This window comes from Rattus norvegicus, chromosome 11 (genome assembly GCF_036323735.1).
Source record: "Rattus norvegicus strain BN/NHsdMcwi chromosome 11, GRCr8, whole genome shotgun sequence".
NCBI lineage: Eukaryota > Metazoa > Chordata > Mammalia > Rodentia > Muridae > Rattus > Rattus norvegicus.
The window spans coordinates 83,676,370-83,747,372 of record NC_086029.1 but is presented as its reverse complement, the minus strand read 5'-3'; the positions used below and the strand labels follow the sequence as shown (position 1 = coordinate 83,747,372).

General features: G+C 48.6%; 1 protein-coding gene and 2 long non-coding RNA genes across 15 annotated transcripts; 2 read left to right on the top strand and 1 right to left on the bottom strand.

Annotated features, from left to right (window-relative positions):
- The first annotated feature begins 3,506 nt into the window (after nucleotides 1-3,506).
- On the top strand, nucleotides 3,507-7,564 carry LOC120095681 (uncharacterized). The gene is made up of 3 exons (XR_005491410.2): nucleotides 3,507-3,592; nucleotides 5,966-6,068; nucleotides 7,000-7,564. It is a non-coding gene; the product is annotated as an uncharacterized LOC120095681 (long non-coding RNA).
- Nucleotides 7,565-22,118: 14,554 nt separating this feature from the next.
- On the bottom strand, nucleotides 22,119-62,182 carry Tmem44 (transmembrane protein 44). 13 transcript variants are annotated; one of them, XM_039088942.2, is made up of 11 exons: nucleotides 60,837-61,822; nucleotides 58,237-58,363; nucleotides 56,461-56,554; nucleotides 55,405-55,571; nucleotides 55,147-55,233; nucleotides 52,144-52,314; nucleotides 50,681-50,830; nucleotides 48,043-48,147; nucleotides 40,349-40,523; nucleotides 29,162-29,194; nucleotides 22,119-26,467 (listed from the first exon to the last, which is right to left on the bottom strand). In XM_039088942.2, the coding sequence occupies exons 1-11, from the start codon at nucleotides 61,061-61,063 to the stop codon at nucleotides 26,457-26,459; spliced, it is 1,347 nt and encodes a 448-aa protein (XP_038944870.1). In that variant the 5' UTR covers nucleotides 61,064-61,822; the 3' UTR covers nucleotides 22,119-26,456. The 13 variants fall into 13 exon arrangements, with proteins under 13 accessions (XP_038944870.1, XP_038944874.1, XP_038944873.1 ...); XM_039088946.2 differs by having other exon boundaries at nucleotides 29,162-29,191; nucleotides 40,369-40,523; nucleotides 60,837-61,817; XM_039088945.2 differs by having other exon boundaries at nucleotides 40,369-40,523; nucleotides 60,837-61,812.
- On the top strand, nucleotides 52,309-56,288 carry LOC102548792 (uncharacterized). The gene is made up of 3 exons (XR_358335.3): nucleotides 52,309-52,659; nucleotides 55,578-55,751; nucleotides 56,052-56,288. It is a non-coding gene; the product is annotated as an uncharacterized LOC102548792 (long non-coding RNA).
- Nucleotides 62,183-71,003: the final 8,821 nt, after the last annotated feature.

Genomic DNA, 71,003 nt, shown 5'->3' with positions numbered 1-71,003 from the left:
TTGTGGATTTCTGACGGTTTTGAAAAACATCTATCTATATAAGGTAACTGAACTGTTGTCTTTGTATCTTAAAAGTATCTTGAAAGTTCTCTCACAAAGTCACAGCCATGAATTTGCTATTTGGCCCTTAACTCACAGGTGCAATCAACTCAGAAGTTCGTAATGACACCATTAGGACTGGCTCTAAACCTTGTACTTTTAAACTCTTTTAACAAATAATTTCTATATCAAAACAAAGATATGAGTTTAGCTTAGTTACCAAATGAGATTGTGACTGTACAACTCAATCTAGCTAATTCCTCCCTTATGTTAAATTACAACCATTTCTAAATTCCTCATACAAACAACTTTACAATAACCACTTTCAGCCCCCCAGGAGATTGGGGCGACGACTCCTCCATAGCTTCTTCAAGCTATACATGGGCGTTGAGATATCCTTGGGGGTAGGGGGGAGGAAGAGTGAAGCAAATGCTATAGCGGGATTTGTCCTGACTGGACCCAGCTGAAAGTCCTTGAGACCAGGAATCCAAGTAGGCACACTCTGCAAAATACAGCTCTCAAGACAAAAATTTAGAATCGAGGTATCTTTTTGTTTGATTCTCCTGAATCTAATTTTTCAGGTGGTCTACCTCTATCAAATCTGATCAGTATGACTCTGTGATGTTTCCAGAGCCTAATCACACTTTTTGAAAACAAAAGACAAAATCTTTCTCCCAAAATACTGTGTTCCTTAGTCTGTAACCAGAAAAGCTTGTATCTTGCACTCTTTCCCAGAGTAATAATATAACCATAAAACTCAAAGTCACACCCATTATGAAGATTAAACAATTTGTTAAAAAAGGAAGTAAGCTAAACAATGAACCTGATAGGCTTTTGTACTGTATGATATCAGGAAATGAACCCAAAATTCCCATGGAGCCCACGTTTAGAGAATCCAAGCTTCCTGTTGTGGTAAATATCAAAAGTAACCACAAACCCTCGCTAGCCGGCATCAACGAGCCATATGGCCTTTAGCCGGGTTATTTGTAAAACAAACTAAACACCTTCTATCAACTCTAATACCAATAAGCAACGTATCAAACCAGGTCTTTAGCCCAAAATATATCCATTTGTTAAGCTCTCTACCCGGAGCCACAGATTTTTCTTTAACCTTAATAACTTCTATAATATATGTCTGCATTCACTCTGCCTGGTGTTACAGACATTTATCACAACTCTCTACTTGGAGTTAGTGACTAATTTTTCCCTAAGTTCTGAACCGTGGGTGAAAATCACCACCTGATTCAGGTAATCTCTTTACTCTCTCCTTTAAAAAAAACTTAAATGACCTTCTAATACCTGTAATTAAGAAGTAGCTTGTCTAACTAGGATTTCAACCCAAAATTCTCGTGGAGCCCACATTAGAAGGAATATGAGTATCCTGAAAGACTTTCTTAACAACTTTCTTTAAAAAGCAGCTTTTAATCTATAACTCTGATCTGCCATTACTTATCACACAGCAGGGGACCTACAGCCAGCACAGTTTGCTTTTGTGTTTGTTTAAAGTTCCCGAGCTAGAGACATCATGTGACTCAACATGGCACTGTCCTCCTTTTAGAAAATAAAACTTTCTCTCAACTCTTAGGATTACTAGTGGATGCTTGCCCATCACATTGGTTCGCCATCTGTTGTTGTAAAAATATAAAAAATAAAAAAAAACATCGGCTACAGCATTTGCTACATTCTTCCTCCCCGCTACCCCCAAGGATATCTCTTTTCTTTCTTTCTTTTTTTTTTCCCCCCGGAGCTGGGGACCGAACCCAGGGCCTTGTGCTTGCTAGGCAAGCGCTCTACCACTGAGCTAAATACCCAATCCCAAAGATTTATCTATTTATTATATTTTAGTACACAGCAGAAGAGGGCATCAGATCTCATTACAGATGGTTGTGAGCTACCATATGGTTGCTGGGATTTGAACTCAGGACCTCTGGAAGAGCAGTCAGTGCTTTTTTTTTTTTTTTTTTTTTTTTTTTGGTTCTTTTTTTTTTGGAGCTGGGGACCGAACCCAGGGCCTTGCGCTTCCTAGGCAAGCGCTCTACCACTGAGCTAAATCCCCAACCCCTGTCAGTGCTTTTTTTAAACACTGAGCCATCTCTCCATCCCCCCAAGGATATCTCAACGCCCATGTATAGCTTGAAGAAGTTATGGAGGAGTCATTGCCCCAATCTCCTGGGGGGCTGAAAGTGGTTATTGTAAAGTTGTTTGTATGAGGAATTTAGAAATGGTTGTAATTTAACATAAGGGAGGAATTAGCTAGATTGAGTTGTACAGTCACAATCTCATTTGGTAACTAAGCTAAACTCATATCTTTGTTTTGATATAGAAATTATTTGTTAAAAGAGTTTAAAAGTACAAGGTTTAGAGCCAGTCCTAATGGTGTCATTACGAACTTCTGAGTTGATTGCACCTGTGAGTTAAGGGCCAAATAGCAAATTCATGGCTGTGACTTTGTGAGAGAACTTTCAAGATACTTTTAAGATACAAAGACAGGGGTTGGGGATTTAGCTCAGTGGTAGAGCGCTTGCCTAGGAAGCGCAAGGCCCTGGGTTTGGTCCCCAGCTCCGAAAAAAAGAACCAAAAAAAAAAAAAAAAAAAAAAAAAAAAAGATACAAAGACAACAGTTCAGTTACCTTATATAGATAGATGTTTTTCAAAACCGTCAGAAATCCACAAAATTTGAGATTTAAAGTTATTTATCTTTTGTTGAGACATATCTGCTCCTAACAGTTCCCCTTTGGCGGATTTAATGAGGAAGTTGGGCATCTCTAACTCTGGGTGAGGCAATACTTTGTGGCTAGGCAGCCCCTGGGCAGAAACTGCCTGTTTCATCTGCAGACAAATGCTGTCCAGAAAAGGACAAATTATGCAGAATAGTTGGGTGATAAACCCTGCCAAGACAGGGTGATCGGCCCTTCAAAATCTGCATTTCAAGAGTCTGTCAGTTGATTTTGGGCCAGAAGGCTGAAGACTTGCACTCACATGTTGCTAACAGGAGACTGTGCTGGTAAAGATTTGTCTCTACAACCTCTCAGTTCTAGAAGCCATGTTAGGCTTTCTATGTGTAGAGATATTTGGTCATTCTCAGATTTCTGATGGAGTTCAAGACTGGATATAGTCTCATAGCCTATCAGGCTGCTTAACTCTGAAAGTACATATTTTATTGGATAGTTATCAGATAGTATACAAGCTAGCCAAGATATAATATAAATATTTAACCCTTTGTTAAGCTGTAATGGATAGCTAAATGTTCTGTTTAACTGATAGAGTGTTGGACTAGGTGTTAGGCATATTTTATGCTTTTAATTACAAAATGATAATAGTTGTGCTCAGCTTATATTTGAGAGAAGAGGTTTGTTTTTTTTTAAATTGGACAAAAAAGGGTGAAATGTGGGATGATGTCACAGGTGAGGCAGGTGCAAGATTGAAGGAAGCCTGTCATTGGACAAGAAGGAAGGATGGGTGGGAGAAAAGTTTGCAGGAAGAGGAGGAGACTGGAACGGAAAGGAGGAAGAGACAGGAGGGAGAGGGAGAGAAGCCGTGGCAGGACAATATGGTGGGTGACGTTAAGATTCCACACTGTAGGGGCTGGGGATTTAGCTCAGTGGTAGAGCGCTTACCTAGGAAGCGCAAGGCCCTGGGTTCGGTCCCCAGCTCCGAAAAAAAGAACCAAAAAAAAAAAAAAAAAAAAAAAGATTCCACACTGTACCTTTACAGGTTGTTACGATTGTTCTTAAGGGATGGATGTGTATTGGGCTCTGTATGTGTAGGTGGGCAATTATATCTCATCAAATGGGCCAAAGGTTATTGTGTTGTGTGTTCTTTCATGTGTAGATTTAAGTGTAATGGAGTGTGGGGTGGCTGGTCTGGGCCACCACGGAGTTGGGATGTGTGTTTCTGGCATGGAAACCTGCCTTGGGAACTAGATAGGTAGAGAGATTGCTGCCAGGCTCAGAGAGAGGCCTCTGGCAGTGTGATATGGGATGGAGCAGAGTGGGTGAGAGGCTTTGCTGACTGAGACTTAAGACATCCAGCAGATACCTTGGGGCACTGAGGTGCCAGACCTAGCGGGGATAAAAGACAACCTTACTTTTTTTATTTTTTATATATTTTTTAAAGATTTATTCATTTATTTATATAAGTACACTGTAGCTGTCTTCAGACACACCAGAAGAGGGCATCGGATCTCTTTACAGATGGTTGTGAGCCACCATGTGGTTGCTGGGAATTGAACTCATGACCTCTGGAAGAGCAGTTGGGTGCTCTTAACAGCTGAGCCATCTCTCCAGCCCTATTTTTTATATTTTTACAATAACGACTTTGTTTTGTCCAACGGAGCCATGAAACATCCTTGCTTCCCAAGATAACCAATTCTTTTCATTGGAAGGGATTTGCCAGTTTGATAGAGGTGTTTATGGGAGAACGGGAGGAGGCTGATGCTGGAAAAGTCAAGGAAAGGTGAAGCACACAGTTTGGAAAAGTGTATGGGGGGCGGCGCTCAGTGGTTAAGAGCACTGACTGCTCTTCCAGAGGTCCTGAGTTCAAGTCCCAGCAACCACATGGTGGCTCCCAACCATGTGTAACAGGATCTGACGCCCTCTTCTGGTGTGTCTGAAGATAGTGGCAGTGAACTCGTATACATAGAATGAGTAAATAAATCCTTTTTGAAAAAAGCAAGGAAAATGTGTTTTTTATATTGCTGCAGTTGGAGAAGAGAGACAATGGTTTTAAAGTGTGGTAAATAAGCCAGGCATGGTGGTGCACACCGTGAATCCCAGCACTGAGGAGGTAAATGCTGGTAGATCTCTTGAGTCTGAGGCCATCCTGGGGTACAGAGAGAGAGTTCCAGGACAGCCAAAGCTACACAGAGAAACCCTGTCTCTAAAAACAAAGTGTAGGAGCGACCTAAGTCAGATTCTGAGGAAGCAGGGAGGTATTGGCTGCTTGGTAGGACTACGCAGGATTTCTTTTCTTGATTTTGCCTGCGTTTCCAACAACCCGCGCCTTTCAGTCCTCTTGGTGCCTGGCCCAGAGGACCCACCTCTATTATGAACACTCAAGATGAGAGGAGTCAGCATGGTGGTGGCTCATGCCTGTAATCCTTGTTCTTGGCAGGCTGAGGCAGGAGGATGGCCGTCAAGGATTCCGGATCAGCCTTACCTACATTGTGAGTTCTAGGCCAGCCTGGGCTAAGAGTAAGAACCCACCTAAAAGTAAATAAATAGAGGTAAAAGGAGTAGGAAGCTGAGCATGAGGACAAGGCGGGACTTAGTGATGACGACAGCACAGGACAATTAGGACACTGAGAGCTTCTGGAAGACAGGATCGAGGCCAGAACAAGTTCTTTCTGCATGTCCCTGGCTAGCCTGGAGTTCTCTATGTAGATCCGCTGGCTTAGAAATCACAGAGATCTGCCAGCCTCCGGCTCCCAAATGCTGGGATTAAAGGTGTGGGATGCACCATGCCTAGCTGCGTCTTTTGTTTTAAGACACCAGATTTGAGGTCATAGAAATGAGCACAGTCTCCCCAGGCAGAGTCCTTTCCCCTAGGAAGTTTGTCATTACACCCGAGGGTTAGAAGCTGGAGTGGCCTGCCGTAGCCAGACCAAAAGCACAGACGTCTGAAAGAGGTTGCGTCAGCTTCTTTATGCTGCTGTAACAAATTGCTACCGACCCGAAGGCAGAAACAATTCATTCTTAATACCTTACGTAGTTCTGAAGCCAGAAGTCCACTGGGCCAAGATCAAAGTGGCAACAGGATGTGGAGTTTAGGCCCAGGAGGGTAATCTGTTCCTTGTCTCTTCTGGTAGCTGCCAGCTCTCCTTGGCTTGTGACCACACCATATCCATTGTTAGGCCCGCATCTTCAGATCTCTCTATTTATCTCATGCTGCCTTCTCTCCGTGTACCCTTTGCCCCTCTCTCTTATAGGGATGTATGTGGTTGCTTTTAAAGCCTCCTTGAACCACGCGAAACTGTGATCGAGCTAGAAATGATGGCTCACACCTGGAATGCCAGTACTTGGAAGGCAAAGGTAGGGTGATCGCTACGAGTCTGGGGCCAGCCTGTCTAGCACTCCAGAATAGCCAGGCTAAGTATTAGTTAGTTTTCCATTGTTGTGCCAAAGCACCGTGATCAAGACAGCTTATAAAAGAAGGCATTTAGTTTGGGGTTCATGCTTGCAGTCCGTAGCCATTACAGCAAGAAGCATGGCAGAAGGATCCATGGCCCTGGAGTAATAGCTGAGAGCTTATATCTGAGCACAAACGAGAGAGAGAGAGAGAGAGAGAGAGAGAGAGAGAGAGAGAGAGAGAGAGAGAGAGAGAGAGAGAGAGAGAGAAAGAGAGAGAGAGAGAGAGAGAGACACTAAGAATGGAGTGGGGTGGGGTTGGGGATTTAGCTCAGCGGTAGAGCGCTTGCCTAGGGAGCACAAGGCCCTGGGGTTCGGTCCCCAGCTCCGAAAAAAAGAAAAGAAAAAAAAAAGAATGGAGTGGGGTTTTTGAAACGTCAAAGCCCACCCCTAGTGACACATCTCCTCCAACAAGGCTACACTTAATTTGTCCCAAACAGTTCTATCAACTGGGGACCCAGCATTCAAATATATGAGCCAATGTGGGCCATTCTCATTCAAAACATCACATCAGGACTATACAGTGAGACCATCTCAAACAAACAAACAAATGTATAAGAAAGATATTTTTAATTATACAGGACAATATAGTAAGACCCTGTCTCAAATAAATAAATAAATATCTTTAATTATACTTGCAAATTTTTTCTCTAAAGGAAGCATGTCTAACCTGTGACCCATGGGCCATATACTTCTAAGGATAGACATACATGTTGCCCAACTATAAATTATAAACTTTAAAGTTATAAATTTTCTTTTCAGTCTCTCTCTCTCTCTCTCTCTCTCTCTCTCTCTCTCTCTCTCTCTCTCTCTCTCTCTGTTATTCTCTACACAGTTCTCCAATGGGTCAATTCCAGACACTGAACTTGGACAGCTGATACACAGTAAGGGCCTTTGCCCTCTGAGTCTCGGCAGCCTGAAAACAGTCTTCACCCCCTTTGTAAACAGAAAGGCTGAAATGGACCTGCGCGGTGGTGAGACACAGCCCTGTAAGCCACAGGGCTTTCCACCCTGGCGAGCCTGCTCTCAGCTGGAACACCTCTGCAGCTATTCCACTGACCCACAGGACAACTGGAAGCCAAACATTTGTCCTTCTCATCACCTCCTCCGCTCCCTACCGGGAGGGAGCTTTCCTGCGGTTCCTGCGCTATGGATGGAATGGCGCAGCCAGGATGGGACACTCGTGATATCTAGTGCCAGGACAGAAAAGCTGGCTAAGCCAGTGGTCAAAATGCGAAAGAGTTTGGTAAACATGTGAGGGAGACTGGGGCGGACAGACAGGTCCAGACCTGCCCTATTAGGCAGGAAATGTTGCGTAGGATGTCCTCTCTTCTTCCGCAGATGGCGAGAGGGCAGAAGCCACCTTAGGCAGCTGTGACCCTGTGCTGGATGGAACTGCAGCTGACACAGGCTGCTTCAGGGTATTTAAATCACTGAAGAATGAAAGGACTTTTAATTCCGGAGAACAAGGGCCTTGGTTTCTATGGTGTAGCTTCTGCTCTTTTTTTTCACAGCCCCACCTAGGCAAGCCTCAACCTTCCTACCCATAGTTCTCTTGTCTGTATTATAAAGCTTGTCTTTCAGCAGCAGTGGGGTATTACCTGCTGTAAACTGAAGAGTTATCGTTAGAGATCTCAGTGCTGAGGAAGCCGGGACTCTTAACTTCGCCACAGAAAACTGTTTTGGGATGAATCAGTATGAAGCAGAACTGGAGTTTACTCAGAAGGGAGAGATTTTAAAACTATGTGAGTCAGCGTGCGCATACGTGTGTGCACGTGCGCGCGCGTGCCTACGTGCGTGCAGATGAAAGCCAGAAGTCTATGTAAGGTGTTTTCCTTAGCTCTCCATCTCTTTTTTGAGACAGGGTCTCTGACTGAACCCAGAACTCATCTTTTCAACATGGCTAGCCCTCCAATAGGCTCTACAGACCTATTTGTCAGTGTACCCTGCCAGTAGTGTACCCCTGTGCCAGGCTTTTACTTGGGACTGAGGATCTGAATTCAAGTCCTTCATGAATGCATGACAAGCCTTTACTAACGTAGCCAGATCCACAGCCCCAGCTCCAGAAAGAGTTTTTTTCTTTTCTTTTCTTTCTTTTTTTTTTTTCAAGGCAGGTTTTGTCTGTATAGCTCTGTCAATCCTGAAACTTGCTCTGTAGACCAAGCTGGCCTAGAACTCAGTAATCTGCCCATCTCTGCCTCTCCAATGCTAGGATTAAGGACACGCACTACCATACCTAGCCAGAAAGAGAATTTTATCTTAATTAATGGGATTAACAGAACGGTGTTCAGGGAAAGAAGGAGATGGATACCCAAGAGCATGGATATGCACTTCCCAGGATCATCCCAGTTCAGGGCCTTTACAGTAGCCATATATACTAATTTGGTGGCTCCTGAAATTATGTCTTTAAAGTTTGCTAAGGGGCTGGAGAGATGGCGCAGCAGTATTCGCTGCTCTCGAAGAGGACCCAGGTTTGATTCCCAGCACCCGGGTCACATGGCTCACCTGTAACTCCAGTTCCAGGGTGTCAGCACCCTCTGGCCTCCACGGGGACCTGCTTACATGTGGTACATACAAACTCACACAGCCTCACACACACAGAGACATAACTTAAAAGTATGATGGGCATATGACTGTAATCCCAGCAATCGGGAGGCAGAGGTAGACAGAACTCTATGAGTTCAAGGCCAGTCTGGTCTACATAGTGAATCCATGTCTCAACAAACAAACAAAATTGCTAGGAATTTTAATAATTGATTATCAGCTTCTTAAAGGAGCAGGGTATCAGGACCACACACTGACCCTTATTTCCCAATAATCACCATGTTTTAAAAAAAGATTTATTTATTATATATAAGTACACTATAACTGTCTTCAGACACACCAGAAGAGGCCATCGGATCCTGTTACAGATGGTTGTGAGCCACCATGTGGTTGCTGGGAATTGAACTCAGGACCTCTGCAAGAGCAGACAGTGCTCTTAACTGCTGAGCCATCTCTCCAGCCACCACTTTTTTTAAAAATGGGGACTCACTATGTAGACCTGGCTGTCCTGGAACTCATTGTGCAGACCAGGCTAGCCATGAATTCATAGAAATTTGCTTGCTTCTGCCTCATAAGTGCAGAATTAAAGGTGTGTGTCACTTGTGTCCTGTGAGGACCACCTTCTCTTGGGCAGTCCTAATAATCAGAGAAGGAAATGTCAAGTGAGACAGAAAATTGTTTCTTTGTTTGCCGTGGTTATTTTGAACAGAGAATTTTGTCTGTCTGTCTGTCTGTCTTCTTTTCCAGACAAGGTTTCACTCTGCAGCTCTGGCTGTTCCAGAACTCACTATGTAGACCAAGCTGGATTCAGACTCACAGAGACCCACCTGCTGGGATTAAAGGCCAGCACCAAGCCTGGCTAGGACAGAGGACTCTTAATTCTCAGCTAAATACAGCTTTGCTGACAACTGGGGGACAACTGTCGGGAAATGGGCAACAAAAATCTGCTCTCCACAGAGAGAGCCAAGCGTCCTGGGAGAATATGGTTCAAGCAGGGGATGGTAAACACGTCAGGATTAGTCACACTCGTCCTGCTTCCTGAGCTCGGGAAAGTGGATGCTGAAAGGTTTACAGCCATGACCTTGGCTCAACTGCCTCTTGTGGACAGTGTGATGATTCCAGTTAGTATATGTGCAGAGACTGGAGGGCAGATGGCCCAAAGTTAGCCTGGAGCAGGAACAGGGACCATATACTGATCTGTCACCTAAATCCTTGTGCTTACACTGTTCAGGATAAATCAAACTCCCTGCTTATAAGTGGCACCATGGAGAACGGGGCGGGGGAGCTATAACATGTTTGGAAGTACCAATATTTATCACGTAGGTGGGACGCACAGACTTTTAAAAAATATTTTATTCGGGGTCGGGGATTTGGCTCAGTGGTAGAACGCTTGCCTAGGAAGCGCAAGGTCCTGGGTTCGATCCCCAGCCCCGGAAAAAAAAAAAAAGAAAAAGAAAAAAAATTTATTCTTTTGTTGTTGTGCTTTGGTGTTTGTTTGTTTGTTTGTTTGTTTGTTTTTGTTCATTTGTTTGAGACAGGATTTCTCTGTGTAGTCCTGGCTGTCCTAGAACTTGCTGTGTAGACCAGGCTAGCCTTGAACTCAGAGACCTGCCTGCCTCTGCCTCCCGAGTGCTAGGATTAAATGCCTGTGCCACCACTGGTAGGATTATTTTATTCTTGATCATGTGTATGTGTATATGCAGGTATCGTACATGTGAGTGCAGGTGACCTCAGAGGCCAGAGGAATCAGATTTTTGCGGAGCTGAAGTTATAGGTGGTTACGAGCGGCCAGATGTGAGTGCTGGGAATTGAACTTGGGTCCTCTGGAAGAGCAATATATGCTCTCAATGACTGAGCCCTTTCTCCAGCCCCATCCCTGAAGTTTTTAGGAAAGCAGGAACATGGCGTCGGCGTGATGCTACGAGATCCCTCTGCTGACAACGGGGTGGACCGTGGTTGGACAGAAGGGCTGGAGACTGTGTCTGAGGCACAGGCTCCTGGGTAACAGAAGCACCACTTGCCTCTGAGCTTTGCTGCGCTAGTGTGGTCTGCACAACTGCAGCCTGAGTGACACCCTGGGCGTGTCAGAAACACAGACGTGTGTGTGTGTGTGTGTGTGTGTGTGTGTGTGTGTGTGTGTGAACCTCACCCTGACTCCTGTAAAAAGGCAGGAGACTCTCTCTCTCTCTCTCTCTCTGTGTATGTGCTTTAAAACCTGGACCTGTCATTTGTTTCTAATCACGGATCCTTCTACGAATCTGAGGAAAGTCAAATGTGGCGGGGGGGGGGGGGGGTTAGTGCATATGTGTACCAACATAGTACCACTTGGAGCAGATCTACAGAGAAACATCAAGGTCTTCTCTTCACAGGGCTGGGTCTGAAGGAATCCCCACCTCTTGATTTATTAGCAGTTTAGATGAGGGAGGGATGGTAAGGGGTTGGCTGTTCAAGAAAAATTTAAGCCTTAAACACAGGCTGTTGTTTTAGGTGTCTGTACAGAGCTCAGGCAAGGCTCCGCCGTGGCCTCGCTGTGAGGGGGGCAGACTCTGTTCCCATAGTCCCCTCACCCCCTCAGCATTGTTCTCCCAAACCTCTGGTGATCTGAGAGATACCCTGGAGAGACAAAACGGGGCCCACCCTGGCTTCCTTGGGCAGGACAGGGCCTGCCTGTATGTTTTTCTTTAGTTTCAGAAAAGCCAAAATTAGCCTCTCTGTTGTTTCTTTTTCTCAGGAGCCTCTAAATTGTATCTCAGGAAAGGATTATTGTGCTCTGGGGACCCTATCTTATCATGGGGTGTGGCGGTGGCAGGGGGTAGGGGGATGGGCACGAGGGAAATGGTCTTTGACAAATTGGTTCAATTTGGACAATTACATGACTTCCCACCACATAATGCCCACCCCAGCTTTAATAAAGCTATTGTGTCAATTCCCAAATATTTAGTCAAGCAGGAGTCCTAAGAGCTGGGGAGCAATGGGGACTAAAGCACAACCACGTGGATGAACCCCTTTGCTTTTTTTTTTTTTTCTTCTGTCAGTGGTGACAACAGGGAGGCTCTGACTCTGGGACTTGTACATCAGTAGCTTTGAAGGATTGGAAACACAGTCAGACAGGCTGTTAGGGGTCTTCTCTTCTTGGGGTGGGCAGTTCTGTCTGAGGTGTGGGCTCTGGAGGCTGGAGCATTAAAGCCAAGTGTGTGTCTCAACATCGGCTGGGGTCCCTTGCTGACCCCTTCTGAGGAGATATGAAACTATTCTCACGGCAGAAACTGCTCAGAAGGCAAAATCACGTGCCGTGAGCCAGGGAAAAAACTGTGAGCTGAACTGTCAGAGCTGAATGTTTCACACAAAGAATTCAAGGCATGACCAGGCGTTTGCCCTTATGCAACCTTCAAACACTCCTGGGTCTGCGGAGAATGAGCGAGCGTGAGTTCCCGCTGACCTCACTCAGCCGGCTTAGCTCGCCATCGGGGGACAAGGCTGGGGATGGGCAGCAACACGTGAGAACGAGCGTTATCGACGGGGAACACTTTTTCCTCGTGCTCATTCGGTCATCTGTCTGATATGCCTGTGGGTGGAGGTGGGCAGGAGGGAAGGGAGTGTCCAGAAAAGAGCCATGAGGTCATCGGAGCACCAGGCTTCCCTGGCCGACCGCGAGCCTCTCAATTGTCTTCCTGGCTTGGATTCCCAGGGGCTGTACCTCCGCTCCCACACTTGCTGGGATTCCCGATTCGGTACTACACATTTTCTTCCATCTCAAACTATGACCGGACAGCCAGACAGGCAATATATTATTTGTCACGAGATTTGAGAGTTATCTGAAAACTACAGCTTGTTTTCAGCTTTGCTGACAGCTCGGATGTATTGGACCCTATCTGAGAGCTATTCCTGCGACATAACCCCTGAGCTAGGCGGGACCGGGTAGGCAGCCCTCCACCCGCCCTGCCCAAGCCCTCTCCACCGTTCTGTGCCGTCTAACTAGGATTTGGGGTTTCTCCCCATTCCTCCACTCCTGATATCACTGAATCAGTATTACTGGTGGGAAGCCTAGACCTGAGAGTCGGCTGTGACCATGATACCCTCAGAGACTGCAATGGGAAGTGGGGGTGGGGTGGGGGAGAGTGCAGGGGTGGGGTGGGGGAGAGTGCAGGGGTGGGGTGGGGGAGGGTGGGGGTGGGGTCTGTGAGCAGCTGATCTGAGAACTGACTTAGAGCCAGTCTGATTAGTTCCACTGTGGACCGCAGCGTAGAAGTGTGCAGGCAAAAAGAATAAGTATATCGCCTCCCCTCTCTACAGGCGACCTTCAATAACCAATAAGGCTCAATCCTCGTGACACACCGATCCGTTTTCCTGGCTGCATAGAGGTTTTTGCTGGGTTTTGAACAACCACCCACCACAAAGTTTCCAAGCAGAGGTTAGGCATGTGGGAGATTTTCTCCTTCCTTACAGAAGCAAACACCTGCCTTGGAGTCCCAGGTATCTGCTTCCTCAGCTGTTGCTAGTCTTGAAGGGGTTCTCAACAGGTGGGTCTTGACTTCTGGAGGGAAGTCGGGGGTCAAACGACCCTTTCACAGGGATCACCTAAGACCATTGGAAAGCATAATTCATAACAGTAGCAAAATTACAGTTACGAAGTAACAAGGAAAATAATTTTATGCTTGGGATCACCACAGCATGAGGAACTGTATTAAAGGGTCACAGCATTAGGAAGGTTGAAAACCAATGGTTTAGATGCTTGATAGGAACCACTAAATACAGCCTTCTGAGCCGAAGTCAGGATTCAGAGGACATTTTCTTTAAAAGAACAACCTCACTGTCTGAGAATCCGGATGTATTTTCACCCTAAGGTTCCAAGGTAGTCAAAGAAAAGCAGCAGCCACCTCAGGGCTCTGTGGAGGGGAAAGCCTGCAGTGAGGAGGTTTGACTCGGTGACACGTTTGGAAGCAGCTGGAGGACAGGTAGACAGAGAGGAGCCTCTGCAGGTGAACTACTGTGTCACTCAAGTGTGAGTTCCCTTAGCCAAGGCCAGCAAAGGCCAAAGCTGCCCTGACAGCCTGGGGGGGGCCAGCTGAAGACACAGTAGGACCAGTGTCCAACAGTGACACCGTGAGGCAGCCAGCAGTCACAGCAGAGGTAACGACCACTAATGTTTGTTGGTTTTTACTTAGCCATCACTGGTCTCTTACTATTCTTGCTTCCTATGTCCCGCTGTGTTCTATGTGCCTTTCTGTTGTCCGTTTTTATTTATTGACTCATTGTGTTTGGATGCATATGCTTGTCAACAGACATACTTTATATGGCTTATGTAGTCATTTCCTAGAAATATTTGTGTGCAGACTTGCTATGCAGCAGTCTGGCCTTGAACCTCTGATCCTCCTGCCTCCACCTCCAGTGTGCTGGGGCTATGGCTTGTGGACATGCACTACCACACTGGCAAACGTCCAGGCTCTACTGTGAAACTAGAAAAACAAATATGAAAAGATATTTCTACCCTTAGAGTTTGCAAAAAGGTGAACGCAGTTATGGGGTCCCAAACCCAGTCCCTAATTCAGACTACATGAAGGGTTGGGCCAGGAAACATGAATGAAATCTAAACCAAGAACAAGCCACAAGTAATTCTGGTGCAGGGCCAGGGTGGAGGACGATTGCTTTAATTCAGTCACAACCCATGACAAACAGGCAGTCCCATTTCCAGGAATGGTCTAGATTGCTTAGAAGCTTCTGGCAGAGTGTGGCTGAAACTGCCTTTCTGTCATAAAGGGGTGGGGAATTGTGCTCATACATGTGTGAAACATGTATGCACCCATGTGTGAGACATGTATGCACCCATGTGTGAGACATGTATGCACCCATGTATGAGACATGCATGCACCCATGTATGAGACATGTTTGCACCCATGTGTGAGACATGCATATACCCATGTGTGAGACATGTATGCACCCATGTATGAGAGACATGTATGCACCCATGTGTGAGACATGTATGCACCCATGCACTCTGGGCTCTTGACTTTCCTCTTGCTGCCTCTACTTGGGAGATCACGATCTGTTTGTTCTTCAAAGACAGACTCAAAGATTGTATCCTTGGTGAATGCCTCCCTGCTCTGGTTTTCAACTGCCCCACCTCTCCTCAGGGTACTATACTCTCATATCCAGACAACACAGCCCAGCACTGGGTGTTATTTATACTCCTTTCAGCCCCAGCAGGGTGGCCTGGACACACTAACTCCTCAGAAAGTGTTAGTCGATGGCTGGAGAGATGGCTCAGAGGTTAGGAGCACTGGTTGCTCTTCCAGAGGTCCTGGTTCAAATCCCAGTACCCACATGTTTGTTCACAACTGTCTGTAACTCCAGTTCCAGAGGACCTGGCACCTTCACACACACATACATGTAGACAAAAGCATCAATATATATAAAAATAAATAAAACTTTAAAAGCATTAGTTGAATGGATATAAAGAAAGGGGAGAAACCAAAGAATATGAAGGGATAAGAAAGGCAAAAGGGCTGAAATGTGACACCATTCCTAGCTAGCCAGAGAAGCCTAATTTAATGTTGGCCCCTTGAGAGAATTCGACCTTTGTTCTGCACTGTGACAGCCTGTTGGAGCACTGGCCTGCCTCCCAGTAACTGAGTACAGGGAGAGGTGAAATTACAGTTCTACTAAGCAACATTCCTTGTCTCACAACCCTGTGTGACAGGAAGATATTAATGATCTCATTTTACAGCCCAGGAACAGAGGAAGGTAACAAGCAGTGTAGCTCAGGGTAGGGCACTTACCAAGCTTCCCAAACACCGGTTCCCGTTCTGCTCAGTGAGATTGGTTCTGCCTCTCTGATTCAGTCGTTAAGGCCAATATCTCAGACTGATGGTTCTTCTTCATCAGCTTGACTGGGTTTAGAAGTGCAGCACACCTCAGGGAGAATCTGTGAGGGTGTTTCTAGCAAGGCTTAACCAAGGAGGGCAGACCTGCCCTGAGTGTGGTTGGCTCCATCCCCGTGGGCTGGAGTCCTGCACTAAATAAGAAGAAATGGAGCTGAGCTCAGCATTTACTTCTCTGGGCCCCCTGACTACAAGGGGAGCAGTTGTCCTGCTGCCGTGCACCACCCCCCTACAATGAGGAACTGCATCCCTTCAAACTGTGAGCCCCCCAAAAAAACTCTTCCTCAAGTTGCTTCTGGGTGGATACTTGGTCATAGGGACTAGAAAAGTAACTGATCTAGTCCAGGCCTAGCCCCCGCCTTCCATCTTCTCTGACAGGCCAGGGAGGGCTCCCTCGGGACACTAGCTCACTTGGGACCGTAGGCAAGTCACTAGATTGACGTCAGAGAAGGATTTCCTGCCTAAGGCTGCTCTGTGACTGGGGTAACACACCATGTAGCTCTGCCCCCACATCTCAGGGTCTCCTCAACCATGTGTGCTCACAGTTTTAATTGTACATATGGCTGGGATGCGCTCCAGCATTAAAAGACAGCAGCCCAGTGAGTTTCAAGGAGAAGCGGAACTGGCCCTGAAAATGGGAAAACCTGATGGAAGGAAAGGCTTTGTGCTGCGGGACAGTGACAGCAGACTTGGATTTGTGACACTTTTGGGGTTTAAGGGGTTCTTTCATTGCTTCTTAGGAGTCTTTGCATATCCTAGCAGGCAGAAGTGGACATACATGAGGTTAGTAATGACAGCCACGCCCAGTAGCTCATACTTAAAATGTCAGTAATGAGGAGACTAAAACAGGAGATTCAAGAGCAGCCTGGGCTACATAGTGAATCTGAGGTCAGCCAGGACATAGTAAGAGTCTGTCTCAAAAATAGAGAGAGAGAGAGAGAGAGAGAGAGAGAGAGAGAGAGAGAGAGAGAGAGAGGAAGAAGAAGAGGAAGGAGGAGGAGGAAGAGGAGAAGGAGGAGGAGGAAGGGGAGGGGAGGGGAAGGAGGGAGGAGAAGGAGGGGGAGGGAGAGGAGGGGAAGGGGAGGGAGAGGAGGGGGAGAGGAGGGGGAGGGGAGGGAGCGGGAGGAGGGGGAGAGAGTGGGAGAGCGAGCAAGCGAGAACCAAAGGAAATCAGGGTCCCACAAGACTTTCCCTCTGGGTCCAGCTGGAGCCCCACTAGGTCCTCACCCACCAGACAGTATTTTGCCTCAGCCAGGCCTGCGTCGGGCTGCTCTGCTGGGGTTAGAAGCTGCCCTTCCATAGCCCTGTGTTTTATTGTATATTATCTTATCTCAATAGGAAAAGGCAATTCAGGGAGAGAATTTCCGTGTCTGGACGCTCCAGGCTTTCCGTTTGTCCTGCTTTCCTAGAACAGTCTCTCCTCATCACTCACAGCCACAGAGGAATCTTTATGCGGCTCTCATCAGGCACTCATCCGAATCACAGGGCCTGGTGTTTTCTCGGGCCCCCAGCAAACTGGGATCTGGAACCCGTCCTGGCTGGGCGGTACTGCTTTGCTTGGCACCCAGCCACACATGGGAAGCCGCTAAAAAGTGGCCCCTGGTCACCTCGCTCACTCTTTCCTTCGAGGAACCTGAGGACTTTAGGGCATCACTGGCAAGTGTGATGGGTGTCCCGGAGAGCCTTCTCAATAGGGCGGGCACTGAAAGCCCTCTGTTAAGTCTTTACTTTCTCCACAGCTTCCTTGGAAAAGAGTCCGTCTATAGGAAGAGCTGGGTGAGCGGGTGTGGCGTGCACACCTGTGAGTGGCCACACGCATGCTGGAAATTGAACTTGGGTCGTCTGCAAGAGCCCGTAAACGCTGAGCCGTCTCCCCAGCTCTGCTGGTGGTGGTGGTGGTGGTGATGGTGGTGGTGGTGGTGGTGGTGGTGGTGGTGGTGGTGGTGGTGGTGGTGGTAGTGGAGGTGGTGATGGAGGTGGTGGTGGTGGTGGTGGTGATGGTGATGGTGGTGGTGGAGGTGGTGGTGGTGGTGGTGGTGGTGGTGGTGGTGGTGGTGATGGTGATGGTGGTGGTGGAGGTGGTGGTGGTGGTGATGGTGGTGGTGGTGGTGGTGGTGGTAGTGGAGGTGGTGATGGTGGTGGTGGAGGTGGTGGTGGTGGTGGAGGTGGTGGTGGTGGTGATGGTGGTGGTGGTGGTGGTGGTGGTGGTAGTGGAGGTGGTGATGGTGGTGGTGGAGGTGGTGGTGGTGGTGGTGGTGGTGGTGGTAGTGGAGGTGGTGATGGAGGTGGTGGTGGTGGTGGTGATGGTGATGGTGGTGGTGGAGGTGGTGGTGGTGGTGGTGGTGATGGTGGTGATGGAGGTGGTGGTGGTGGTGGTGATGGTGGTATGGAGGTGGTGGTGGTGATGGTGGTGGTGGTGGTGGAGGTGGTGGTAGTGATGGTGGTGGTGATGGTGGTGGTGATGGTGGTGATGGTGGTGATGGAGGTGGTGGTGATGGTGGTGGTGGTGGTGGTGGTGATGGTGGTGGTGGTGGTGGTGGTGGTGGTGATGGTGGTGGTGGAGGTGGTGGTGGTGATGGTGATGGTGGTGGTGGAGGTGGTGGTGGTGGTGGTGGTGGTGGTGGTGGTGGTAGTGGAGGTGGTGATGGAGGTGGTGGTGGTGGTGGTGATGGTGATGGTGGTGGTGGAGGTGGTGGTGGTGGTGATGGTGATGGTGGTGGTGGAGGTGGTGGTGGTGGTAGTGGAGGTGGTGATGGTGGTGGTGGAGGTGGTGGAGGTGGTGGATGTGGTGGTGGTGATGGTGGTGGTGGTGGTGGTGGTGGTGGTGATGGTGGTGGTGGTGGTGGTGGTGGTGATGGTGGTGGTGGTGGTGGTGGTGGTGATGGTGGTGGTGGTGGTGGAGGTGGTGGTGATGGTGGTGGTGGTGGTGGTGGTGGTGGAGGTGGTGGTGGTGGTGATGGTGGTATGGAGGTGGTGGTGGTGGTGGTGGTGGTGGTGGTGGTGGTGGTGGTGGTGATGGTGGTGGTGGTGGTGGTGGTGGTGGTGGTGGTGATGGTGGTGATGGAGGTGGTGGTGGTGGTGATGGTGGTGGTGGTGGAGGTGATGGTGGTGGAGGTGGTGGTGGTGGTGGTGGTGGTGGTGGTGGTGGTGGTGGAGGTGGTGGTGGTGGTGGTGGTGGTGGTGGTGGTGGTGATGGTGGTGGTGGTGGTGGTGGTGGTGGTGGTGATGGTGGTGGTGGTGGTGGAGGTGGTGGTGATGGTGGTGGTGGTGGTGGAGGTGGTGGTGGTGGTGATGGTGGTATGGAGGTGGTGGTGGTGGTGGTGATGGTGGTGGTGGTGGTGGTGGTGGTGATGGTGGTGGTGGTGGTGGTGGTGGTGGTGGTGGTGATGGTGGTGATGGAGGTGGTGGTGGTGGTGGTGGTGATGGTGGTGGTGGTGGAGGTGATGGTGGTGGAGGTGGTGGTGGTGGTGGTGGTGGTGGTGATGGAGGTGGTGGTGGTGGTGGTGGTGATGGTGGTGGTGGTGGAGGTGATGGTGGTGGAGGTGGTGGTGGTGGTGGTGGTGGTGGAGGTGGTGGTGGTGGTGATGGTGGTGGAGGTGGTGGTGGAGGTGGTGGTGGAGGTGGTGGAGGTGGTGCTTTTGTGTGTGTGTTTCTTTAAGCCATGTGAGAATGAGGAATTCAACTAGTAAAATTAAACTTAGAGATTCGTGTTATGAGAAGAGACAATCCACTCAGGTACAAAGCCCAAATGATTTCAAGGTAATCTAAGTGTGCTCTTCAGTTACAGTTTTCTTTCTTTCATTTTGAGATGTGCTCTCACTATATAGCTCCGGCTGGCCTAGAACTCACCATGCGTGCCAGACTGGCCCTGCCCTCTCAGAGACCCACCTGCCTCTTGCCTCCTGAGAGTTAGAACTAAAGGCCTGGGCCAACATACCTGCCATGCTTTATGACTTTTTAAGGTTAATGCAAAATATCATGTCTTTGTTAAAGTTCAATCGTTAATTGTCCCTAATAGGTAACTTTGTGTCCTACCCCAGAGTGCTAAGGATTGAACCCAGGCTTCATTCTGAATCATTTAAATGTTGTTATCTGGTGAAGTATGATCACTCCTATAATCGAAAAACTCCAGCGATTGGGACAGAAGGATTGACTTCCAATCCAGCCTGGCTGACATAGAAAGCCACAGGCTAAGCTATTTAGCAAGATCCTGTGGCACAAACAAACAAGGGAAATGTGCTGAGAATACAATGTCTCTCAGTGTCCCTGGGTTGCCTGTAGGGAAATCATTTGTGCAGCTAGAATCACACAGCCCTGTCCAGACCTAGGAAGTCATCAGGGAGGAGGTTAAGAGCCTGTATCTGAATGTCAGAACTTTAGAGAATACACATTCAATGAGCAGTGCTAGCTAGTCAGAACCTCCAGACCCTGCTCTTGTCATATGCAGCCTGGCATCCTGGGACGCAGGGTGGGAACGAGTGCCTGTGAGCTTTTGTTTTGGTTGTGGCATTAGAGGATCCCCTGGCTTGCGTAAAAGGCTCCATGTACTGGGTGCTTGCAGGATGAGAAGGATGGAGGAAACCATCAAGGTCAGGGCAGAGCAGTAGAGATTGCCAGGCGGACGATGGTCAGAGGGGGCTCAGGTCCACGTGACCCTAGAACTCAGAAGCTGGGGTCTAGCTAAGGAATTACCAGCAGGTCCTGGTAGGAAGCCTCCACTGCGTGCCTGAATGTGTAACAGGTTGATTGTACTTTTTCCATTCTCCAACGTCCCTGTCTAACTGCTGGGACTCCTTAACCTGTGCTTAATGGAAGCTGGAGGTAATCTAGCTAAGAAACTTACAGCCTTGGCAGCCTTGTTGCTGGAAAGCAGGTTGACGAACCTTTATCTGGGGATGAAGCTAAGTAGCACTGTGCTTGCCTATCAGGTGCATGAGTGGAGATCATGCTGTGTGCCCTGCTCTAGGTCACTCCACAGTGCGAGAGACAGCGGCCTCCAGGCTGTGCCTTGCCGTATGGAACTCCACTTACCAAGCATCACTGTCTCCATTCTGACTGCATGCGCAGAGAGGCAGGGCGACCTGAGAACACCAGCTTAGTCCAGCAACACCCATGAGGCACAGACTTAATCAAGAACTTACACTTACAAAATGTTCAACGTGGGGCTGGAGAGATGGCTCAGTGGTTAAGAGCACTGACTGCTCTTCCAGAGGTCCTGAGTTCAAATCCCAGCAACCACATGGTGGCTCACAACCATCTGTAATGAGATCTGATGCCCTCTTCTGGTGTGTGTGAGGACAGCTACAGTGTACGCATATATAATAAATAAATAAATGTTCAACATAGGTTAGGAACATAGGATCGCTTGGGTGTGATTAAATCCTTATATGGAAATCCAGGCCCAATAACTTTTGAAACACAATAGACCGACGAAATATGCACCACTCTCACCCCCGATTACAGAAAAAGGATACCCAATGGGGCAATGACTCCTCTTCTGGCCCCCCACTCCTCACTGCAGGATTCCTCTATGTGGTCCTGGCTGTCCAGGAACTAACTCATCTACCTGCTTCTTCCTCCTGAGTTAAAGGATGTACCACCACCCAAGTTTCTGCCGTCCCCAGGGTTTCAGCTCAGCTTAGTCTCCACTGCTAGAATCGCCATTGTCAGCCCACCTGTTCATCTGTCCAAATCAGGCCTTTCACCTCACCTCCACAGTTCTGAGCTGAGCCTCTGCAGTGAGGCTGGACCCTGTGACCCTATGGCTCAGCTCTCTGTCTCTAGCCTAATGTTCAGATTGTGTTTCTTAGCATCTGTCTACCACCTGCTATAACTGCTGTACTCGATCTCTGCCTCCAGTAAAACCTCTGACTCCCTCCGTCCCCCCCACCCCACGCTGTAGCTGTTGTGTAAAACCCACACATACAATATACATACAATTACATGGTGGTGTGGGTGTGTGGGCTGAGAGCTAGTACTAGCAACTAAGATCCAGATAAAAGAACTTGGGTTTGCCGATTGTCCGCTACCAAGGGAAATCTAGACTTCCAAGTAGCTTTTGAATTTACTGTTAATACAGTTTGACCTTGTGCCAAGACACGAGTATCTGTCGCTGGAGGCAAAACAAAATGCCCAAAGGAAACTTAAAGTGGAGTTCTTTGGGATGTGTGGGTAGAGCGCCGTTGTTTTCCTTATAAACTTTGGCACGATCTGATTTTCTTTTGTTAAGTCATACACTTGCATTTTTGTTTTTAAAAAGAGTTGAACGCGGTACAACTTCGCGCTATTGGCCAGTCGCAAACACACAGAAATAGCCTTATACTATATAGATATATAAGTCTCACATATACAGAATAGCCTTGACTATCTTTTAACATCTTCTGCCCCCCAGCGGGGAGACACTTAAGTCAGCGGTGCCCAGGCTGAGAAGGCCAGGAGCTTCGGAGCTAGACGTCCAATGGGAGGAGCCTGCGCTGCACGCACAGGCGGCGGCGGCAGCGTGGTGCGCGTGCACCGGCCGCTTTTCTCCCCCCCCCCCCCCTTCCATTCCCTTCCCGGAAGTGCCCCGCGGTAGAGCAATGGTCCCAACTGGAGTTTTTCGGGCTCGGTCTGGCTTTGTGCGGCCCTGCTGCTGGAGGACACAACTTGCTATCCCCCGAGGTCTGTCGAGGTTGAGCCTCGGAGTCAGAAGACACGCAGCGACCCACAGGGGAGAGAAGAGCCCCTCAGCCAGGCCCTGCGGAGTAGGAAGAAATGCCCCGGTCTCCGCTTCCAACGGCGGCCATTGCCCGGTTCTGGTGCGACTGGAGCAGGAACCCAGGAGTTTAATGTCGTGCCTTGCTCAGAAGCCGTAGTTCGGCGCCGTTCTGACTGTCAGGTTTAGGTAAACAGAAAGCAGACGTTCTTAGACATTCTTCGGCTCTGGAGATTGAAACCAGAGCATGACTTAGGCTCGCGCTTTGTCTCTGAGAATAGCTCCATCCACTTGGTTTAAAAAAAAAAAAAAAATCCACCTTCGAGACCGGGTTTTTGCAAAAATTACCCAGGCTATCCCGGAGCTTGGGGATCTTGCCAGAGAGCTTCCTGTCTTGGTCTGGAGTAACTGGTATTACAGGCCAGTGCTACCAGTCCCTACTCCTTATTAGGCTTCTCTTGAACCAGTCTTGAACTTGTCAGAGATCATCTCTCACTAATTAAAGAGCTTTGAACACTGCGGGGCATCTGGGTTTGTTGTAAGCAGAGCTCCCTCTACCCATGCATAGTCTTTTAATTTCAGAAAAAGGTGAGAGGGTGGAAGAGAGCTGGTAAGTGTCTACACAGGCAAAATGTGGAGGAGCAGGGACCGAACGTGTAGGAAACTTGGAAAGTGTCATGAAGGTTTTGACCCTTTTTCGATACTAGAATTTGAACCGGGGATTCAGTATTTACTAATCCACTCAGCTATATTTTACCTTTAGAGTATTTATCTCAAACAGGTAATCAAATTTAAGAAGATTGGGGGCAGGGAGAGTGGGGTGGGGGTGGGGTAAGCTGGTAAAACCACTTGCTTTCCCAGAACCCACATGGTGGAAAAAGAGAACTGACACATGCAAATTGTCACACTGACCTCCGTATATGCTCCGTGGTGCAGGTGCAGCATATGCAAGTTGTTAAAAACAAACAACAAAAATAAGCCGGTGGCTTTAACGGAGGCCATATAGACCGAGTTCCAGGACAGCCAGGGCTACACAGAGAAACCATGTCTCAGGAAACCAACCAATTAAAAATAAATAAGTTGAAACAGTTTTTCAAGGTGTTTATGAAATTCACCTTCATATAGCACGTCTTTCCGGGTGTTTATAAAGATGCCAGTCTTATGTGTGGACTGCTGACTGGCATAGTCATGAGAGAAAAAAGGAAGTCTAACTATTTTCATGTCGTGGATGGAACCCAAGGGTTCCTGCATGCTAGGCAAGTGCCCTACCATTGTACTGTAGTTATAGCCCCAGCTCAGTGCTGGTTGTTTCTTGTTTTGTTTGACATAGGATCTCACTATGTTGCCCTGACTGTCCTGGAACTCACTCTGTACACCAGGCAGGCCTTGAACTCACAGAGATCCTTCTGCCTCTGTCTCCCAGATGCTGGTATTAAAGGAATGAACCACCACACCTAGCCTGGTTTGCTGGTCTTTTTTTGAGACTGGGTCTCAGTAGACAGGCTGACCTTGAACTTGTGGAAGCCCTCCTGTCCCAGCTTCCCAAGAGTGAGCCACCAGGCTTGGCCTTTCTTGTTATAGACGGGAAACTGTGACTTGGACAGGGGAAGGACAACACACTTATTCAGACCTGGCACAGGAGACAGGCCATGCTCCTTCCTGCACCCAGAGTCTCCTTAGCTGAGTAACTCATTCCTCAGTGTAAGAGCCGTGCATATATCATCAGATGGTCCTCATGACCTCTTTCTGGAGTGACTGGATGGATTTAAGGGGATTAGTTCAGGGTCTGTACAGTTGTTCTCTTCCCCCATCCCAGGGTCTCATATATATCACGCCAACCTTTGCTACGGAGCTAAAAAGAGATGACCGTGAACTTCTACTGTTTCCACTTCCCAGATCCCAGGTGTCTATCATTCTACCCCCATTATGCTGTACGAGAAGCCAGGGCCTTGTACACGTCAGGAAAGCATTCACCCCGCTAAGCCACAGCCCTCCAGGCAACCTTTTAAGAGAACTTAGTAATGAGAGCTCTCCTTAAATCATACAGACTTCTCGGGCGGGTAACACACCTCAAACTCCAGGAGTTTTAAGCAGGGCCTTCATTACCATGTATTATCGCTACTTCTTGTGATACTGTATTTAAACATGTTTCCTCATCTGTAAAGTGAAAGACTGGGCATGGTTGCTGGGACCTGTAAATCCCAGCACTTGCAAAGCTGAGAGGTAGGAAGGGCATGTTGTTGAGGTTATCTTGGCCTTTTACGGTCCCTGGTTTTTTCTTTTTTCTTTTTTAAGGAGCATTCTTTAAGCACATGTCTCACGTTTGCTCCATGCCCTTGACTTCATTTCTACTTCATGAAAAACCAGGGATGAGAAACTCACTAGTTGCGGTCTGCTTGAGCAAGTCAGTCACCTTCCTGCTTTGGTGTCTTGCCTGGCTACAGAATTCAGCACTAACTCCCTAATCTCCACACAGCCTGGTCTTTGCCAGCTCTCTCCTTTCAGAACTACGTCGCACCAGCCATTCAGGCCACGTCAGGTTTCTCCTTCCTTGACTAGATTTCCACCCTTCCCTGCCTCTAGTTTTGAATGTTCCGGGCTGGAATCTTCCAGACTGGAATGTTCCACTTCATCACATCCTCCGTGGTCCGTCCGCTCCTCACAGTGGTTTCACTGATTAAAGATTACAAAGCAGGGGCTGGAGAGATGGCTCAGTGGTCAAGAGCACTGACTGCTCTTCCAGAGGTCCTGAGTTCAAATCCCAGCAACCACATGGTGGCTCACAACCATCTGTAATGGGATCCGATACCCTCTTCTGGTGTGTCTGAAGAGAGCTACAGTGTACCTATATAATAATAATAATAATAATAATAATAATAATAATAATAATAATAACAATAATGACAAAGACTACAAAGCAAAGCTGACTTCAGCAAGCCACCTCACAAGAGAGCTGAGGACCCAAAGCAGATAAAGTGGCTTTGAATTCTAGTTTAGAGGTCACCCAGGGAATTAGGAACTATGCAGAAACCTGGACGACCAACCAGTCTCCACTGGCACCCCATTCGTCACACTGCTGGGACTTGCACTGGCTCTCAGGAGAAGCTGGGCAGCTGAGGCTGAGTCACGGATGGCTCACGGGCCAGCTGGAGGCACAGCTATGCTCCTTGGCATTTTCCTCAGGTCCCCTCGTGTCCGCCCTTTGTGCTGGGATGCAGACTGACTCCTGTTCTCCAAAGTGAGACATTTTAAATTTATTCACCCCCCAGTGCTCACCCCAGCCAGGCCACTCCCTTTACTCTTCCCCTCACTCATGGTCATGTTATTAAAATCATCCTCCAGGGGTTGGGGATTTGGCTCAGCGGTAGGGCGCTTGCCTAGCAACCACAAGGCCCTGGGTTCGGTCCCCAGCCCCGAAAAAAGACAAAAAAAAAAAAAAAAAAAAAAAATCATCCTCCAGTAGCCAGGCCGGGCTTGGAAGTGCACTTCACATTCATTGTGCCCTTATGCAGAGCGTGAGTTCTGCTACCTGCTAAAGCACGTAAGACCCCGTCACCCAGCCCCCTCGTACACTTTCCCAGGCTGGAGGGAGTCCCGCTACTCCAGAGCAGGTAGTGGTTGCCTTTGTCCTGCCCATGATGGGTTGACTGGAAGGCAGAAGCCAATTCCCATACATATGCCCAGGTCTCCGAGCTGGTGGACCCAGTCTTTCACCTGAGCTCAGCTGAGTCTTGAAGATGCATTCTGCTGAGATCCAAATAGTAGCTCTTGGTGAGGTCGATCCTGTTATTAAGCAAACAATATTTACGCTCGAAATCTCGTGGGAGTAGATCCCACGTCGTTTGGAAGAAAGCCTTACAAACAGGATCCGCCTGTGAACTGGGCATGTGCAGATCTGTCCACAGGGTTCTGAGCTATGGTGTAGGTTAGCCAAGCTAAGTGACAGCTCAGGGCGCCTCTCTCCCTGGGAAGCTTCTGGAGCAGCTTCCGTTCCTGATGTGGGTGGTGTCGTCGTCCATCTAGTCCATGAGAGATGCCTGACTTTGAGTTCCGACCTGATGACCTGGCTCCTGAAGATGTTAGTCATCAGAGGTCAAGTCCACTGGGCTCAAAGAGGCCCTGTGCACCTGGGATCTAAGGAACTCCGTGTCCTTTCTCCTTTCCAGGTTGACGTCTTCAGGGTCCCACTATGGGGAAAGACAGAAAAGGTTTCTTGCTATAAACAGATCCTTTCCAACTTTTACAGCCCAACCATCCCAAGTAGCACTCCAAATCCTGGGTCTTGTGACCACAGCAAAGACAAGGGAAAGTCAGTAGGGACAAGCCAGCCAGGCCTGCGTTCTAGGGTCTAGAGAGATAATATAGCTTTATTAACATCACTGGTGCTGGGGAAGGATCCCAGGGCCCAAGCATGTGAGGCGAATGTTGTACCACTCAGTTAAATCTCCTGCCCTCACGCTGGTTTCGCCCCCCACACAGTGGAGCTTTCAGTCAGGGATTGACAGAACAGCCACCATGAACGGAGCAACTCCACCTCCCTTTCCATCTCCCCCACTTCTTCCCTCAACAATCCCTGCCCTGAAATCTCCTCAATGAATAACGTTCATGAAAAAGAGCAGTGGCCGTGGACTACATCGGCTTGGGCTGTAAGACCTCTTTGGGCAGGATCCTAGACCCAGACATGCATATGTACTCAGAGAAAAGACTGCTGTCACAGGTCACTTCTGAGAAGTCCTGCAGAAGACCTTCAAGGCTCTCATGTAATGCCCCTAGCTCTAAAACACAAATGTTGGCTTTGTTCTGAATAAAAAGCCTAATTCAATTAATGATTCGCCCAGATACGACAGCGCCAAGATCTACTTCTTGGTGGTTAAAAACCCCACAATGGGCTGGATGGATGGCTCAGTATGTCAAGAGTGTTTTCCCCACAACCACAAGGACTTGAGTCTGGAACCTTGCGATCCCAGTGATGTCAGGGGCAGAGACAGGAGGATTGCTGGAATCTGCTGCCTGCAGGCTAACAGAAAAACATGAGGTTAGTGGAGAGACTGTGACTCAAAAGAATAAGGCGGAGAGTGATAAAGGAGGACATGCTCCTTTGGCCTATATGAGTGCATGATGTTCTGCACAACCTTACATGCACACACACATTCATGCATGCATGCATACACAGGTGTATGCACACACATATGCAAACACATGCACACACACCCATGCGTGCACATGCACACACATATGCATGGGCACATACACACATGCATGCATACACATGTGTACACACACGCTTGCAAAGAGAGAGAGAGAGAGAGAGAGAGAGAGAGAGAGAGAGAGAGAGAGAGAGGAGAGACCCTGCAAACCTGGCATTGACATAACTTGGTTCTCTGGGTACCTGTCTGGGGTTCTGCAAACTTTCTGCATAGTTTGCAGACTTGGCACCTCTAACCAAACTCTTTCCACACATCAAAGATTCTCCGTAAAATAACTCAGCAGCCCTTAGCCTCAGAGCCATGCACTCAGTGGAAGAAGCAGGGACCTGTTCTGTCCTCTGAGGATGGCCTGGACATCTTTTATGAACATAGCACAGACCCGAGTCCTAGATCAGCGATCTCAGAATGTTCTCTGGATCAACAATGTCAAAAGCACCACACCACCAGGCATTGGGCTGATGTTAGAGGCTCTGTGGACACTGGAGGTGGCATGAGACAGACAGTTTGTCATCCTAACAAGTTATAACCAAACTTCTTAGATGCTCTGATGTTTGAAAGCCACTGTTCCGACTCCTCAAACACCTCTTACGTTATCAGTGCTAACCCTGATGGATTCACCTGCCCACAAACAGAAACAGCCCGACCCCGAGCAGGTGAACCCTTTAACGAGGATTGAATCTTAGAAGGCGTTTGAAGTCTCGGACGTTGGAATCTGTAGGGTAACATGGTGAGATGCTCTGAGCAGTTAAAAAAAAAAACATAATTAGAAATAAGGCACAAATTAATTCTGGTGAGTGACGATGTACTCTTGTGTCACAAACACTCCTGAGGGACAGGCACAGGTGGCTGTCAGGAAATCTGCTCATCTGGTATTGCAAGTGAGGAGACTGCCAGCTGCCTGAGGACGCAGAAAAACGGCAGAGTGCGTGGCTGTTTCTCATAATCGCCGCCCAGCCGCAGCCACAGACCACTTGTGACCTGCAGCTCTTCCACAGCTCACAGACCCCCCCAACCGTGTCTCTTCACTGGGTTACACATCTCCTCTAGGCTCCTCCCTGGTTGTCCCAGTCTACTCTGAAGACTCTCTGGTACGGCAAAGACTTTGAAAGAGAGCACCTCAACGCCCCACAGGTCCCGCATTTATGTGCCTCCTGATCTATCTTTCTTTCTTTCTTTCTTTCTTTCTTTCTTTCTTTCTTTCTTTCTTATTTATTTATTTATTTATTTATTTATTTATTTATTTATTTATTTATTTGCAGTACTGGGACTTAGCTGTCCTGGGCTTACAGCTGTCCTACACTTCTGAGCCATATCTCCAGAATGCATTCCCTTTTCGATTTTTTATTTATTTATTTATTTATTTATTTATTTATTTATTTATTTATTGAATATAAGTACACTGTAGCTGTCTTCAGACACACCAGAAGAGGGCATCAGGTCTCATTACACATGGTTGTGAGCCACCATGTGGTTGCTGGGAATTGAACTCAGGACCTCTGGAAGAGCAGTCAGTGCTCTTAACCTCTGAGCCATCTCTCCAGCCCCCCCCCCCTTTTCAATTTTTAAACCAAAAGAATTGTCATGCCCTCCATCCACAGAAGCCTGACAAAAACAGAAATTGGAAAAGGAAGCTGTGAAAGTCCCTCCCGAAAGAGACCAAACACTCGTCCATACCTGCTCCGAGTTTAGGGCTTCCCAATACTTCTGCTGTGGGATAAAAAAGAGACAGACAACAGGTTGGACAGATGGCGCCCCTGCCACCGAGCAGAGTGCAACCTCAGCTCCTTGGTGAGCTGAGAGCCAGAGCCTTGGCTGGCCCGGGGGTGGGGGTTGGGGGAGGTGGGGGAACACACTCCAGCGCTCCAGCAAGCAGGAAGGCGGCTGCTATTAGCAGAGTAGTTAATTTAGTAAGTTAGTTAAATGAGCAACAACAACAACAACAACACACAAAACAAATACCATGATTGCTAGGCAGGACTGTGGGTTCTGGGAGAAATGATTTACAGAGACATAATAATTACTATGATTAGAAATGATGGGTGCAAGCGGTTCTAATAATAGTAGTAATAACAGTAATTCTTCTATTCATTAAGGGCATAGCTGAGGTGATCCAAAGCAAACCCATAAAACGAAGAAAGAGGTGCTCATAAAATCTCATCCTTGACGGGCCTGCCAAGCAGCTTGGGTTCACTCAGTGTTTACTGCATGGCTGGTTCCACTCCAAGCCTCGAGTATGGCCGACTCAAGACCCTGAGGGGCAAGCGCAGGCTGCCCCATGCCTCTGGCTCTTCCTTCGGTGCCTGGGAGACATTTCTGACCCAAGAGCTGAAACCTAGGCTGATAGGCTACTGTGGGTGTCTGTGAAACTAACGGGTTTAAGGCTATTGGCACATGAAAGCAAAGTTTCTACCATTCACATACTTTAGAAAGTACCCGTACATAAGTCCTAACTGTGACATCATGACTAAACCTAATACTATCTCCAAGCAGCCCCAGCCGACCTCTGCAGAATCCTTAACCTCCTTCTCACTCTGCAGGGAGGGGTTCTTGCCATGAAACCCAGGGCCTTGGACCAGTTACAGTTTTTGCTATAGCTCAGGCTGGCCTTGAATATGCCGCAGCCCCAAGAGCTGTGATCTTTAAGTGTGAGACACCAAACCTGGCCCAAACATTACTGGTTCTACCAGAGCCTAACCTTAAGTTGCCATTTTTTTTTCTCAATCAATTGATCAATCAATTTTGTGTAATAGGCTCTCAGTATGTAGCAGAAGCTGGCACGAAATGTGATCCTTCTGCATCAGTCTCCCCAGTGCTGGGATTATGGGCATGTACCCCCCCTTCTTTTTTAAGCTGAAATATATATATATCATATATATTTATAAAATATATAAATATAATTATATAATATAATTTGTGATATAATTTATTTATATATACACATATATGTATATATATGTGTGTATATACATACATAATCGTTGCTCCTATTTGTCCCTTCCTATCCTCCCCTGTCTCCTCCCTGATCACCTTTTCTTTTTCCTAAGAGGAGAGGAAGCATTATTCAGAAGCAAAGTGACAGCACAGATAGCTACAGCCAGGCAGTGGCTCCCAGGAAGGAAGCATTCAGCCACATTGGTCTTTTTATGGCATTCTTCTGGGGAAGCAAATGTGGAAAATACTCATAAGAAGGGGTACAAATTATTAAGCTGATGTAAAGTAGGGGCCAAGAATACCTTATAACTTTAAATTGTGGCGGAAATAAGAAGAGAAGTTAAATTCCAAAGCACTTTGCTTTTCCTTAGAAAATACAGGTATTCGTGCAAAATGTAAGTGGCAATTTGCCCCCATTCGTTAGGATGCACTTGTTTCTTTAAGGAATGTTTCGGAGTGCAGTGCGCTATCCTGGACCGGCTCCAGCTGGTGGAGAACTGCTGAGATCCAAACAGAGCCGGAGTCCAGCTGGTAGAAACGTACTGAATTCATTTCTCAGCTTTGCTAAATGTAGCACGTTATGTAAGACGTGAATAGAGCAGCTGGGCAAAGGGCAAACGGAAAATCGGTACTAATTTTGAAAAAAATCTGTACATCCAAAATTATTCCAAAATGAAAAGTTTATTTCAAGCCAAGCAAACCAATAAGTATGCTTGAGTCTCCCAGGCTGAGTTGAAGTGAAACTTTATAAACAGGCTTTCCAAGCTGCCAACGCCAGGGACAGCTTGAGAGTGAAGGAGAGCGCCCTCTGCTGGAAGGATTAAATAAGGTTTGTTGTTAATTTAAGAGTCTCTGTGTAGATCAGACTAACCTCAGACCAGCACCCCTCCTCTCTACCTTGTTCCTGCGGTGCTGGGATTCCAGGGAAGCACCATCTGGCCTTTAAGTTCTCATTTTAAACCACTGATGACAGCATCCTAAGAAGCTCACTTAATTCAAATCTTTGTAGTAGAGCCCTCTCCTCCCAAAAGACTAACAGTAAATAAAATGTTTTAGGTCTTTCTCTGTTTCAAGAACAAAACAGAAACAAACAAACATGTTTTTGTTTGTTTGTTTGTTTTTCACAGGAATAATTTAAAAAAAAAATAGCATCCCAGCTGGTGTTAGGGAGGCAGAGAGCAGGAGGTTCTGAAGTTTTCAAGGTCACTCTCATCTACATATAGATTTGAAGCTAGCCTGGGCTACTTATGGCTCTGTCCCACAAACACACACACACACTCTCACATACACTCTCACACACACACTCTCTCTCACACACACTCTCACACACACACTCTCACACATACACACTCTCACACACACTCTCATACACACACCTGGGACTGGAGAGATGGCTCAGCAGTTAAGAGCACTGGCTTCTCTTCTAGAGGTCTCAGGTTCAATTCCCAGCATCACATAATGGTTCATAACCATCTGGAAAATAAATCCAGTTCTAGGGGATACAGAGCCCTTTTCTGGCTTCCTCAGGCACTGCACGCATGAGGTACACAGATATGTATGCAGGAAACACTCGTACACATACAGTAAAAATAAAGTACACACACACACTCACACACACACACTCACACACTCACACACACACTCACATACACTCTCACACACACTCTCTCACACACACTCTCTCACACACTCTCACACACTCTCACACACACACTCTCACACACACTCATATATACACACTCAAACACATTCACACAACTATCACACATACTCTCTCACACACACTCTCATACATACTCACTCAAACACACTCATACACAAACTCTCTCACACACACTCAAACACACTCACACACTCTCTCACTCACACTCTCACACACCCTCACACACACACTCTCATACATACACACTCAAACACACTCATACACACTCTCTCTCACACACACACTCAAACACACTCACACACTCTCTCACACTCTCACACACACTCTCTCACACACACTCTCATACATACACACTCAAACACACGCACTCTGTCTCTGTCTCTGTCTCTCTCTCTCTCTCTCACACACACACACACACACACACACATACACACACAATGTTTTATCATCCTTGGGAGAGAACTGAATAGCCTTCTGAGAACAGTTTTCATTGTCATGAGGTACCTATAATGATGACATATGCACACACTATTTACACTGCACTAAGATCAAATTGTGCAAATGCCTTTTCCCTTTTACACTCAACAAACATCTCCACAGTCTTTATCCTTTGGGACGGGCACTTGACATGTCTGTCATTCAAGCCAGCCTCCAGCTCCCGAGGACTGGACTCCAGGTGTTGCCACCACACCTGGCTCTGTGCATTCTTGAGTTCTTTTCCAGGCCACGACTGTGTCACGTCTGTGAGCCATAGCACAGAGTTTCCACTCATGGGCTTCCTACAGCATGCTTTCCCATGCTTCTGAAATCAAGAAGCAAGCACCAGTTTTCCTTTTACACAGCATGTGGTAGTATTTCTTTTATTCCTGGGGAAGTGGAGATGGCTAAGCATTGAGGAAATAAGATGGTATTCTAAGCTCAAGACAGACTGTGGGAACTGGGGTGTCAGGACCGTCTGCCCAACGACTTCCTCTTCTATGTAGGGAGAAGTGACTGTTCCCAAGACTGGGGAGGTAAGGTGGTACTGGACTTGGCAGGGGTCACATTTTCAGACTGTCCATAGAGAGATAAGATAGGTTCATCTCCTCTAGATTGGATTAAATGGATTTCCCTTTTTGTCTCTTGCAAACCTTAAAATCTTACACCATATTTCCCCAAACTCTCATTCTTTCTGTTTCCATACTGTTATGTTCATTGCTGGGGACTGAACCTGAGGTCCTGACCAGCCTACAAAAGCCACATCAGATCTATGTCTGTTTAAAACTCACACAGCATTCTTAACTATGGTGGTTTCCATGAGAATGGTCCCAATTTGGTTCAGACATTTGAATACTTGGTTCCCAGTTGATGGAACTGTTTGGAAAGGATTAGGAGGTGTGGCCTCATTGGAGGAGGTGGGGCCTCATTGGAGGAGGTGTGGCCTTGTTGGAGGAGGTGTGGCCTCATCGGAGGAGGCGTGGCCTCATTGGAGGAGATGTGGCACTGGTATTGGGCTTCTGTCTCACTCTGCCTCGTGCTTGTGCCTCAAGATGTGAGCTCTCAGCTGCTGCTCCAGCACATGCCTGCCTGCCTGCTGCCATGTGTCTCATTACAGCAATAGAAAAGAGACAAAGATGACAAAAAAAAAATAGCCAATTGTATAACACTTACCCCAAGCAGCTGACATTACAGTCCCTCTTCTCTGACTGCCTCACGCTCCCTGCCCTGCCCTGCCTTCCTGGGCTGTGACGGAGGGAAAAAGGATCTGCAGCCTGGAACAGTCCATAGGACACGAAGTGCTGTTCCAGTGAGGCCTGACTGCTCTGGGTGGTCTGACCGGCAGACATCTCCAACAGGACTGGACAGGCCCAGTGGGCTGGATTAGAGAAAGCAAACCTCAGCCCGCAGTGGATGGGCTTCCTTTGTGAGCGTGACACAGCTTCTTCAGAAACAGGCTAAGGTTGGAAGGAAAGGGCCGTCTGGAGGGGGTTACTGTGTGTGCAAATGTGTGTAGAATCCTACGTCTCTAGACTCGAGTCGTACTGATACACAGATACCTTGGAGCAAAGGGAGGGACGTGGTACACAAGGGACATGCTCATGAGAATTTGCAGGCAGTGCTGCTGTTCAAATGCTCCTCTGGTCGTGGTCAACCTACAGCTTCTGGGGTTTGAGCCACAGGAATGGAAATGTTCTAGAGCAGGTGTGTGTGTGTGTGTGTGTGTGTGTGTGTGTGTGTGTGCACATATGTGCATAGTGGTGTGTGTGTATGTGTCTGTGTGTGTCTGTGTGTGTGCATAGTGGTGTGTGTGTACATAGTGGTGTATGTGTGTGTGTCTGTGTGTGTGTGCCTAGTGGTGTGTGTGTACATAGTGGTGTGTGTGTATGTGTGTGTGTCTGTGTGTGTGCATAGTGGTGTGTGTGTGCATAGTGGTGTGTGTGTATGTGTGTGTGTGTCTGTGTGTGTGTGCATAGTGGTGTGTGTGTATGTGTCTGTGTGTGTCTGTGTGTGTCTGTGTGTGCATAGTGGTGTGTGTGTACATAGTGGTGTGTGTGTATGTGTGTGTGTCTGTGTGTGTGCATAGTGGTGTGTGTGTGCATAGTGGTGTGTGTGTATGTGTCTGTGTGTGTCTGTGTGTGTGTGCATAGTGGTGTGTGTGTATGTGTCTGTGTGTGTCTGTGTGTGTCTGTGTGTGCATAGTGGTGTGTGTGTGCATAGTGGTGTGTGTGTGTGTCTGTGTGTATGTGCATAGTGGTGTGTGTGTGCATAGTGGTGTGTATGTGTGTGTGTCTGTGTGTGTGTGCATAGTGGTGTGTGTGTGTACATAGTGGTGTGTGTGTGCATAGTGGTGTGTGTGTATGTGTGTGTGCATGTGTGCATGCAAGAGAGAGAGAGAGAGAGAGAGAGAGAGAGAGAGAGAGAGAGCGAGAGAGAGCACATGTCTAGGCTGCCACTGACACAGCAATTACCAAGGACACCGACCCTCTTGGCTGGTGACTTGCCCCCTAAGCTTTCCTGAGGGAAGTCTTTCTAGTTTGGGAAACTGGCTGTCTTAGTTAGGGTTTTATTGCTGTGAAAAGATACCATGACCACAGCAACTCTTATAAAGGAAAACATTTAATTGGGGCTGATAGTTTAGAGGTTTAGTTCACTGTCATCATGGCTCCAGAAAGCATGGCAGCACTTGGGCAGACATAGCATTGGAGGAGGAGTCAAACATTCTATATCTAGATCTGCAGGCAGCAGGAAAAGAGAGACACTGGGCCTGGCCTGAGCATCTGAGACCTCAAAGCTTCTCCCATAGCTCCTCCAACAAGGCCACACCCACTCCAACAAGGCCACACCCACTCCAACAAGGCCACACCTTCTAATGAGCCTATGGTCACTCTCTTTGAGCCTATGGGGGACATTTTCATTAAAAACAAACAAACAAACAAACAACACCACAATGGCCTAGAGTAAACAGTCTTCGCCACCTCGTCCAGCCGTACACCTCTACAGCTATACACAACGTTCTCTTCCAGCTATACACCTTTATATCTGGGATCTCCATTGTGAGGAGGGCGTGGCGGAGGCGCAAGAGTGCCCTACAGCATCAAGACTCCGTCCTGTTCAACTCTGGCTGGACTTTTTGCCGTCCCATTATTTCTGATCTTAGGGCAGGCCCAGTGCTTTCAGATGGTGCTATCGTGTGTCGCTGCCCTTGTACCTTGTACTGAATGGGCTCCATGAGTAATGTGTGGATTCGCAGTCTGTGGAGTGCACTTTCCCCTGGAAATTCTGAAAGTCGACATAGACCATGCGAATGCCCTTTCTGAACGGCCATCAGGCATGTCAACGTTTGAAAATTGGTCATCTGCTCCCCCGAGTGCTGCACTAAGAACTGGCAAATAGGAGTTTCTACACATCCTGGCTAGTTTTATATCAACTTAACAGAATCTAGAGTCATCCGAGAGGAGGGGACCTCAATTGAGATATTTCTATAAGATCAGGCTACGGGCAAGTTTGTAGGGAATTTTCTAATTAATGATTGATGGGAGAGGGCCCAGCCTATTGTTGGTGGTATCACCCTGGGCTGGTGGTCCTGGGCTAGTAGTTCTATAAGAATGCAGGCTGAGAAAGCCACGAAGAGCAAGCCAGTAAGCAGCACTCCTCCATGGCCTCTGCATCAGCTCCTGCCTCCAGGTTCCTGCTCCATTTGAGTTCCTGATTTGACTTCTCTCAGTGGATTATGATTCAGGATACATAAGCCGAATCAACCCTTTCCTCCCCAAGTTGCTTTTGGTCATGGTGTTTCATCACGGCCATAGGAAAGTGACTAAGCACTATGGTTTTCCCGGGGGAGTGTCCATGGCACATGTGGTCTTGTTGGCCTCATGCCTTCTGCCATCGGTGGGACTCATGTAGATCCCAATGTTTCATCCTGAGCTGGAGAAGACACCATGTGAGGACAGTGGCAGAGTACACATGAGTAGAAAGACTGAGGCGGAAGTCAGTTTTATCATCTATGCAAGAGTAGAGGCTGAACAGCCTTGGTCCTGCCAGTGCTGTTAGGGGCCATCTCTGCCAGCACAGCAGTGAGCAAAGCAGGCTTCAGGCTCTAGGTTCGAATCCTGGCTTAGCCTCCTCTTCCTCTTCTTTCTTATTCCTGCTATCACTGCACAGGGAGGGAGGGACGGAGGAAATTGATAAAGGTGACAGGAACTGAGTATCTCCTTGGCTCACAGGCCTGGACAGTGGGAGGGTAGAAGCATCCACTGTCTCATCTAAGGGGTTCATCAGAAGCACATGTGGTCAGTGACAGGTTCAAGCCACAGGGATCAGGGAAGTACACCCAATTACATGGCTTCAAGTATGCGAATGATGCCACCTTAGTGACAAGAGAGGTTAAAGGCAGGATATGATCTCTGAGGCCTGACTCTGACACACACACACACTCATCTATCTATCTATCTATCTATCTATCTATCTATCTATCTATCTATCTATCTATCTATCTTTCAGGCGAGAGTTCCAAAGGTGTGTGCAGAAGATCTGAGTCACCATGGCCAGGAGGCACTACAAGTTCAGGCCTGTCCCTCTGTCCTCGTGTATTTTCCCTTCAAATGCCCACGCTCAGAAAATGTTTGCTGAATGACTGAGCGGCTGCCGAGGGGAGGTATATACAGTTACACCATCTTTCAACAGACACCTCCTGATCTCACTTAGTAGCAAACAAACCAAGAAATTCAAGGCTCGTGGCTCTCAAAACCAACGGCTCTGAGGAAGGGAGCACCAGTTAGTGGGCCTGGTGCTTGATCTGAATTTTCCTCTTTACCCCTTCGTGCTTTCCAAATTTTCTGCTCCACAAAATGCATAACATTTAGTGCGTTATGCTTATTCATTTATTTAACCTTTTAAGGTTAGTTCTTGCTATGTTTCCCAGGCCGGTCTCAATCCCGGGTTCCAATCCTCCCACTTCAATTTCCAAGGTAGTTAGTTGGGACTGCAAACATATATAAGTTTTGCTTGTTTTGTTTTGTTTTGTTTTGAGGCAAGGTCTCACAGTAGCCCAGGCTGACCTGAAACTGACAATATAGCCCCAACTGGCCTTGAACTCATTGTAATCCTCCTGTCTCAGCCTCCTGAATGCTGAGATTTTAGGCTTGAGCCACCAGACCCATTTTTTTTTTAACTACTTTTAAAAAACTAGAAATGTAAGCCAGGCACAGTGGCACATACCTATAATCCCAGCACTTGGGGGGCAGAGGCAGGAGAGTTGCCTCAAGTTCAAGACCCATAACTATCAAGTGCTGGGGCCATGCATGACTACACTGTGAGTGCCTGTCTCAAAGAAAGCACAGTATAAGCGGCCAGTAAGCCTGATGCACCACTCACCTGGAGACAGTCGTGACCCCTGTGTGTTCACTGCTATGGGAGCTCCCAGCCCCGTCTGACCCGAGAGTGGGGTTAGTCCCACGTTCACTGTCTCTGTATAGGACCTGGCAGTTGTGCCATTGGGTGTGTGTAAGCGGGGATAGGAATCCTGAGCTGGGGCATCTGAGCTTCTATACCTTAATCCCGGAGGTGGGCAGAAGCAGCCAGAGCCACTTGCTTAGTTTGGACTCGTGAAATGTATACATTATTAAGCTTTTGTTTCGTTTTGAGACAGGGTCTTACTGTGTAGCCCAGGCCAGTCTTGAACCTTCAGTGAGCCTCCAGCTTTAGTTTCCTGAGTGCTGGGATGACAGGTATGAGACACCAAGCTGGCAGGGATGTGTGTATTTTTGATTTGTGTGTTTGTTTCTCGGTGTAGCCCTGGCTGTCCTGGAACTCACTCTGTAGACCAGGCTAGCCTCGAACTCACAGAGACTCACCTGCCTCTGCCTCCTGAGTGCTGAGATTAAAGTGGTTGGGCCACTACGGCCTGGCTGGATGTACATATATTTTTAAAAAGATTACATTTATTGTATGAGTGCACTGTCGCTGTCTACCAGAAGAGGTCATCAGATCCCATTACAGAGGGCTGTGAGCCACCATGTGGTTGCTGGGAATTGGACTCAGGACCTTTGGAGGAACATCCAGTTCTCTTAACTGCTGAGCCATCTTTCCAGCCCTTGGATGTACATGTTTTTCAATAATGGATTTCTTTTAAAAGGTGAGACTATAAATGAGGGGAAGAATGAAAATCGCAGAGCAGAGGAACAGCCAGGACCGGCTGCAAGGGCGGGCTCTGGCGATGCTGGAGACTGCCACCGCCGCGCTGCCGCCGCCACCTCGTGCTTATGGACAAGCAAGATGCCTCCATTTCCAGAGAGTGAATATTCCCTTACACCTCCCCCCGGCCCTCCAGTCACTGCTCTGCCCTGACCTCTCTCTGCAGTCCCCTTAGCCACAGGCCTCAGTGGAGACGGCCGGCTCCAGGCTTCTTGGTGTCCCACACATTCTCAGACTCTGTTTAGGAGCACAGCCTCAACAGGTGGACAAGCCCTAGCTCCAATGCAGCTCTCAACCATCAGCTTTTAGGGCGTGAGGGACACCAGGTGAGACACCTGCCCTCACCAGGCCACAGCCACCTGTGGCAGGTGGGCAGGAAAATGGGCCACAGGGGGAAGGAGCCGCTGGTCCTGAGGGGAGGGTCACAGCAGCCCGCCTCTGGATAGAATTCTGACCCATGGAAATGGGGCCAAATAGGACCCCAGGAAGGAAGGTCCAGATGCCTAGGACAGGAAATGGCCAGGACAGAATGGTAGACATAAGCAGAGATAGCAGAATGCGCTGGCTGGAAACGCCTGGAAATCAAACAAGGAACCTGGTTTACCCATCCCGCCTCAGTCAGAAGTTCTGAGGTTTGGAATTTTTGAGTCCTGTATAAGTCTGACTAATTTTCAGACTCTGAGTACATAATGATAATTCTGCCAAATAAGGGCATTAAAAAAATCAAGCCAAACCCAAACCACAGATCAGTGTTACATAATGCTTACTAACATCCTTCCACACTTGGGATTTTAACGCAAAAGGCCGGAACATAAAACTCAGCAGTTCCTTCACCAAAAAACACCAGACAGCATCCTTCTCCAACGTGTGTGTGAACCTGTGTTACCCTTCATCTCCTCTGTCTTCAGACAAATGGAAACTCCCTTGCTGAATGGGGTTGAGAGGGGCTGGGTGCTCAGAGCGACAGGACACATCGGAGTCTGTGCATCCCCAATGTGGTGAGCGTTTCATTTAGATACAAAGACGGAGGCTGGGCGAGCTGCTTCCTATAGGTCCTGCCTGTGTGGGTCAGCACTGTGTTACAGGTCTCTGTTTTTTTATGGTCAAATGGGCTGGGGAACACTGATACCAAGCTTCCTGCCTTCCTTTCTCCCTTCCTCCCTCCCTCTCTCCTTCCCTTCCAACACATTATTATATAGCCCAGGCTGGATTTGAACTCATGATCCTCATGATCCTCATGACTCAGCCACATGAGTCCTGGTGTTACAGCCTAAACCATTAGTCATAAACTATAACACGAGGCTTTTTGAGAGATCTATTACTCATGCTTTCTGTTTTTTTCTGTAGGAAGGACCTGACTGTGCAAGCCGTCTGTGAGAACTGGACCCCAATATTCAACCTTCCCTTGACCAGCCCAGCCATGAAACTGAGTCCTGCCCCAGTTTGTGAAGCTCCTCCACAGACTGTGGGGGCCATCCAGAGAGCTTCATTTATGATTAGCAGTCTCGAGGTTAATAAGGCAGGGTTACAAAGCAGCCCAGTCTCAAGGAGGCCCCAGCAAGGGTTGGTAGGTGACACACCCATGCACCCACCCGGAAGGCAGGCCCTGTACCTCCAGGTCGGAGTTAATGGAGGAGACCTCGGAGGAGCTGCTGGAAGACACTCTGGCCTGGATGACCTGAATGGGAGGGTACGAGGGAGGCTCCTCCAAGGAGGCGTCTCCAGTGTTTGTCTGTCCATCACCGGGTAGCCTGGTGGCGCTGCAGCCTGCCTGCAGGGAGAGAAGGAAAGAGAGGCTGTGGTACTTGGTTTACTTCACTTCTTAGCATACAAAGCGTTCGTACACGCACAGCATTCCACAGGCACAGATGTGTGGGGTGCAGTGTCCCCTGGACCCCTTATTCCTCAGCATCCAGAGGGGGTAGCACTCATGGTCCCTGTGTCCTTCCAGACATTCCACGTGGACACACTCAAATGCACACATATGTGTGTCCCCCCTACTTCCACAAACAGTAGCACGCACGCTATCGTCTCTTACGGGTTTTATTTCCACTTAACAATATATGCCTTAGATGTGGTTCTATATGATAAGCTATCGGGGGTTGTTAAGAGGTAGCATTACAGATGCTCATAATCCATTTAACCCGTCCCTTACCGAAGGGTACTCAGGGGTTTGAAATCTCCTTTTTCCAGTCTACGCTGACCTCGGTAGGTCATACCAGGGGAGTGGTTTGAATGAGATGCTTCTCACAGTCTCAGGCTTTTGAATACTCAGTTCCTAGTCGGTGACCCCGGGCAGTTTAGGAGGGGTGGAATTGTTAGAGGAAGTACATCGGTGGGGGTGAGCTTTGAGGGTTTAAGATTCCTGCTAGTGTTACTTTCTTCCCCTCTACCATGGGTTTGCAGGTCTGGCCAGATCCAGTTGTAGAGTCTGCCCTCACCATTATGGATCTGGAAGCCTAAATCCATCGTCCTTTTCTACCTTGCAGTAGAGAAGTAACAAATACAGCCGGACATCTGAAATTTCACGGTACACATAGAATTGCCAGGACGTTCTGGATTAAAGGGGGCAGTCCATTTGTCACCTTGACAGCTATTGTCCCTGAGGCTTTATCAACTCACACCAGGGCGGCATTTGATAGAGTGGTGGGGGAACTGGGAGACACAGGAGGAGGGTGTTTGTGACTCGATCTGTTATCTATCTTTAACCTACTTAACCTATCCTTCCAGAATAGGGTTCTGGAGAATCCTCAGAGATCAGGAAAGTGCCATCTACTGGACTTTCACAGTCATGCAACGTTCTGGGTTTTGGTCAGAGTTGGGAGAACGCCCTCAATTCCAGCCCTTGGGAGGTGGAGGCAGGAGGACCAGGAGTTTCAGGTCAAACTCAGCTGTGTAGGGAATGACAGGACAGACTGGTTACAAGAGACCGTTTGAATAACAGCAACAATAACAAAAAGCAAAGGGTTGAGGTGGTGCACTGGTAGGATACACTAAAGAAGAAACAGCGAGAGGATTATGAGTTCAAGGCCAGCCTGTGCTATACTTAGGGTCTGGCAACATGGATCAAAAGGTGCTTGCCATCAAGCCTGACAACCTGAGTTGGATCTCCCAGAACCCACGTGGTAAAAGGACAGAACATGTACTTTATGTCATGTGAATGACAATGACCCCAACACACACAGCCTACACCAAAGCTTTCTGAAAGGCCATCTTATGCTGACTGTGTCGCATCTCCGTAGGAGACTTGTCCTCTTTGGGTCTCAGTTTCCCAGCCAGTCAAAGAGGCTGGTGAGCACAGTAATGGAAAAGGATCACGATGTAAGTGCCCTGACCCCAAATACTGAGAGTTTGGCCCTAGGTAGGCTGACTGCTTGCACCAGATTCCACATGAGTCAGTGGGGCAGGTGGAGAAAGTCCACAGAGAAACAAAGGCAGGGCTCCGGATGCAACCTTGGAACATAGGTCAGGGGCACCCTGCTGCCCTCAGAGGAAGGGAGCTGAAATAGAACCTGTGGGTGGAATGGGGAGGCAGGTGGTTCCTAGGCAACGAAATAAATCCTATAACCCTCAGCGTGAATTACACCCCAATCGACAGATGAACAAGTGTTTTCCAACGTCCCTGTTGAGGGTGAAGCTGTTGGTCTTCTATGGCCATGGCCCCTCTGCCCATCTCCAGGCTGTCCTGAACCTCCTGAGTCCTGGCTCTAACAACTGGCAAGCCATATGACCTTGATCAGTTACTGAAGTCCATCCCCCTGCCCCCCCACCTCCATCCCTGCCTCATGTTTCCCAGGCTGTAAGATGTCGGCACTGACCTTAATCTATGGCAAGGGCTAAAGGGGATAGGTAAATGCTGATTGTGCTGTTCCTTCAGTTAAGGTCAGTCAAGCCGGCTGCTCAGCAGGGCCTCAGGGCCTCAGCAGGGCCTCAGGGCCTCAGCAGGGTCTCTCGCCCTCTGGTGACACAGGTGGAAGAGGCTGGGCAAAACTCGCTGGTGGGTGGGCTTCTGTAGGGGAGAATGAGGGAGGTACACATCCCTCGTGTGTGTGTGTGTGTGTGTGTGTGTGTGTGTGTGTCTGTGTGTGTGTGTGTCTGTGTGTGTGTGTGTCTGTGTGTGTGTCTGTGTGTCTGTGTGTCTGTGTCTGTGTGTCTGTGTCTGAGTGAGGCTGGGCAGGGTGGTTCACAGGGTGGTTCACAGGGTGGTTCACTCGAAACTGAGCCATGAGGTGACTGAAGATGAACACAGTTCTATGCTTCTCGTGTGTGTGTGTGTGTGTGTGTGTGTGTGTGTGTGTGTGTGTGTACTTGTGCGAGAGCATGTGCGTGCTCTGGGGGGGGGGCGTGGAACCAGGGCTTCAGGTGCATGCTAAGCAAGCAATAAGCCAATCACAGCCCAGGGTTTTTTTTTTTTTTTTTGTCTCATAACTGCTGTGATTTAAAATCATCAATCTTAAGTGGGAGCAGGGGCCACAACACTGATCAAAATGCAGCTGAGGGGTTGGGGATTTAGCTCAGTGGTAGAGCGCTTGCCTAGGAAGCGCAAGGCCCTGGGTTCTGTCCCCAGCTCCGAAAAAAAAGAACCAAAAAAAAAAAAAAAAAATTCAGCTGAACTGAGGGCTCACAACTACCTCAGAACTTTAGCTCCAGGAGGTCTGACACCCTCTTCTGACCTCACGGGCTCCTGCTCACACGTGTGGTGCACAAACATACCTCAGATGCACACACATACACATAAAGAAAAACGTAAGTTATATTTGTAAAAGAGCGCTCCTGCCTAACGGGAGGGTGCACACCTGTAATCCCAGTGTCTGAGGTAGGATCTGAGGACAGCTTAGCCTACAGACACCCACCTCCCTCAAATACACAAACAACAACCAAACCAAACCAAACTGACAACAACAAAATTCCTCAAAAGCAAAGCAAAGCGAAACCAAAAGCAAAGCAAAACCAAACAAGCCCTCGGTTTGCTGGTGTAGACAGCAGGCTGGACCGGGAGTGGTGGTAAATCGCAGCCAGGGGACATCTGTTTGCTGGAAGAACACGCCCTCCTCCCTTTTGAGACAGTGTGTGTGCAGCCGGGGTTGCTGATAGACAGCATAGGCATTATTTTTGTTCTGTTGGCTGCAGGGTTTCACCTGTCCCTGGAGTTGGACTCACTGTGTAGCCCAGGCTGACTATGGAGCAGTCTTCTGCCTCACCTCTCCAGTACAGGTTTCATTAACTATTTTTTAAATATATTTTATTTCATAGGTACAAGTATGTTGTCCGCATTCATGTCTGTGCACTGCTTGTGTGCCTGGAGGCCAGAAGAGGGCATCAGGTCTCCTTAAGTAGGGATCACAGACCATTACGAGCCACCACGTAGATGCCCAGAGTAGCTCTGGAAGAACAGTCACTGCTCTTAGCCACTGAGCCACCTCTCCAGGTCTCTCGTTGGCTATTTTAAAAGAAGCATTTGCAGGACCAACAAATGGCCTGGGTGGGAAGAGGATGGTGCAAGGGGAAAAGAAAGGGGATCTGGTCTGCACTGATGACGGTTCACTGGTAGAGTTCTCTCCTGCCACTTGGGAGGCCCAGGTAGGCCTGGGTTCGATTCCTGGTCAATAAAAAAAAAAGAAAGAAAGGGGAATCTGGGGCTTGAATCACTACATTGATAGGGACAGCACTTCCTGTGGGGACAGCACTTCCTGTGGTACAGTGGGCGCCTATCTAGGCAGGCAAAGCCTGAGCGCTGTGTGGATGTGGTAAGTGTGAGACACCATGTGGTGCATCTGGGCGTCTGGGACTGGAAGTAAGGGGAGAGGACCAGAAACCTCCTGAGAGTCAGTGTTGGGGAGAACTGGGCAGTGGAACTGGGGTCTGCAGGAGCAGACCAAGAGGAGAGAGCACTCCCCCATCAGGGTTGAGGCAATCCCGCTCTAAGGGCAAGTTACCACTGAAGCTCGCCCTTAGTGAGAAGTGACAGAAAACAGTGTTGGGGCCACAGAATCAGGTGTGTGTGGGGGGTCAGGTTGGAAGTCACTTGAAAGCTCCTTGGAAGTCACTGGTGAACTGGCTAAGACATCTTAGACTAGTGGGATAAGGGGGTGAACTTTCTGTAATCTCTTTCCCAACCCTCTTCCCCTTGAGGATCCTGAAGAAGCCCCACAGTCTCTTCCCCAGCTCTGCTTGCTGCCTCAGCTTCAGCCCAAAGTCTCGCCGCCTCTTCTCAAGACCACCTTGCTTCTAGTGACGTCTCCCTGCCTGTGTGCTGCCTAGCGAGGCTTCACACAAGCACGGGTGACCTTGAGCTTAGCCCCGAAGCCTCCCCAGCAGTCTCTACCCTTAGACTGACAGCTAGATACTACAGCTGATGGTCCTATCCTTGTCTCGTCTTCATCTTTCACACGCACTGCATGCTGGGAGGGACCAAACCATGTCTCTCTTGTATGTAGATTATTTTAAATTAAAGACGAGTAAAAGCCAACAGAAACAGGGCAAACCTTTTGCCATCTTGTAACTGCTGCAAATTATAGTTGCTCCTCAGAGCTGAGGGGACTCTTTCTGGGACTCCCATGGATACAGAAACCTAGGGCACTCAAGTCCCTCGTGTAGAATGGTGTGGATTTGGGGGAGCTCTGTGAGTTCCAGGTCATCTGGTCTACCTAACAAGTCTCAGGCCAGCTACAGCAGCTACACAGCAGGACCCCACACCCCAAAGTGGGGAAAAGCATGAAAACCAAACAGCAGGATGAAGAACGATGCCTTCAAATGGACAAAAAGCCTTGCGGTAAGATCTGAAACTGGAATTATTAGAGGAATTGTAGGTAAGGTACTTTAAAATACAGCATAGGCATGAATTTTCTGAACAGGACTCCTGAATTTTCTTTTCAGGGGTTGATAAAGGGAACCCCATGAAGTTAAAAGGCTTTTGAACCGCAAAGGAGATAGTTAACCAAGAAAAGAAACAGCCTACTGAGGAGAAGAAACATCTTTGCTAGTTGACGTTACAATCTGGAATATATCATGATGGTATTAACAAGTCTATACATCTGACATTAACACATAAAATAGACAAAGACCTGAAAAAAACCAAACAATAGGAAATCAATCCACTCAGTCAATAAGTATTCTAATGAAATGTGCGGCCCATGAAAGATGAAATATAAGTGATCAATGGATAAGAAGTGCTCAACCTCAGAGAAATCTTAATTAAAAACTACACTGAAAGTCAGTCAATCTCACCCCAGTCAGAATGGCAGTCATTAGGAAAACAAACAGTAGGTCCGGGAAGGGGAGACGGCGCGATGGCTAAGGACGCTTGCTGCTCTTTAGAGGACCTGAGTTCAGATCTAAAGCACCCACATCACACAGCTCACAAGTGATTATAACACAGTGCCTTTTTCTGGCTTCCAGTGCACGCGCGCGCGCACACACACACACACACACACACACGAGGGATGGGGAGAAACAGAAATACACACACACACACACACACACACACACACGAGGGATGGGGAGAAACAGACAGAAATACACACATACACACACACACACACGAACACAGAGAGAGAGAGAGAGAGAGAGAGAGACAGAGACAGAGACAGAGACCGAGACAGAGACAGAGAGACAGAGAAAGAGAAAGAGAAGGAAAATGAAAAAGAAATTCTAACAGAGTCATGGACTAAAGGGAACCTGTATACATTTGCTGGTGGTGATATAAACTAGTCTAGCCACCAGGAAATCAGTCTCGGGAAACTAAAAACAGATCTAGCACATATCCAACTAAAGCACTCTTGGTGCTTATTAAGTCTTGAAAGACTTCTGGTCAACGAGTCACGGAGATACCCGAACATCAGTGTTTGCCGCAGCTTAGCACTATGCCCAGGAGCTAAGCTATGGAGCCAGCCTAGCAGAATGGGCATAAACAGATACTGTGGGGTCTCGGGTCATCTTCAGGAAAGCAGAGGCAACTGGAGAATTTAAGAGAATTAAGATCAGTCTCAGAAAGGTAAATTGTTACACTCTCCCTCTCTATGAGGTTCCTTGACTTTATAAAGACACGTGCAGTTGTGTGTGTGTGTGTGTGTGTGTGTGTGTGTGTGTGTGACAGGAGCATATAAATAAAGCTGTCCCGTAGAAGTAAAACTGCCCAAGGAAACAAACATGCCCAAGGACTCAAGGGCATGGGGGAGGGGAGGAGGAAGAAAGAAGGGGGTCAGGGAGCAGGGGACCATGGGATAGCTAATATCGACTGTCAGCTAGGTGACAGGACCTAGAAAACACGTCCCATGGACAGGCATGTGAAGGGTAGGTCAGTGGGAAGACCCACCCTGAGAGTGGTCAGCGCTATTCCTGGGGTGAGTCCTGAACTGAGGGAGGGAGCTGGGCGCGAGCATCCATCTCTCCCTGCTTCCGGGCTGAGGATGCAAGTGACCAGTTGCCTCAAACTCTCCATGATGGACCGTATCCTCAAACTCTGAGCCCAAGTAAACCCTATCTACCTGAAGTTGTTTATTTTTGTCTCAGCAGTGCATCAAGTCCTAATACACGGAATGGAGAACATACAATACAGACACAGCACACATACAGCACACACCGGTATGAAAATACCTTTAGGTGGTAAGGCAGCATCTCTGAGGAATAGATACAACGGAAAACATTTAAATAAGGAAAAACTAAAATCCCGCTTTGTTTTTCAAGACAGGGTTTCCCCGTGTAGCCCTGGCTGTCCTGGAATTCACTCTGTAGACCATGCTGGCCTCGAACCCAGAGATGGCCTGCCTCTGCCTCCTGAGTGCTGGGACTAAAGCCGCCTGGCAAAACCATTTCCCCTTCTGTGTAGTAATCCACGTTTGTGGAGGAAACTTCTGGTTTTCCCCCACAGGCGCAGCTGTCACTGGAGGTTCTCACTGCGTGAGAGGACAACCCTGAACTGCCACATGTCCCTCTCTCTCTCTTGTTTTCTAACTTTCCCCCAACTTCACAAGGCCTGGGCATTTTTCCTGAGCCTGCAATGGTTTAGAATCCTCGCTTCCTTGAACCACATTTTTCCTCGTAAGCTCCCATGTCTGGGTAACCGAAAGGTTTCTTTCTCTTTCACCCGCTTGAGTCATAGTCCTCAACTATGGTACCTGAGAGAGTGCAGGGAAAAGTTCTTTTCCCTCCAATCAGCACCCCTCCACTGCAACTCTGGGGGAACCCCAAATGGGTCCCGGCAGCTGAAGTGCCGCCTCTTTCAGGAAGCCTTCTGGGCTTGCTTCTCACCATGCTGGATACCCAGTTGCAACCCAGAGGCACTCACCGGCTGTGCAGGCTCAACGGTCAGCTCCAAGTAGCGACTGACTGCTGTCATTGTCTTCAGGGGCTTGCAGTTTGACAAGCTGGTCAGAGGCACCCAATCTGAGTTCTTTGAAAAGGAAACAGAGGGGCAAGGGGGAGAAATTGTAAAGCCCAAGGCACCTTCTAAAGGGAAGGTCTCAGATTCAAAAGAACCATTAAGCTGGACCTGGTGACACACGCCTTTAGTCCTGAACTCAAAGAGGCAGAGGCAGGTGGGTCTCTGAGAGTTCGAGGCCAGCCTGATCTACATAGTGAGTTCTAGGCCAGCTAGGGATACACAGTGAGGCCCTGCCTCAAAAAAAGCTGCTTCCCAGAGATTCGCATGCTCAGAATTTGGGAGCCACTCCAGCAGGCGTGGAGTAGAGTCTGATTCAAGGCAGTGGTTCTAACTTGAGTATTAGCTTGGGAACAGCTTGCTAGAAGCCACCGTTGGTTTTAGAGGAGGGCCATCCGGTCCAGGGTACACACTTTTAGAACTTTTGCTATCAGCAGCTATGTTCTGTCCATAGCTTACCAGCCGGGCACAGTCAACAGTAACGGGAAATGGGCATAGACCAAAGGATACATCACAGGACATACACTACAGGATACACCACTGGATACACCACAGGACATACACCACAGGACATACACCATAGGACATACACCACAGGACATACACCACAGGACATACACCACAGGATACACCACAGGACATACACCACAGGACATACACCACAGGACATACACCACAGGATACACCACTGGATACACCACAGGACATACACCACAGGACATACACCACAGGACATACACCACAGGACATACACCATAGGACATACACCACAGGACATACACCACAGGACATACACCACAGGATACACCACAGGATATACACCACAGGACATACACCACAGGACATACACCACAGGACATACACCATAGGACATACACCATAGGACATACACCACAGGACATACACCACAGGACATACACCACAGGATACACCACAGGACATATACCACAGGACATACACCACAGGATACACCACAGGACATACACCACAGGATCTAGACCTTACTTAAACACTGTTAGGTTTATTTTGTGTGTGGGTTTTGTTGTCTTGTTTTGTTTGTAATTTAATTGTATGATTCTCAAGTGTGAACTTTGTGGATAACAACAGGGGGAGACAATGTCAAAATATTGGACACACACCTACAAGGGTCATGGCAGATACTCAAAGGCTTCTTGTTGCCTGCCTAGAGTCAGATAGACTCTGTACTGCAAGCTCTCTGTTGAGGCACAATTTTACCCCAGTTGCTAGAACGGGGGAAATAAGTGTCCCATTCTCTACTCCTGGGGCGGGGTGGGGGGACTTTACCGCAAACTCAGACCTGGGAGTCTAAATAACCCACCCTCTTTTTTTGTTAAGTACACACCAATCCCTTCTATTTTGTCTGCTGAGGCTACGTTGTTGGGGAGGCTGGAATGTTCTAGGGAGTAGTCTTACTTTTTATTTGTTTACACACACACACACACACACACACACACACACACACACACACACGCCCTTTCTCCTTTTCAAGTCCTATAAGTAAAGGAATCCCAGCCTCCTTTGTGTCCTCGATCTGTAAGAGGGGCCTGAAGTGCTGAGGGGCCCAGGAGCAGGTAACATCCCTTTAGCCCCCCAAAATTAGTAAAAGGGAGGTGCTTGTCTTAAAATTCCTACGAGTTTCCATAATGACTTGGAATGCTGGTCTTCTGATGAAGATGCATTGCCCCAATTAGAGTAAGATGTGGTGTCTTAGAAATCATCGGTTCGGGGGTTGGGGATTTGGCTCAGTGGCAGAGCGCTTGCCTAGGAAGCGCAAGGCCCTGGGTTCGGTCCCCAGCTCCGAAAAAAAGAACCAAAAAAAAAAAAAAAAAAAAAAAAAGAAATCATCGGTTTGGATCAAGCATTAAGGGACAAGAGGCTCAAGTACAGCGCAGACCCCAACACTGAGAAACCAGGGTGGCAGACACTCTCCTCAGACCTATGGATTCTCACTAGTGGCGAATTAGAGCTGTAAATGTTGGACACAATCACAAGCAAAACTTCCTCAGACGTTAGCAAGACCAGCTTCCAAGCAGCAATAGTTAAACAGTCGTGGTCTCGAATACAAATCGGTCCTTATGACCTGGGACAATTTTCCAGAGACAGTGTCACACGGATGTGCAAAGGCAGGGATGAACATTCCGCGTGCCAATACTCTGGAATTGTCAGGGCGTGGTGATGACGTCAGAGACACGCGAGAAAGCGGGAAATCGACTTTACGAATGAAGCTTGGAAAACGCACATTGTTTTAAAATTCAGATGCTCACTTCGGCAGTATGTAGGTCTGTGAGTGAGTTACTTGAACAAGACTGCTTGACAGAGGCAGGAATGGCTTCAGTAACAGAAACAAAACAACACCAAGCCAAATGGGGAAAAGGAGGGCCCCATTGTACTCGGGATCGCGTGAGCTTTGGACACAAAAAGTAGTTTTTAAGAGACCAAGAAAGACTTCTAGGAGCCCCTGTCCCCAGTACTTCCCTCTCTGCGCACCCTGCCAGCCCACCAGACATTTTCTACCCAGAGAGACCTTGTCCTCAGTCCGGGCCTCCTGGTTTTCTTCTTCCTTCTCTGCACAGGTCAAAAGGGCTTGTGTGTCGGCACTCTCTCTGGCTTCCACGGTAGCAAATCCGAAGGCCCGTCTCATTCTGCTCTTCATCACACAGGACAGAATGATGATCTGAGGTGGGGGGGTTAAGGTACACGGAAGTGGAAGTGGAGAGTTTCAGCCTCCAGGGGGCGCCCTTCACGCTCTTGCCTCCTGAGCCACCTCCCCTGGTGCCCCTGTCCCCAGCGGATGGAGACTATCTTAAAAACAGAGCCTGATCAATTTTTCCTCTCTGTTTTCATTCCCTGCTAAATGCTTGTGAGATGGAAACAATTAGAAAACATGACTTACAGTGGTAGCGCACGCGGTGGGGAGGAGAGTGCGTGAAAACACAGATTGTGACCTTATTTGAAAGGACAGCCTAAGGGGATTATTACTACGGTGAGCCATACGTGCGGTGCCAGGAAGACATACAGAGATGCACTAAAGGAGCAAGGTATCGAAGACCAGCAGACGCTGCCGTTATGAGGCAGTGCCGGATGTGGTAGTACACACCTGCCATCCCAGAACTTCCAAGGCTGAGGGAGGCATCTGGAAGTTCGAGGCCAGCCTTAGCTGTGTAGTTAAAAAACTTGCCTCGAAAAAGAAAAAAAAAAAACAAAAAAAAAAAAACAAAAAAAATATATATAAAGCCACAGCTAGAGAATTTTGGAAGTCATAGGTGATCAGAAGAGAGGAGGGAAGCTTCTCAGGCAGAGCCTTTAAGACTGCTTGGACTTCTGGGTAATTTAAACTCTCCCACCACAGTAGCAGGGTCACATTCAGAGGCTGTCAGCACCTCTGACAGTCTCCCCCAGCCACCAGCTCAGCTTTGAAACACTTGTGCAAGGTCACTTGGGTGACAGCATATCAGGAAGCACCTCTGGGGCCCCAGGAGTCAATTAGGCTCAGCAGACACCAACTGCAGGCATTGAACTGTCACCTCTGTCACCAACTGTCAGCTCTGATCTCTACACCAGCCAAAGAGAACCAGAGCAGAGGGCTGAATGGGCCTAGGTGGCAGGCCAGCCTGCAGCGTCCTCTCAGAAAGCCAGGCAGGAAAGGAGACATGGGCCTCTTCCTCAGGAGGGCACGCTCCATCCAGAGAAGCCTGGTGGGATACAGAATGGAGCCTGGAGCTAGACCCACTGACCCCCAAGGCTTAGAGACTCCCCACTTCCCTTGCTATTTCAGAGAGCTCTGGGCCAGAGAATTTTCTTTTTGGGAAAGCACTGAACTACGGATCACTACAGTGGTGTCTGCTTGTCCCAGGTCTCTAATGACTGGACTGCTGGACCAGCATGCAGCCCAGCAAGACCAAAGGAGGGCATGCCAAGTGGGAGGCGGGACAGAGCCCCTGGCTGCAGGCAACCCAGCCTGCCCGGCCACTGGGCCTGGGAGGATACAGCAAGGTCCAGTGCAGCTCGGCCCAGTGAAATCAGGAACCAGGGTGTGGCCTGAAGGAGGTATTCAGGCTGCCGGTCATGGGCCACAATGGCTGAGGCGTAGAGGAGACCAGCCAGAGCTGACAGGAAACGGGTCCACAGGTGGATATAGGAGAGTGACTTCCCCCGACACTGTGCAGAGAGAGGAAGTGCAGGTCAGGAGGACAAATGCATATGGTGTATGACAAGCCCTCTATAAGCGGTCCCTTAGAAAGGATGCTCCTCCCACTAGGCATCGAGCAGTTCTTCAAGCTGCTACTTTTGCCTGGCAAACTCCCCAGAATCCGGCTTAATCTTAACACGGGAAACCTTTTCTTACTGTTTCTGGCCTATGGGGTACTGATTCTCTTCTGGACCCTGTAACACCCGGCACCTCCCGTGACACGGAGGGACTCGTGAGACTCTTTCTGCATTTGGAGCAGACCTGGGACCCTTCCTTCTGACAGGGTAGAAACTTGGAAATGCCAGCAGGGAAAGGTAAGGGAGAACGAGTGGCAATGAGCCGCACTGACCAGCTATTCCCCTGTGGAACCACGCCACATGGGGAGATCAAGGGAGAGGTGACACTATGAAACTGCGAAGCCAAGGGGACACTTTGAGAGGACAAGCAATGGAGAGGTTGACAAAAGGGACATATGCAATGTTTATGCCAGCAGTTGTCTACAGGTCACTTTAGGACTAGTGCAATGGCTCAGCAGGTAAAGACACCTGCTGTTGACAATTAAGGTTCGATGCTGGAGCCCACATGGTAGAAAAAAAGAAAGGACCCCTGAAAGTTGTCCTGTGGTCACAAAACCCAGGACATGGTACACATGTGCCATGTCCCCAACAATAAATCCATAAGTACACATTAATAAATTAATAAGTGTAAATTAATAGATTAATATTTAAAAGTTATTTTATATATATATAAGTTTATATGTGCACACACAAGACTATGTACTAAACTGCATGATCTATATTTAAGTACACACACACACACATATATATCTATGCAAGTAGAAAACATGTATAATGTGGTTTTTAAATTTTGCTTGCTAAGTGGTGGTATTTAGAACTATTTAGGTGTTGGCTAAGGAATGGGGAAAATTTCGGGAGAAAGGTATATTTTGGCTGGTTTTCTCTCGCTTGTGTTTTAAATCCCCAGGATACACAAATGGAGTAGGAATGCAGCTCTGTGGGGGGCTGGCTGCCTAGTCCATGTGAGGTCTGGGCTTAAATGCTCGGCACAGAACAAGCAAACAAGACACTGTCGGGATGTTACAGTTTCCCTGTGTCTCGGTTAGTTTTTCCCAGCCGTGGGCCTCGATCTGCTGAAGGCCTGGGAATAGAGGGACCCAGTAAAGCACCTAACTGTGGAGTACCTGGATGTGAGTGTGGGTTTGGTCCCTGGTCCCAGAGTCTGAGGGTAATGGTGCCCCTTAGCATGGTTCCCACAGTACTTGGGAAGCTTCTCAGTGCCATTAAGGACCTATGAGTTCCCAAGCCTGACCCTCCCACTGCAGGCCCTAGGGAGCTGGAGCAGGCAGTCAGGACTCTGCCCTTGTTGCATGGAAGGTCTCCCCACCATGTGGTGCTCCAGCTCCTCCCGGAGGCTGACCCAGAGGCTGCTGCAGCCAGGCCAGGACTCTCTGTCCCCTCCTTTAGTCTGGAGACAGGACTGAGGACTTCAAGGCTCAGGCCTCAAAGCATAGCCTGGCTCTTCATGCACACAGTCACAAGCCACCTGCCTCCCAGCCCTTGTTCTTCTGAACCTGCTACTGAAGCATGGTGTTCCTGGGAAAGTACTTCTCTTGGGGCTAAATGACAGGCCTATTTCACTGTCTAGTGTCAGGGATGGTGCTGGTCCTGTCACCGAGGCAGGGGCATTACAGTAGAGTCTTCTATGGAGAAAACCTGGCAGGGCAGTTTCTTTACCAACCCCAGAACGTACTCAGGCACTGTCCTGTATGGCGGCTTCTCCATGCCCTCCCCTGTGTACAGACAGCCCCTCCTTAGCTGCTGTCTCCACTGGTCCCACTCACCCTCTGAAGCACAATGGAAGACTGCCTGCAGCCTGGCACTGGAATGGTGTCTGTTCTCACTCCCTCACAACACAGGGTCTTCTCTCCTGCTTTCCACCCCGAACACTTGCTTCCACTATTCGGAGAGTGAGGAAACCTCCCACTATACCATCTGCGTCTTCCAGGGGACTGAGAACTCCCAGGGACAGGTCCCATTAGACATCAACAGGCCTGGCTGGTAGGCCTTCCCTCAGCCCAGATATTCGGAAATATCTGCCAATAAGACCTTGGGTAGCTAACCGTGGTGGACTTCCCGTGCCCTTCTTGCTCTCTCATGAGCCTCTAGTTTGTTCCACCCCATGACCTTTTTCCTGTAAGGAGAAACACCCAGCCTTCCTGGAAGGTTACTGTAAGTCTCCCGGACTCTACTGTTCTAGCCATGGCCCTTCACACACACACACACACACACACACACACACACACACACACACACACACACATTACACCATGCACACACACACGCACACACACACCATGCACACACACACGCACACACACACCATGCACACACACCACACTACATCATGCACACGCATGCACCACACACACACACACCACACCATGCACACACACACCACACACACACACACCACACCATGCACACACACCACACCATGCACACACACCACACCATGCACACACACCACACCATGCACCACACCACACCATGCACACACACACACCACACACACACACACACACACACACACACCACACCACACCATGCACACACACACACACACGCACACGGACACATGCACTTACACCCCTCACTGCTGTCATACACTGGCTCCTCAGAAAAAAGTGTAAACACATGTGTGCCCCACACAGGGACATCACACCTCCAGGACCTCCCGATGCCTCAAGATGCTCTATAGCCCCAGCCCCAACCCAGTCTCACGATATTGGAGAATGGAGGGATCCGGGATGCCCAGGAGCCAAAGGCAGCGACGGTACCCAGCAGGTAGCCAAAGACTTCCGGGTTCTCCTGCAGGAATGGATGCAGAGACTGTGTGTATGTCCCAAGGAGCATGGGGCCTGATGCAGAAGGTTCCTCCTTCCAATGGCAAGAACCCTCACCCTCTCCCAGGGCTCCGAGTACACATACAAGGAGGGAAGTGACCTGTACCACCCCATATCTTCATATATCCAGCCTTACCTGCAGAAGGCTTCCCAGCAGCCTCCGTTGTGGCCCTCGAACTGGGGCTGAAACCTTGGGGATAGCAGTCCAGACAGCCCAGCCTGGACCCAGGCTCAGAGGCAGAGCCAGGGCAAACACACTGGCTCTAAGGTGCCTCCTTCTCCTTCTCTCCCTGCTGCTCTGACCTGCAGGAAACATCAGACCCCCCATGAAGCTCCCGAGAGAGGAACTGGTGTACTCGAGCCTCTGCTCGCCAGTCTTGCTGTAGCAGATCCTGACTCCCTTCAAATCCCCGTGGTCAAGTTTCTCTTCCAGAACTTTCCTCCCACCCACAGAGGGTGGGTGCTGTTCATCTTTCAACGCTGGTAGGTAAACCACTGTACCTCTCCTAGACTCACTTTCCCAATGACCACATTCCAGTCATCTCTGTCCCTGACACAGATAAGTGACTGTGCGTCAAGCCACCTACTCTGTAAGTGGGAGAAACAGTGACGAGAGAGGACATCCTTGCAGGCTTCCTTAAAACACAGCCTTCTGAGCATTTTAAAAAACATTTCTCTTCTGAACTACATGGACCGGGTTGAGGACATGTTACATGACCCACTGATGTCACCATCCTGCTTTTGGACAAAAGTCTAAGAACATTGCTTTTTTTTTTTCCTCAGGAACCCCCATTGCTACGTACTCAGGGCCGTTCACCCTGTCTCAGTCCCTCCAGCCCTGCTCCTACAGAGGTGATCCTGTCTGTTTCTGCCGTTCGTTTCCAGATTTTATGGAGCTTGGCTTGGTCACCCAGACTTGCACACTGTCCCCCGAAGCCATCACTTTTCCTGGCCTTGGCCCATTCTTGTTTGCTCGTCTGTATCACCAGGCCTGGTGTTGCAAGCTTTCTTATCTTTTAAGCTCATCTCTCCCTGCGAGTGACTGTTTAAGGCCCCATCTTTCTCATGTGGCTGAGGGCAGGCGCCTCATTCTTTTGCTGTGTCCTGAGGGATCTGGTTCCGGAATGGGCACTGAGCATTTGGCTGGATGAAAGAATGACGGCGAAAGGGATGGCCACGTACGCACACTCACCGGACTTCGACTTGGATTTGGATCCACAGACAGGAAAGAGAATGGAGATGAAGTTCATGAAGTCGACAACTGCTAGGTAGGCCCCAGTGAACACCTGGAAGCAAATGGAGACAGAGATCAAGCACATAAACACACACACACACACACACACACACACACACACACACACACACAGAGTAACCACAGCACTGCTGACCTAGGATCCCCTCTACTACGAGGGCTACACAGAGGCACCATGTCCATCTATATCATGAGCTCAGCAATGCCTTCCACCAACCCAGAGAAGGATCTTTGGACGGGTCAGGAGGCAGGTTCCCAAGTGCCTGGTTGCACAGCCGTTAGGCAGTAGAGATGGGTTGAGAACCCATCCCTGCGTTTCCGATTCTACATTCTTTCTATGGCACAGGCAGCCTTCTCTGTGGAGCCATATCCCAGACACTGACACTCCCTGAACCTCAGTTTCCCCATCTGTAAAACTGGCACACAACAAGGTCTCCCTCAAAGACTGGCATGTAGATTTCTGGAGACGGTTCATGGCAAGTGTCTGGACCAGGACCTGGAGAGAGTTAACTTTAGTATCAAAGTCAAAAGCACATCAATGGCAAGAGTGTGCATTGTGACTTTGGAATCCCCAGTACTTATTAGAGTGACCTTACAGAAGCTTCTCTGGGCCTCAGTTTCCCTATCTGTAGCAGATGGACGATGACAGGGCCCATATCATAGGAGAGATTCAGGAGCAAATGAGTTAATACACAGGGGGGCCTTAGTGCCAAGGATGCAGTTAAATATTTAACTGAACTCCAGCCAGCCATTGCTGTAGGACATAAACAGAGCCTCTTCCTTCTAACCCACAAGCCAGAGGGGAAGGGTGTCTGTTTCAGAGACAGCACAGCACTGTTCTAAGCAGGTCCAAAACTCTAGACTTGTGTCTCGACCATGATAATGACTGTTTGTTGAGCATTTACTCTGAGCTGTGTGAAGTTGACAGTCCAGCAGTGAGCCCGTGTTCTTCTGACTCATCTTCTGATGAGAGTAATTCACTGTGGTGGTGGCTTGAATGAGAATGGCCTCCCGTGGGCTCACCTTGGTCCCCAGTTGGTGGAACTGTTTGGGAAGGATTGGAAGGTGTGGCCTTGTTGGAGGAGGTGTGTCACTGTGGGGGTGGGTGGGTCTTGATATTTCAAAAGACTGATGCCCTTCCCAGTCTCTCTTTCTGCCTCCTATTTGCTGACCAAGATGTGAGCTCTCGGCTGTGGTGTTTTATCACAGCAATTGAAAATTAACTAAGCCATGTGGTAAGCTAAGAAAAAACAGCAGGAGACGGGAGCTTGGAGCACTTCTGGAAGAGATGGATTACAATTTCACACAGGGGAGGGTTACTTTAGTTTTTTTTTTTTTTTACATGTGTGTGCTTGTGTGTGTGTGCATGCCACATGTGTATAGGTATACTCGGAGAAGCCAAGGGATCCCCTGGAGTTGGAGTTCACATGACATATGTACTGTGAACCAAACTTCAGCCCTCTGAAAGAAAGGTGTGTGCTCTTACCCATTGGGATCGCTCTAAGCCCCAGAAGCCTTGTTTTAGAAGGTGACTTTGAACATGTGTTTGAAGGAGGTGATGACATTGAGCCATGTAGACACTGAGAGAAAGAGCCCTTCAGAAGCAGAAAGGCCAAGGTACAGGTTCTGAGAGGAAACTGCTCTGCCGGCTGAGGGAAAAGACAGAGGCGCCCGAGACTGCAGCAGAGAAACAAGCCAGGCTTGTGTGGGACATACCTGGATCGTGAGTTGTCTGGCCAGAATCGCCCCCACAGTGTCACACAGACTCGTCAGGAGGCAGAACGCAGCACACAGTGTCGACTGGTCTTGGCCACACTTCTTTGTGCATCTCAAGTAGAGAATCCTGAGGTGACAGGGGCGTGAACAGAACACAGGGGCTGTGAGGCCAGGCAAGAAAAGACACCTGGAAAAGGCAGCTGCCACCTCTGTTCTACAAAACATAGCCCCTCCCAGGTGTAGCACATGTTTCTGGGTTTGGTTAATGGGGTAAGGCTCTGCCAGAAACCGAAGGTCTCCTTGCAGAGATGCTGTCCCCTTCTACAAAAGGGGGAGACGGAGACAGCTGGGCAAGGGTCTGTACCTTGGATTCTTACAAGCCTCAGCATGTTTTGAAACACTTTAATACAGGGCGTTTCTGAGTTCGAGGCCAGCTCTCACTACATAGTATTAACTTTAAGGAAAGATTTGGGGCTCGTCCTTTTCCTCTTCCAAACCGGGCCGGGTCATTGTAACAATCCCTCTCCTCCTTACAAGCTGGCCGCCAGTCAGGTTTTATCTTCTGAAAGGGAAGCAGGTTCTAGCACCACAGCTAACTACAGTGGCAACTGCCTAAGTTTAAAAGGCGATTTGATTCTTTGACATAAGCGTCGGATCCGTCCAACCCATCTGGGCAGTGGGTGGCAGCCTCTTCCTGCTGAGCGATTTTGAGCATATTCATAAAGCAGGGGAAGCCAAACTGAATAACAGCACGGTGCTCTGGGCTCCTCCCCCCGGTCTCCAGACCGCTGGGCTTTTCTCCTACAGACCTTCTCCCTACCTTCAGCACTTGGGTCATACAGAGAGAAGGCCTCTCTGGCAGTATCACCAATGGCGTCACCACCACACTGAGTCTTAGCAACCCCGCTGGACTTCACAGAGAAATGGGCTGAGAGCGGCTTCATCTTCACCACTCAGGCAGAAATGGTTGGTTCTGACTCCTTAGATTGTGTCAGTCCCAAGGACCATCGTCACAGAAGGATGGCTGTCACCCAACACTGTGAATATTTATGGCTCTGCCAGCCCCAAGCCTGAAGCTCAGGGTGTCACCCATCAGTCATAAACCTAAACTCTGGGCTGTTAAAACCAATGCAAGCTCAAGGAGTAAGGACTGGGTTGGCTAAGAGATTTGGCAACCAAATTAGCAACACTTTATTTCAACCTTTGCATTTGAGAGAGGAGACCCTGCAGCCTGGGGTGATGTGAACCTGTGACAGGACTCTGGCTTCATGCTGGGGGCTTTGCCCTATGCCCTGCGCTCTCAGACATGCCCTCTAAGCTCTCACTGGCCACGACTCCCGGACTGACCTTAACCTAGGCTCCCCATGCCCACCCCAACACACACCATGGAAGACCCATTCTTTGCAGACAGACATGAGAGGGTTCAGGAGTGGTGGGGTCCTGAACAGAGGGGCGGGGCAAAAGACAGAAGCCTTCAAGCTTGTGAAGTCAGGCATTCTCAGTGCACCGCTTAACCTCTGTAAGCCTTGTTCCAGGGGCAAGCATACCTACCAGTGTTGGCTGCATCGGGAGGCTATGGAACAAAGGAGACCATGCATGCGGGGCCCTCTTACTCCTCACCCTCTACCTCAGAGAGCTCAACCCCTGAAGCCTGCCTGTGTGACAGGCAGGATTATTATTTTCTCAGGAAGCATCGATAACAGAATCTACCTTAGGGACTGGGGCAGGCAGGGAGCAAGAGCGTAAAGAAATGCCACTCAGGCCCAGAGTGTCTTTACTGGACTCCAGTCTCTAGGCAGTGGACTACAGACTCTCTGAACCACTATGGACAGCCTGAAGGGGTTGTCCACTGAGCGCTAAGGTGAGCCGGTTGCAGCGAGTGGGGATAGAGGGATGTTGTACACTCTCTCCCGCCTGGGTATACTTGGGTGGCACCACGATGGAAACTGCCTCTGGATTTCTGTGCGAGGGGACAGGGTTGCTGAAGACCTGGAAGCTACATTCTCACAGAACCAGGGCTACAGGGATTACCTGGCCAAACCCCTGCGAGACAGACAAAAGCAAAAACTGTGGCCAGAGTCGGATCACCACTGCCACACCTATTGTCAGCTTTGGATAAATTAAATGTAGAAAACATCAAGGGACTTGCGAGGGTCCCTAAGGGTGAGTCGCAGAGCTAGAGAGGTAATGGTGTTTAATGAGCACTTATTAAGTCCTTCGCCTGCCATGCCTTATTTAATCCTCATATTCATCTTATGAGGCATATCCTCATTCACAGGAGACCCAAAGGCTTACACTTGCTCCCCTCACACCGCCAGCAGCCAGGAAAAGGCTGACAATAGAAGCTAATCCAAGGCGCATCCACTGCACCACCCAGCCTCCTGCTGCCGGCTCACAGCCCAGCTTCCCCGATGTGCGGAATCCAGAAAGGACTCCAGTCCACAGAGCAATGTCAGATCCGAACCCGGACTCGAGCTACCTGCAGGTCGCCCCCTTTGCGCCCCTTCCCCTCTAGGCTTCCTGGAGAAGCCGAGGCGAGTAGCGCCCAGTCTCCCCCGCGGGTGGCCCGCCACCCCTCGCGCGGGTCCCGTCCCCATTACAGCGTGTGGGCAGCGATCCAGCAGCAGGCGGCGCAGATCCACAGGCCGAAGGAGATGCAGACGCGGCGGCGGGCGAAGCAGCGCTCCAGGTAGTCCCAGTTCCAGAGCGGGGGCGCGGTGCTAGCCCCCTCCTCCATGGCCCGGCCGAGCCTCCGCCGACCCCGGGGAAAGTTCCGGGACCGCGAGGCTCCCCAGCCTGGCCTATTGTCGGGCTCTGCGTGGAGCATGCCGCCCCCTAGCGGTAGAGCCGCGCTCGGCCGCAGCACAAAGGAGGGCCCTGCCAGCACCCGGTCCCTTTGCGAGTTCGCCCCGGTTCCCAAGCCAGACAATACTCTGGCGCGGCCAAGCGCTCGTGGGGGGATGGAGGGAACCCCGAGGCGCGCTGTCCCTGGATGAAAAGGTGCAGCACAGAAGTGTGGGGTTGGGGACGGAGGGGGCACACATCGCCTCTGCTTCCTCCATTCCCTCCGCTGAAGCTGTCAAGAGCACGCCTAACGCCATCGCAGCTCCGTAGACCCAGCCAGAAAGGGGTTAATTTTGAAATGTGCCGCCCCCATCCAAACGCAGCGCCACACAATTCAGGCTGTTTTTCACTAAAGCAAACCATTAGAGTATATCCAAATCGTCTTCGATTTCAGTAAGTTTTTTTAAAGCATCCCATGACTGTGGCTTCCCTGTTTGTTTGTTTGTTTGTTTTATTTTTTTTAACTTTTGAGGCAGGGTTCAGCCAAGTGGTCCAGGCTAACTTGGAACCCACTGTGTAGCCCAGGTGGGCCTCCTCTTCTCAGACTTCCGGCTTCAGCCTCCCAGGTATTGGGAGTGTGCTACAGCCATCCACAGTGATGACTCCTGCTAAGAAACGCTGTGGTCTAAGAAACGCTGTGGTCTAAATGTTCATGAGCACTCCAGTTCCGTATACCGAAACTTAATCACAAAGCCAGGCGTGGTGGCGCTTTGATCCTGGCACTAGACAGGAGAGGCAAGAGGATCTCTAGGTTCGAGGCCAGCCTGGTCTACAGAGTGAATTCCAGAACAGACAAGGCTACACAGAGAAACCCTAGGCGCACGCGGGGTGTGAGGGGTCCGGGGAGGAGGAAAGAAACATAACCACCAATTTGGTGGTATCACCAGGGAATCTTTAGAAGGGGTTATGGTTATGACCGTGGAGGACACATCAAGGCAGTATCATTCATGACCCAGGGAGCGGGCTCTTAACCAGACACCACACTTGTTAGTTGCCTTGATCTTGGACTTCCGTGTGAGAAACAAAATTGCCTACTTTAAAAGTTATGGGAGGGGGCTGGAGAGATGGCTCAGCGGTTAAGAGCACCCGACTGCTCTTCCAGAGGTTCTGAGTTCAATTCCCAGCAACCACATGGTGGCTCACAACCATCTGTAAAGAGATCCGGTGCCCTCTTCTGGTGTATCTGAAGACAGCTACAGTGTGTACTTATATATAATAAATAAATAAATCTTTAAAAAAAAAAAGAGTTATGGGAGGGCTGGAGAGATGGCTCAGCGGTTAAGAGCACCCGACTGCTCTTCTAGAGGTCCTGAGTTCAATTCCCAGCAACCACATGGTGACTCACAACCATCTGTAAAGAGATCTGATGCCCTCTTCTGGTGTGTCTGAAGACAACTACAGTGTACTTATATATAATAAATGAATAAATCTTTTTTAAAAAAAGCTGACATAAAAAAAGAGTTATGGGCTAGCCTCGGCTACACCTGTGTCCCCGAAAACCAACTCGCCAACTAAGCAACCACATGTACATAAAACAGTTACTTTCACCTGACTTCCTGGGTGCCGGTGCTCCACCCTCAGAGTCTCTGGGGGAAGCCACACATCCTCCACTCACTGTCTTCCAGAGCTGGGACCCCCCTCCTCATGTCAACCATCACACCAGGCATTGAGGTAGGGAAGCCTTGTGCTCTCGGTTCCATATCCTTACCCACCACTGTTGGTTTTGTTTCTGTTGTGGAGACAGGATCACGCATAGGGCGGGTTAGTGGCAGTTTGTTAAATGGCTGGGGAGAACCTTGAACTTTTGATCTTTCCGACTCCACCTCCCAAGTGCTGGGCTAACAGGCCTGCCTACAGCAACACATCAGCTCTCAATCTGATTTCTCCTGTATTACAATTTTCCCTCAGGCTTAGCATATACCCCCCCCAAGGCTAGACCAAATTAAAAATTGTTTTAATTTAGTTATTGTGTGTGTGCACACATAGGTATAAATAGGAGTGTCACCCTAAGGTACATGGTTGCATAAAACTAATCCTAGTACTCAGGAGGCTGAGGCAGGAGGAGGATCAAAGGTCCCAGGTTAGTCTGGGCTATGTAGCAGGATTCTGATAGAGAGGAGTGGAGGGGAAACTAAAGGGAATATGAATCAATTTGATTGTAAAAAAAAAAAAAAAAAAAAGCAAACCAGGCCAGTAAGTGAGACCAGGCTCTCACTGGGCGAAAGTGTTTGCCACGCCTGAAGACCTGAGTTCAATCCCCGGGACTCACCTGATGGAAGGAAGGAGATAACTGACCCCACATATTGTTCTGAACTCCATACTTGCCGGCACCCACACAAACACACAGGCGTGCACACACAAATACACGTGTATGTAGGCGCACACATGCATGCAGCTGTCGGTGCGTGGCTGTGCAGCTCCATCTATTACATCCCTGCCGACATCATGGACTGGAATTCACCCTCTGCTCCCTGAGACTGGGACTTGGAGAACTGAACCTATCTTCCAAATGTTCCTATTTAAAAATGAGACAGGGGCACCTGCTTTCATGTTGCTGTGACACTAGAAACTCTGTGGTTCAAGCAGTGACACATACTACTGATGGAAGTTAATCTTACTGTCATCCTAAAGAAGCAGGGCTCTAAGACAGTGAAGAAAACTCAGCTGACGGTAGGAAGACTCAGGGCTCAGTTCTCTGTTCCCTCCCTCCCTGTCTTGGGCTGTCTCTCTTTCTTTCTCCTACGTGCTTCTTCAAACTTTCCTACCGAGTGTGCGCGTCTCTCTCTCTCTCTCTCTCTCTCTCTCTCTCTCTCTCTCTCTCCCTCCCTCCCTCCCTCCCTCTCTCTCTCTCTCTCTCTCTCTCTCACTGGCTCTAAGACAGTGAAGAAAACTCAGCTGACGGTAGGAAGACTCAGGGCTCAGTTCTCTGTTCCCTCCCTCCCTGTCTTGGGCTGTCTTTCTTTCTCCTACGTGCTTCTTCAAACTTTCCTACCGAGTGTGCGCGTCTCTCTCTCTCTCTCTCTCTCTCTCTCTCTCTCTCTCTCTCTCTCTCTCTCTCCCTCCCCCCCCCCCTCTCTCTCTCTCTCTCTGGTGTCTCACTATGTAGCCCAGGCAAACCTGGAACTCGCTATGTAAATCAGGCTGGCCCTGAGCTCTGAGTTCTGCCTGTCTCTGCCTCCCAATGCTAGGATACTAAAGACTACTCTACCTTTGCCAGGCAGTGACGGCACATTCCTTTAATCCCAGCACTCTGGAGGAAGGGGCTGGTGGATCTCTGAGTTCGAAGTTAGCCTGGTCTACACAGGGAAACCTTGTCTCAAAAAACAAAACAAAAAGCCCCCCCCCCAAGCATACAAACATTCAAAGATGTGCTCCACCACACCCCAGCTTACTCTTTGCTTGTTTTAGGCAAGGTGTTACTATGTAGCCCAGGCTGACCCGACTCTTGCCTGTGGTAGGACTCGGAGTGGGTTTGTAACTGCTGCTCATCAATCTCTTTGTTACACAGGCGTTCTGTTTCTTCCTGATTCAACCTTAGCAGGTTGCATTGTCTAGCTTGTCTCTTTCCTCTTATCCGTCTCTCATTCTTTAGACTCATTTGCTCAGCTGGCTACTTGCTACTTCCGCTTGTGTCTAATTGAATTGGTCAAAAACCGGACTCTTGGTTTTCCTTCCCAAAGTCCAGCACTTGGTGTCAGCTGAGGGTAAAAACTTACACCTGCAGCCAGGAGCTGTCAGATTGGCCCGAGGAGAACACCTCTGAGTGTTTAGACCAACAGTAGTAGAATTATACCATCGTCCCTCCCTGGAAGCTCCTCTCAGAGCTTCCTTTTCCAGGCCACTCAGAGCCCAGCAGCAGTCCAGGAGCTTAGACCCTGCCTTTTGGCCATGATTCAGACTCTGCAGAAAAGAAAACCTACCAAAAGCCCTGCAGCTCTTGTCCCCCTGGGCATTGGGCCACAGGGCTTCTCCCAGGCATTTCCTGCTGGCAGTGGCAGTGCAGTCTCAGGCATTGTCCTGCTAAGAAGGAAGGGCTGAGCCCCGGCCTGAGCCCCGGGACTTCTGCCTGAGCTTTCCTTTGGGTGAGGGCCCAGTGCAGTGGCACACGGATTCTGACAGCCTCTCACAAAGTACAGCCAGGGAGAGGAAGGGCTGTGGCTGCAAACAGCCTTTTGTGAACACTCAGGGCAAAAATAAAACACCCCACACCAGTCTGTTCCCTGCTTAAGAGAACCTGGCTCTGAGAGAAACCTTTGGAAGCTATACATTTCCAGTCTTTTGTTCTATGTTGCCACTTTTCAGAGACACAGACTTGAACTTGTGATCTTCCTGCCTCAATCTCCCAAGTGCTGGGATTTCAGATGTGCACCAGCATGCCAGGGGTTCTAGTTTTAAAGACGGCTCCCAAGTTCTTCTGGTAGTTTACTATATTCTTTTACATTCTCTCTCTCTCTCTCTCTCTCTCTCTCTCTCTCTCTCTCTCCCTCCCTCCCTCCCTCCCTCCCTCCTTCCCTCCTTCCCTCCCTCCCTCATTGGGATTGCTGCTATCATGACACTTCATCTCAAGCTTGGCAGTGTGTGTCTGCAAAGACATCCCCTTTTTTCAAGCCCCATTTAGAATATTCTATGAGTTCAAGACTCCTCTTTTAAAAGTTCAGTACAAGCACCTGTAGTTCCAGCATGTGGGAGGGTGAGGCAAGAGACCATCCTGAGTGGAGTTCTACTCAGCCAAGTAAGGGATGGAATAACATGGTTCCCACTCCTGGAGCAGAGCCAGCAAGGCATGGGTCTCATTAGTGTTGATGGTTGCTGTGGGCATAAGGCTTGTTTGTATAATAATGTACATATTTTCATGATCCTCCTTTGAGGAATATCCTCTCTGCCAAGGTTAATGACTCCATGATAATCAGAGAGAAACCATGAGGAAGGTGAGGATGTGTCTTAATATCTCAGAAAAATGGTAGAATGCTGTAACCTTCAGGACAGCCCTCAAGGCTGTGGGCAAGAACGCCGGAAACATGAGTTCAAAAAAGATAATGTCTCAACTATGTAAAATATAAGGACTCAATATGAATTAATTATATGAGGGGCTTTGCAAACCTGGAAAAATAGAGGCACCTGTGCTGTGAACCAGCTTGTCAGAAAGATACAGAGGCAGAGGGATTTCTGAGTTCAGGGTCAGCCTGTGACAGAGGGAGTTTAGGTTCAGGCCCAGGCATGGTAGGAATGGTAATTTCAGGGCACAGTCCCACTCAGCTATCTTATTATCTGTACTGGAGCTTGCTGGCTCTTTCTAACAATCAAGGAAGGGTCATGGGATGCTGATACATGGGATAATCAAAAAGAATCTAGGGTAATGATTGAATTGATATGTAAATAAAAACTGGGCTTTTGATCTGCAAATGATGAGTGATCCAGAAAGATTTTAGAATAGCAAGAAAAAGCAGAACACACAGAAAGAGCTGTCTGAATGCTGTCTCCAGCAGGATATAGGCTATTAGCTTGTAACCTGTGTTATGACTTTGAGTCATTTATTTTGCCGCTCCTAGACATCCCTTCTTTCAGGACCCCTCTCCAAACCGAGGCTTCTGATCACACCCCACAAAAATGCAGAGTATTTCCTTCAAGTCCGGTATGAGGACTATGCTGATGTGGTGGATTCAATGAAAACGGCCCCATAGGCTCATATCTTTGAATACTTGTCCCCAGTTGGTGGAACTGTTTGGAAAGGATTAGGAAGTGTGGCCTTGTTGGAAGAGGCATGTCACTGGGGGATGGGCTTTGAGGTTTCAAAAGACTCATATCATCCCCAGTACACTCTCCGTCTTGTTTTTGCAGATAAAATATGTGAGTTCTCCTCTGTTCCTGTAGCCATGCCTTTGCTCCACTGTCATGGACTCTAACCCTCGAAACTATAAGCCTAGTTAAATCCTTTCTTTTATAAGTTGCCTTGGCCTTGCTGTTTTGTTACAGCAATAGAAAAGTAACTAAGACACTGGACAATTGGCAGCCAGTGCCCTGTGGGGCTATTTATCCTGAAGATACTTAAGTACAAACAAAAATTCAGCTCCTCAGCCACACTGGTCATACTTTAAAGTGCTGAATAGTCACAATTACTCTAGTAATGTTGGCCAGCACAGGTCATAGAACATTTCCATTACAGCAGGGAGTTCAAACAGACAATAAGCTAACTGGGTGGGATCCTGCCCTGAAATTACTGTTCCTGTACTCCAATACCTGTGGCGTTGAAACCCTGAGCCTGAACATGTACAATACTATCGAGCAGTGGTTATCAGCCACTGCTTTATCAGTTCTCTATCAGTAGAGAACACGTTGAACGACCTTTTCACAGGGGTCATATATCGGATATCCACATCACAATTCCTATCAGTAACTAAGTTAGGGGTCACCACATGAGGAATTGTATTAAAGAGTCACAGCATTAAGAAGGTTGAGAACCACTGCTCCAGAGTAATGAAAACTAATGGTCATCACTGTTGCAAAGTCTGACTTAGCCATGTAAGAGACAGTGTGACCCAGCTTGTCAGAAAGCTACTAAGGAGGGAGATAAAGAGATTTAGGAGTGGTGATTGTAGGGCAAGATCCTACCCAGCTAAGTTTTTGTTTGTGCTTACAAAGGCAGGCAGATTTCTGAGTTCATGGTCAGTCTGTGACAGAGGGAGTTTAGGTTCAGGCCCAGGCATGGTAGAAATGGTAATTTCAGGACAGGATCCCACCCAGCTAGTTTATTGTCTGTGCTTAACAAAGGTAGGCAGGGGTTGGGGATTTAGCTCAGTGGTAGAGCGCTTGCCTAGCAAGCGCTAGGCCCTGGGTTCGGTCCCCAGCTCTGAAAAAAAAAAAAAGAGAAAAAAAAACAAAGGTAGGCAGATCTCTGAATTCTTTTGCAATGTTAAAAAAATGCATGCTGTTTCTAAGAATCAGGGGGCTGGGGTCATGGGATGTTGATATGGGATAATCAAAGGGGGACCTGGGGTAATGACTGAAGTGATATGTAAGTAAAAGATTGGGTTTTTGATCTGCAAGGAACAAGCTATCTCACGAGTTTTTGGAATAGCAAGAGAAAGCTGTCCCAAGCAGAACACAAAGAGAGCTTTCTGGAAAGCTGTCTCAAGCAGCACATAGGCCATCAACTTGTAACCCATGATTTGACTTTGAGTCATTTGTTCTCTCAGAAACTCTCTCCAAACTAAGGCTGGTTCTTGGCAACATGTACTATGGATGGCTCCCTCAATGTAGGATTATAGAATCCAAGAACTCAGACTCCTAAGGGCATGTACTGTAGATTCTTTTTCTCTACAATATAAAGCAGGGGAAAGGTCAGAAGAAGAAAGCTGCTACCTTGGCAAGTAGCAGCTAAAATGAAGCATAAAGGGGGAACCTGGGATGTGGGTCAATCTTGGCACCATGATCAGGATGCTCTTTGTCTGTACACTGTGGCTTGTGTACTTTCTGTAGACACTGTACACTTCAGTAAAACATTAAAAATCCAGTTGGCCAGGTAGGTAGTGGCCAAGCATTACCTTTAATCCCTGCACTCAAGGCAAGCAGACCTCTTGAGTTTGAGGCCAGCCCGGTCTAAAGAGCAAGTTCCAGGATAGCCAGAGTTACACAGAAAAACACTTTAAAAATGTAAGAATGAAGTCTAAGGGCTGGAGAGATAGCTCAGCAGTTAAGAGCACTGACTACTCTTCCAGAGGTCCTGAGTTCAATTCCCAGCAACCACGTGGTGGCTCACAACCATCTGTAATGAAATCTGATGCCCTCTTCTGGTGTGTCTGAAGACAGCTACAGTGTACTTATATATAATAAATAAACCTTTAAAAAAAATGAAGTCTAGTGACTAGAGAGAGGTTAAAAGCACTGACTGCTCTTCTAGAGGACCAGAGTTCAATTCCCAGTGTCTATATGGCAGTTCACCCACCTATAACTCCAGTTCTACGACATAAGATGCCCTCTTCTGGCCTCCAGTGGCACAAGGCATTGCAAGTGGTACATAGGCATGTTTCCAGGCAAAATACACACATAAAAATAAAAATAAATCTCAAAATAATTAAAAATATCCAGTCTGTAATGGGACACACTTTACACAGATATTGTCATTTGCATATTGCGTGTTCTCCTTTTATCAAGGTAGTGGATGGAAGGCAAACCCCCCCTTCACGCGTCTTCCATTCTTAACATGCTGAACACAGCACATGGCAAGTGGATACTAACTGAACTTTTTGAATGGTTTTCCTCACTCCGAACCAAACAAGAGACAAAGCTGTTAAAGCAATGTGTCCTTTAGCAGCCCTCCGGCTTGTTGACAATTTTTCTAGTTTATCTGCGCACACAAAACCCCATATGTGACCACTGGCTTCTCGGGAAGAACCTCAACTTCCTCCTAATTTCCTGAAGGTAAACAGATGACAGATGCAAAGCAGGTTCCCATTCATAAAACGTTGGAAAGTGATAACGACGACGACGAGTGATTCATAAAGCTAGACCATAAACCTCCACATGGACGGACATGCACGGACATCAGAGCATCCGGCAGAGGTCGAAAGGGGAATCCCAGTATCAGGATGGCCTCGCTCAGGATCCCCAGACCCCAAGCAAGGATGTGGGCTCGGGTTCTTTACCGTAGAGCAGAGGAGAGGAGCGTGGAGATGAGGAAGGGGACAAGACTTGCAGGGTTGATAATGAGCTGCCTCCAGCTTTCGGGCCAACTTGCTCACTTCCATTAGCATCCTTTGAAGAACAAACAATGAACTTACCTTGCTAAGTTTCGTTTATGTGAAGAGCCAAACCTGGAGTTTCTACCCCACCTTTGACCATTTAGTTCCCAGATAAAAGACACATACAGCCTTTATATTTACAATAAGCCTCAAATTGCACAAGAGCCGAGCAGATATCTACCCTCTGTTATTAGAATCTACCTTCGTATTGATAACTCTGAGTTATTATTTACGATGTTTCACCTGGGCTGCTCTTAACTCCAATGGGTCAGCCCTCAGGGCCACATTCCCTAACCTATGGCAGTTTTTTCTCCCCCTCCACTTTGTTCTTTCTCTGGTGCTTCTCCTCTGAACCCCAAAACCAGAAACTCTCAACCCCACCTATGTCTCTTCTGCCCAGTTATTGACTGTTGGCATCTTTATTACAAGTCAGAAATAACTTGGGGCCAGGGTCACATAGGCTCTTGGGGGCCTGCACTTAGCATTCCAATAGACAATGAGACCAAACCTTAACAGTGCCCAGAACAGAAAACCTACATACAACATCGATGAAATAGGCAAATGGTTGCTTATGGCCAAGAGGAGGGAGCTGGGACAAGTAGGTCTTAGGGTTTCTGTTACTGTGGTAACAGCATGACCAAAAGCAACATGGGGAGAGGATTTCTTTTGCTTTCACTTTCACATCATGGCCCACCCTCACAAGAAGTGAGGGTGGGTCCCAGAGGAAGGCACCAAAGCAGAGGCCATGGAGGACAGCCTCTTATTGCTTTGCCTGCCTGCTTTCTAGGACCACAGCCCCAGGGTGCCACTGCCCACAGTAACCTGGTCCCCTCTACATCTATCAAGAAAACGTACCTCAAGTTTGCCTAAGCTTGTGGGGACATCTTCTCAATTGAGGTTCCCTCTTCCCAAACGACTTTAGCTGGGTGGTCAAGTTGCCACTAGCCAGCACAAGTGTTGAGGACTGATGGCTGCTTGGTTTGGGCTCTGTATAGGGGGTGGGAGGGTACACGTTCTAAGTCTTATTATGGCTGCACAGCTCTATATGTGCTAAGCCCGAATGTTGTTTTACCAGTGAACTGCATGGTGTAGACTTACTCCACACTACAGGCTTGCCCATCCCTGTCACTCTCTATTCGTCCTTCAGCAGATGGCTCAGGATGACTCTTGTTCCCCTTCTAAACA

Excerpts from the sequence above, each read along its gene's own strand:
- Tmem44 (XM_063270864.1), bottom strand. The coding sequence starts at position 61,063 with ATGCTCCACGCAGAGCCCGACAATAGGCCAGGCTGGGGAGCCTCGCGG. Across the intron at positions 55,572-56,460 it reads CAAATCCAAGTCGAAGTCCG|GTCAGAGCAGCAGGGAGAGA; the intron begins GTGAGTGTGCGT and ends TGTTTCCTGCAG. Across the intron at positions 55,234-55,404 it reads TGCTGGGAAGCCTTCTGCAG|GAGAACCCGGAAGTCTTTGG; the intron begins GTAAGGCTGGAT and ends CCATTCCTGCAG.